This window comes from Manis javanica, chromosome 4 (genome assembly GCF_040802235.1).
Source record: "Manis javanica isolate MJ-LG chromosome 4, MJ_LKY, whole genome shotgun sequence".
Lineage (NCBI taxonomy): Eukaryota > Metazoa > Chordata > Mammalia > Pholidota > Manidae > Manis > Manis javanica.
Genome location: NC_133159.1, coordinates 165,770,385 through 165,831,414, shown reverse-complemented (window position 1 = coordinate 165,831,414; position 61,030 = coordinate 165,770,385). Strand labels below are relative to the sequence as shown.

The 61,030-nt window shown below is 40.0% G+C and overlaps 1 long non-coding RNA gene and 1 other non-coding gene across 8 annotated transcripts; one reads left to right on the top strand and one right to left on the bottom strand.

Annotated features, from left to right (window-relative positions):
• Positions 1 to 15,309: 15,309 nt before the first annotated feature.
• On the top strand, positions 15,310 to 53,709 carry LOC140849287 (uncharacterized). Of its 7 annotated transcripts, XR_012131015.1 has the most exons (5): positions 15,310 to 15,466; positions 29,168 to 38,260; positions 41,908 to 42,021; positions 45,022 to 50,830; positions 50,979 to 53,693. It is a non-coding gene; the product is annotated as an uncharacterized lncRNA (long non-coding RNA). The 7 variants fall into 7 exon arrangements; XR_012131012.1 differs by having other exon boundaries at positions 41,683 to 50,830; positions 50,979 to 53,702; XR_012131014.1 differs by having other exon boundaries at positions 41,908 to 50,830; positions 50,979 to 53,701.
• Positions 30,152 to 30,285, bottom strand: LOC140849345 (U11 spliceosomal RNA). The gene has a single exon (XR_012131083.1). It is a non-coding gene; the product is annotated as a U11 spliceosomal RNA (small nuclear RNA).
• Positions 53,710 to 61,030: the final 7,321 nt, after the last annotated feature.

Genomic DNA, 61,030 nt, shown 5'->3' with positions numbered 1-61,030 from the left:
CTTACAAATTCAACTATGCATGCACAGCTGGGCAAAGAAGAAAAGAGAACCTTCTTTTCCTGGGTAATTCCACCAATCATTCCACTCAGTGGACATGTGCCCAGGGGTAAACCTGAGACATATGACATGAACCTGCTCTTCCTTCATGTGGTTTTAGTACCAACTGCTTCATCAGAGGCTCAATGGAAGTAAAAGGGGAAGTAGCTTAGTTGAACTTGCTTAGAGAGGCCACATCCAAGCCTCTCCATCATATCACCTAAAATATCCTTAAGGGCAGTTCTGATTATATGAGACTTTCACCCATGTGACTAAGCTATGCTGTCTGCCCTTGAATGGCACAGTGCTTAAGTGGAGTTGGGCTTCACTAGAGGGTATTATGCTCAGTGAAATAAGCCAGGTGGAGAAAGACAAGTGTCAAATGATTTCACTCATCTGTGGAGTGTATGAACAAAGAAAAACTGAAGGAACAAAACAGCAGCAGACTCACAGAACCCAAGAATGGACTAATAGTTACCAACGGGAGAGGGACTGGGGAGGATGGGTGGGAAGGGAGGTACGGGGGAAAAAGGGGCATGATGATTAGTACATATAATGTGGGGGTTGAGGGGCACAAGGAAGGCAGTATAGCAGAGAGAAGACAAGTAGTGACTCTATACCATCTTACTACGCTGATGAACAGTGACTGTAATGGGGTATGTGGTGGGGACTTGATAATGGGGGGAGTCTAGTAACCATAATGTTGCTCATGTAATTGTACAGTAATGATACCAAAAAAAAAAGAGTTGGGCTCCAGTGTCAGAGGGCCTGGTGTGTATTCTGGGTCCACCATTTTTTGACTCTGTGCTCTTGGGCAAGTGACTTAGTTTTTCTGTGTTTCAGTTACTTTAATGTGGGAAGAATAACAATGCCTCCCTCACAGACTGTTGTAATGAGTAAATGAAGGGATGTGCGTAATGTGCTGAGAAGCACTTAAGGCAAGCATTCAATAAATGTGAGCTCTTGGTAGTGCAAGTGCTTGGGTGTGGGGCTAAGAAATAAGGAAGTAATCTTAAAAGGTCAGGATAAGAGCTGACAAGTGCAAAACCCAGTGACTGGAATGGGGGAGAGTGCCACAGTTACACAGGTACAGGTGAGCAATTACAATAAGGAGAGTCTTGCCCAGGTGAGCAGAACATTAGTTGGAAAACAAGAGGTACATAGACAATAAGGGGGCCAAACAGCCTTATAGTGGTTGTAATTTACATTTCTTTGGACTGGTGACTCCACAGTCACACTGAAAAAAACAGCAGCCTGAAAAAATGAGTTTAGTAAACGCATTAGACAGGTGGCAGGAACAAGCGTGTGGTCTGAGCATATGCAACACGTTTAGGGACTTCTATTGCCCCCAGTTTTCAAGGCCCAGTGGAATTCAGATACACCTACTTTGGGTCTGTGATCTGCAAGATTTTCTCTGCAGAGCCAACCAATAAATGTGACAGACTCATCCACAGGTGTACACTTTGATATCGGAATGTGAGTGGACTGGTACACACTTTGCCAGTCTTGAATCTAGAAAAAAACAAACCAAACCAAACCAAACCATATTTAGTCATCTTTGATAAGGTAGTCTAGTTCATCTTTTTTCCACATGGTTTTATAATGATAATGTTACATGAACAGTGACACATAAATGCTCCTTGGTTTTAAAGAGAAAACTTTTAAAAAATGCATTAATAGCTTCCCAGAAATGGTGTACATAAATTTATAAAAAAAGAAATATTTGTGAAAAAGTGAAGTGACTGAGGAAAGGAGAAGAGACTCTTCATATTTTGTTTTATGTTACCATATGTCAGTGTAGTAATAAAAAACCCAAAATGTCATAAGGTGGAAGATACTTAAACTTTCAAAAATGTCACCTGAATCATGTCCCTAATTAAAAACTTAAAGAGTGGCTCCTTATTTACTACTGATTAAAATCAACCTTCCCAGTGTAACACTTGAGAATCTGTTGCTCAACACAACCAAATTGAAAAATAGGCAAAAGACTTGAGAGACATTTCTCCAAAGATACATAAATGCTCAAGAAGCACACGAAAAGATGCTCAACATCAACAGTCACTTAGGGAAATGCAAATCAAAACCACAATGAGATACCTCTTCACACCCACTAGGATAGCTGTAATTAAAAGAAAAGAAATATTGGTTAGGTACTTGGTAAGAATGTGTAGAAATCAGAATCCTCAGACACTGCCGGTAGACCCTGGAAAACAGTTGGGCGGTTCATCAGTAAGTTGAGCACAGAATCGCCACATGATCAGCAATTCTGCTTTCAGGAACATCCTCTGATGGGGCCCAAATGAACTCCCAAGTCTTCTGAATTCTTGATCACTTGAGTTCTAACAATTACAACAGCCAGCTTGTTCTGCAGCCATTTAATTATGTCTGCTCCCCTCCTTAGGACCGTCAACTCCCAGAGGCCAGGTGTCATATACACTTTTCTCTAATTCTCACAACTCCTGAAGGTACTCTGAAAGTATTATGACTAAATAGTGCTTACTGATTTGTATAGCCATTTAAACAAGCTTTTCTGTTGGCATTTCTGAGGTTTGGGGAGTGTGTTTTAAATGTCAGAAATAACAAATATCATCAAGAATTTAAAACTGATTTAGATACCTTTGTTCTTAAGAAGTTATTACACTCTTGTTCCACATTATAATTTATAATATGAGATACTTCTTCCTGCCAGATTTTCAGACCATAGATGTTAACATAGTCCTGTATGTATTCAAAAGAACGATGGAATCCACCCATGGTAGCTCCCAACTCTTTCAGCTTGGGCATCAATTCACTTGGCTGTGCAAAACGGGAAACCAAATCTATGACATTAGAATAGACTGTCAACCATTAATATCTACATTAGACTTTAAGTGGTACCCCAACTGAGAATCACAGTGACAGTTAAAGACAGCTTTGGAAATACTCATTTCTTACCCTCATCTAGGGTGGGTGGTAACCTGTGTCAGGCATTAAGCAAACAATAGACTTCACAAGGAAGCCTCAGACAAAAGAATGTAAAAAATGAATGTTGATGATTTCTCTCATGTCCCTTGATGAATATATTGAATCCTAAAACACTTAAAATATTTTACCTTGAATTTACTGAGGTGAAAAGTACCGTAGATATAAATTTCAGGCGTATTTATTTTTCTCCTGAGAAAAAGTACCATATTCCCTAAAAGATTGAGCAAAATAAAAAGTTAAGACTTTATGCTCCTATCTGCTTTCGGGTTAACAAATTCTTACAATGATAAGAAGTAACTCTGAATCATAAACATCAGTTCAATTCCTAAACTTGGGGATCAGCAATTACAAAAGGCTGGTTTTAAAGGGATTTTCTTATAATATGAATGGATTACAGTATAGAATCAAAAAGCACATCATTTGTACCAAACATTATATATTAGATATACATTAGACAGGAGGAAAGGTCTGCTTCACAAGAGTTTCGAATGGTGTTCTAGTCCCTTTCGCAAGCAGAATAGAGAAAAAGGACAGCCCTATTTTGGTCATCTGGTACCTTGGCTCGAGGGTTGAATATCAAGCCCCTATGAAGAGCAAAACAACACATTTAACTAGCTCCTTCCTTATTCCATCTTCTAGCAACTGCTTTGGATCCACCTGAGTACAAATCAGAAAGAAGTAAGTAGCAGGGAGGAAAAGTTCAGTTCTGAAGAGATCCAGGGGAGAAGGTTTCCAGAACCCCTGGTGGAACCCTTCTTACTTCATTTCTGAATGATTGGGACTTTTCCCTTTGTGGCCCCCCTCTCACCTTGTGCAGCTTGGACCGAACGCATAAAGCTGTCACCTCTTTAGGAGTTGGTTTATCTCAGAAAAATCCGTGATGATGATTTTACAATGTGATATTTCAAAGACGGTGGGTATAGAGAGTTTTAAATTGCCCTCACATTTTAATCATTTTGTTGAAAGTTAACAAGTGACTTTGACTTTTCTTATCACCAGGATGAGGTACTGCAAAGAAGGGCCTGCATCTGGTTTCAGTGTGTGTCTTGTCTCCGGATGTCATCTCAGGGCATCTGTACCTTTAGGGGCCAACAAGCTTTGGGCAGGACCACTCTGCAGACTTAGCAATTCTCTGTTCTTCCAGCATTCTCGGAATGATGATTGTAATTAGGGAGAGAGGACAGGAAAGCAGATCTGCTATCTAACTCTGTAAGCTTATTTTGCTGATTCTTTTCTCTGTAATGAGAAAACTTTTGTTGCTCTCTCAAAGACAGCATCCTATCAGATAGTTTTAACCCACTCCTTTGGAATCCCTGAGACTTGTTTCTTTCACTTTTAATTTGCAAAGAACCATTATTTTCAAAAGTCATAAAGACAATTGATGGGTTCCATCTGTGTTTGATTATATTTAAACTTCAAGAGAAACAGCTGCAATGAAAGTTGCAGAAGACACAAAAGCCAGAGAAACACGTTGAACTACATCATGACTGAGTGATTAGCAAAATGCAGACTCTGGAGAAACAACAGGTCAAAGGCCTTGGCGAGACAGGAATGGAGGAGAAACCTGAAAATTAAAAAAGACTTAACATATTTTTTTTTCAATGGGCAAGTCTAAACCTCCTGTATCTAGAGATTATTTTGGCTAATAAAACCATCAACAAAGAGAGCGATATTAGGTTGGGGCACATGAGGAGGAACTAGGTTGAGACCTGGCTAAACTGTATTTCTTGAGTGGTGATGATAATAATCCATTAAACTACACAAGTGTTTCTGTAGCTTTTAGTATCTCTGCTCTATTTTACAGCAAAAAGGTTAATTATAGATAAGCATAAGCAATGAAAACAAAATCAAAGAAAGAACACAAAGTTTCCAAAGAAACATTCCCTGTAAGAACAGACGTAGTGAAAGCCAGGCAAAGACAAATACCATGTGATTTCATTTATTTGTGAAATATAAAAACAAAGCAGACAGAATGAACAACACAGCAGTAGACTTACAGACACTGAGAAGTGGCTAGTTGTTACCATGGGGGAGGGGTTGGAGTGAAAGTGGGTGGGGAGAGTGAGGGGTATAACAGGGCACAAAAATTCTCAATCATAATATAAGTTGGTCATAGGGATGGTAGTATAGCATGGAGAATATAGTCAATGATCCTGTAACATCTTCCTATGTAACAGATAGTAACTGCACTAGTGGGCGTAAGGGCTTAATAATGTCAGCAACTGTTGAACCACTGTGTTGTATACTTGAAACCAACTTAAGATTGTATATCAATAATACTTTGATTAAAAAAAAGAACATATTTAGTGAAAAGAGTTAAATTTTCATACATCTAAAGGTCTTAATAGCCCTTCTCAATCCTTCCTAGATGTTCACCTATCCATGGAGCATTCATAGCTATGAGAAAGCCCCTCCCTCACAACTGTATTCCCTCCCCTGAAGTTATAACAGCTAAGTTTTCATGTGGATCCCCCAGACCTTTCTCTATTAATTTATGTATGTAAATATTTGTCCTTAAACACATACTAATTTTAAAAAATCTAAATGGGATCATAATATGACACACACACACACACACACACACACACACACACACACACACACACATTTTGCAATTTTCTTTTTTCCCTTTAAGTTTTAAAAATATTCCAGTGGCAAATTCTTTTGGAATGGCAGCAGAATGATCCATAGTATGAATACATCATGATATATTTAGCCATTCTCTTACTGATAAATGTTTAGATTATTCCCATTTTTTGGCTACCTCTAATGATGAACATTAATAGGTATTGAGTCATATTGACTAAAGGAAACTTAATGTTTTAAGTACTTGAAATAGAGCCTTAATACTTGGAGGTTAAACATTAGTGGAAGTCACAGGATTCTTTACAAAAAGCCCTGAGTTGTTAGTCTACTTGGGCTGAATGGGGTCAAGATGATAGTTCCTCTGCTCTTTTTTTATCTGAAAGATTGTGGCTAAAGACTCACAAAGGAAAGCAGTCTTTCTTTTGAGAATTATCGCTCATTATTAGGTTTTATTACATCCTTCCTATACTGGTCACTTTGCATGTAAAATGCTTAATCTGGTTCTAGGATTTACCATCTATTTATGGATTAGTTAGAAGTGGTAATCTGTATGTGTGCTCTCTGCATAGTTTAATGGACTATTACTGTTTCAGGAATACAATGGTATTTTTTTCAGCACACTTACAAAAACCATACACTGAAGTTCGGTTTCTATTTAGGTTCATTTCTTGTATTTTCTTGGGTTTTATTAACAGAAATATTAATCTGGCAATTTGACTGATAATTTTTTAAAAAATCAGCAATGTGCAGATTCTACTGATGCCAGGTAAGTGGAAACATAAATAAAAGTGCCAGGAACTATGTGAATGAGCACATTACTAGATGTCACAGGATTACAAATTAAAACAGCCATGATATATTTGCTTTATACCTCTTAGAAGAGCAAAAGTTACAAAGTGGATAATAATGAGTCCTGGCAAAAATAAAGGTAGACACTCAGGAAACAGTCATTTCAGAAGGCAATCTGGCCGTTTTGAGACAAATTAAGTACAAATATGCCCTAAGATTCAGTGCCCCACTCCTAGGAAGGCACATTTCAGAGAAATTCTTGTAGGTCTTCAATGGGGACATGTTTGAAGATGCTCATCTTGACACTGTTTATGATAACGGGGAGCAGAGGTAGAAAATGGGCAACACAGGGGTCTGTGAACAGGGAATGGTTAAGTGAAATGTGGAATTCCATGCAGGAGTAGGATGTAGACCAACTACCTGACTCATAGCAACATAAATACATTTCAAAAGCATTAACAAGTGAGAAAAGTTGGAAAAAGAATGAGACTTAGAGCACAATATGATTTAAATAAATAAAAAACACATGCACACATAACACCATGTTTAAAATAAGGATAGCTGCATATTTAGGGAAAGCAATCAAACGTACAGAGTGAGTGGTATGGGGGATGGGAATGGGTGAGGGTGTCCTGAAGAGGAAGAAGGAAACAGTAAGAGCAGAGAGGAGCTTGGGTGCATCAGTGATCACGATGGCCTGCGATTAGCTCACTGTTCTGTGCCTGAATGCAATTTGAAGATACCACAGAAGGATGGGAGAGAGTGAGCCTGATACTTGCCTAAGGGGACTAAACCATTTTGTTCTGTTATTACAAAAATTCAATACACGGCTCTTTCTTAGATTTAACTAACTATTGGGTATAATGAAAAATAGGGATTTTAAACTGCCTTCTTCCATCCATATATGAGCAAAATGATGATTAAAAGCTGAGTATGAAACAGCAAGGGACACAAGATGATAAGGTCATTGCCTGTTCCCCAAGGGATAAATACCATAACCCAAAGTAAGGACCTCACTACAAGACCACCTAGACCAGCATCTAAGCTGTTACCTTGATGATGCCCAACAAAGTCGTTTTCATCATTAAGATGCCTTCAGTGAAAATGGAAATAGCATGAGTAAGTTTGGCAACTTTTAAAAAAGAAAAAAGAGGTTAATGAAGTATTTCAGACAACAGACCCATCATTTCCAGAGGAAGCTAAGATAACTGGCTAATAGTCCTGCAATGGGCAAAGACAACAGGAATGAGTATGCAGCTTTATTTATATAAATGTAAATATAAATGTATTTATTTACATATATTTCCCCAGGCAGAAATGAGGCTTTGTGGTATAACTGAGAGATCACTATTAGACATTTTGGGACACTGAGTCAGAAGACATTAAATGTTTTTTTAAACTTTGACCAATCAATTCCCCTTCTTTGAGCCTCAGTTTCTTATGTAGATATGAGGGCAGGAGGTAGTAACACGGATGGTCCCTTTTGAGTAGAAAAGGCTAATCAAGACTCTGAGGTCATCTCCCCTTTACTGCCCTCTATTTTTTTTCAAGCAACACAAGGAGATATTGATAAGGTAAACAGATGCTATATTTTTGAGTTAGAATAAGCATGGAAATTTAAATTTCTGATGTAAAGTTTGGAGTTGTGTCAGAGGACATGAAATTGACAATGGTTCAAAATGTGGTGACTGGACACTGAGAGTGGGAAAAAATAAATCCAAACTGGTCTGGTGGTCCTGGGGACACGGCAGGTGACACAGACCTGGGACATTCCATGGTTTGGGTTTTAAGTATCAAAAGGCAGAAAAGTCAAAGAGACACGCCACTTCGTATCGTGGGCCAAGCTGAGCATAGTCCCTTAGCTTGTCTTTGTCCAGGCGGGTCGGCACTTCAATGATATCATGAGTCTGAAGCTTTATGATCTTTAGAAGAGAAGTAAACATGCTTTCTGGAATGATCTGCAAAACCTTTAGTGAATGGGAAAAGAGGAAAAGCAGTTGAACATTTATTTTACTTTTTTCTTTTCTTTTTTTTTGGTATCATTAATTTACAATTACATGAAGAACATTATGTTTACTAGGCTCCCCCCTTCTCCAAGTCCCCCCCACATACCCCTTCACAGTCACTGTCCGTCTGCATAGTAAGATGATGTAAAATCATTACTTGTCTTCTCTGTGTTGCACAGCCCTCCCCGTGCCCCCCAAGCACTATACATGCTAATCATAATGCCCTCTTTCTTTTTCCCCACCCTTATCCCTCCCTTCCCTCCCATCCTCCCCAGTCCCTTTCCCTTTGCTAACTATTAGTCCATTCTTGGGTTCTGTGATTCTGCTGCTGTTTTGTTCCTTTAGTTTTCCTTTGTTCTTATACTCAACACGTGAGTGAAATCATTTGGTACTTGTCTTTCTCTGCCTGGCTTATTTCACTGAGCATAATACCCTCTAGCTCCATCCATGTTGTTGTGAATGGTAGGATTTATTTTTTTTCTTATGGCTGAATAATATTCCATTGTATATATGTACCACGTCTTCTTTATCCATTCATCTACTGATAGACATTTAGATTGCTTCCATATCTTGGCTATTGTAAATAGTGCAGCGATAAACATAGGGGTGCATCTGTCTTTTTTAAACTGGAGTGCTGCATTCTTAGGGTAAATTCCTAGAAGTGGAATTCCTGGGTCAAATGGTATTTCTATTTTGAGCATTCTAAGGAACCTCCATACTGCTTTCCACAATGGCTGGCTGAACTAATTTACATTCCCACCAGCCATGTAGGAGGGTTCCCCTTTCTCCACAACCTCGCCAACATTTGTTGTTATTTGTCTTTTTGATGATGGTGATCCTTACTGGTGTGAGGTGATATCTTATTGTGGTTTTAATTTGCAATTTCTCTGATGACTAGTGGTGTGGAGCATCTTTTTTTGTGCCTGTTGGCCATCTAGATTTCTTCTTTAGAGAACTGTCTATTCAGCTCCTCTGCCCATTTTTTAATTGGATTATTTGCTTTTTGTTTGTTGAGGTGTGTCAGCTCTTTATATATTTGGATGTCAATCCTTTATCGGATTTATGAATATATTCTCCCATACTGTAGGATACCTTTTTGTTCTATTGATGGTGTCCTTTGCTGTACAGAAGCTTTTTAGCTTGATATAGTCCCACTTGTTCATTTTTTCTTTTGTTTCCCTTGCCCGGGGAGATATGTTCATGAAGAAGTCACTCATGTTTATGTCCATGAGATTTTTGCCTATGTTTTTTTCTAGGAGTTTTATGGTTTCATGACTTACATTCAGGTCTTTGATCCATTTGGATTTTACTTTTGTGTATGGGGTTAGACAATGGTCCAGTTTCATTCTTACATGTAGCTGTCCAGTTTTGCCAGCACCATCTGTTGAAGAGGCTGTCATTTCCCCATTGTATGTCCATGGCTCCTTTATCATATATTAACTGGCCATATATGTTTGGGTTAATGTCTGGAGTCTATTCTGTTCTACTGATCTGTGGCTCTGTTCTTGTGCCAGTACCAAATTGTCTTGATTACTGTGGCTTTGTAGTAGAGCTTGAAGTTGGGGAGTGAGATCCCCCCCCGCCCCCGCACTTTATTCTTCCTTCTCAGGATTGCTTTGGCTATTTGGGGTCTTTAATGATTCCATATGAATTTTTGAACTATTTGTTCCAGTTCATTGAAGAATGCTGTTAGTAATTTGATAAGGATTGCATCAAATCTGTATATTGCTTTGAGCAGGATGGACATTTTGACGATATTAATTCTTCCTAGCCAGGAGCATGGGATGAGTTTCCATCTGTTAGTGACCTCTTTAATTTCTCTTAAGAGTGTTTTGTAGTTTTCAGGGTATAGGTCTTTCACTTCCTTGGTTAGGTTTATTCCTAGGTATTTTATTTTTGATGCTATTGTGAATGGAATTGTTTTCCTGATTTCTCTTTCTATTAGTTAATTGTTAGTGTATAGGAAAGCTACAGATTTCTGTGTGTTAATTTTGTATCCTTCAACTTTGCTGAATTCCGATATTAGTTCTAGTAGTTTTGCAGTGGAGTCTTTAGGGTTTTTTATGTACAATATCATGTCATCTGCAAATAGTGACAGTTTGACTTCTTCTTCACCAATCTGGATTCCTTGTATTTCTTTGTTTTGTCTGATTGCCGTGGCTAAGACCTCCACTACCACATTGAATAACAATGGAGAGAGAGGGTATCCCTGTCTTGTTCCCAATCTCAGAGGAAAAGCTTTCAGCCTCTTGCTGTTCAGTATGATGTTGTCTGTGGGTTTATCATATATGGCCTTTATTATGTTGAGGTACTTGCCCTCTATGCCCATTTTGTTGAGAGTTTTTATCATGAATGGATGTTGATTTTGTTGAATGCTTTTTCAGCATCTATGGAGATCATCATGTGGTTTTTGTCCTTTTTGTTGATGTGGTGGATGATGTTGATGGATTTTCGAATGTTGTACCATCCTTGCATCCCTGGGATGAATCCCACTTGGTCATGGTGTATGATCCTCTTGATGTAGTTTGAATTCGGTTTGTTAATATTTTGTTGAGTATTTTTGCATCTACATTCATCAGGGATATTGGTCTGTAGTTTTCTTTTTTGGTGGGGTCTTTGCCTGGTTTTGGTATTAGGGTGATGTTGGCTTCATAGAATGAGTTTGGAAGTATTCCCTCCTCTTCTATTTTTTGGAAAACTTTAAGGAGAATGGGTGTTATGTCTTCTCTGTATGTCTGATAAAATTCCGAGGTAAATCCATCTGGCCCGGGGGTTTTGTTCATGGGTAGTTTTTTGATTACTGATTCAATTTTGTTTCTGGTAATTGGCCTGTTTAGATTTTCTGTTTCTTTCTGGGTCAGTCTTGGAAGGTTGTATTTTTCTAGGAAGTTGTCCATTTCTCCTGGGTTTTCCAGCTTGTTAGCATATACGTTTTCATAGTAGTCTCTAATAATTCTTTGTATTTCTGTGGGGTCCGTCGTGATTTTTCCTTTCTTGTTTTCTGATTCTGTTGATGTGTGTTGACTCTCTTTTTCTCTTAATAAGTCTGGCTAGAGGCTTATCTATTTTGTTGATTTTCTTGAAGAACCAGCTCCTGGTTTCATTGATTTTTTTCTATTGTTTTATTGTTCTCAATTTTATTTATTTCTTCTCTGATCTTTATTATGTCCCTCCTTCTGCTGACCTTAGGCCTCATTCATTTGTTCTTCTTTTTCCAATTTTGATAATTGTGACATTAGACTATTCATTTGTGATTGTTCTTCCTTCTTTAAATATGCCTGGATTGCTATATACTTGCCTCTTAGGACTGCTTTTGCTGTGTCCCACAGAAGTTGGGGCTTTGTGTTGTTGTTGTCATTTGTTTCCATATATTGCTGGATCTCCATTTTAATTTGGTCATTGATCCATTGATTATTTAGGAGCATGTTGTTAAGCCTCCATGTGTTTGTAAGCCTTTTTGCTTTCTTTGTACAATTTATTTGTAGTTTTATACCTTTGTGGTCTGAAAAGTTGGTTGGTAGGATTTCAATCTTTTGGAATTTACTGAGGCTCTTTTTGTGGCTTAGTATGTGGTCTATTCTGGAGAATGTTTCATGTGCCTTCTATATGCCATTCATTATTCTTGGCACTAGGATACGGAGGGGAACAAAACTGAGAAAAATCCCTGCTCTCAAGGAGCAAACATTACACATTAGAAAGTGATAAGTACTATGGAGAAAAATAAAATTAGGGAAGGGAGCTAGGGAGTTCAGAATATGGGGCTCTGTGATTTTAAATAGCATTATTAGGGAAAATCTTACTGAGAATAAAGACCAGAGTATGAGTGGTGGATGGTGAGCCACGTGGATGGATATCTGGGAAAGAATGATAGGCAGAAAGAACAGCATATACATTATCTCCCAAGTAGGGCAGACTGAAGTGGGAACAGACTTAGGGATTAAGGTATAGCCAGGTGGTGTGTCCAGAGAGTAGCGAAGCAGGGTGCAGAGAGAAAAGGAGATCTGAGAGGTGAGGTGGTAGTGATGCCAGGGTTCTTGTTTGCTGAGTCGAAGAATGAACTTAGCAAACACCCAAGGTAGTAGAGCTAGGGCAGAAGCTTTTATTTAGAAATAAAGTGAGAGGAAAGAGCTCCTGGCTCACACCAGGAGGGGACAAGAGAACCCAGGGTGGTGCGTTGTCTAGGGGATTTATAGGCAGTTGAGGACTTTTGGGAACTGAGGGCTTAGGGTGTGGACTTGTACCACCTGCCCTACCCTCAAGGTGGGCTGAGTTATTGTCTGTTTGCTAGGGCTGTTTACAGTGAAGTCATGGGTTATGCTGAGATACCCTTGTGGAACACTCAAACTTTCCAGGCCAAGTTGCTCCTGGCCTTTTGACCTTTAGCTGATCTCAATGAATATGTCTATATTCCTAGTCTGGTATCTTTACCCTAGAGAATTAGTGTGACCTTGCCTTTGCATAATGCTGAACACAGAGTTTCGATAGGGACTTTACATTGTTACATTGCTTTGACTGTAAATATCTTGCCTTGCTTTTTCCAGAGGCCCTCACCCTACTCAGTCTAAGCCCATGGTCCCTGTCTCAGTAGTAGGTGGACTTTACTATGAATGACAGGGAAAGCCCCTGGAGGGTTGGAGCAGAGAACTGATGAGATCTGACTGACCTTTTAACAGGATCACCATAGCTTCTTTGAAGACTGTAAGGGGTCAGGGTGGAAGCAGAACACTTAGAAGTTACTGCAATAATTAAGGAGACCAGGGTGTCTTTATACTCTGTTTTCTAGGAGATTTCTGTGACTTTATTTTCTAACTCTTCAATTGAATTTTTTATTTCTGTTTAATTTCTTTTTAATTTTATTTGTTTAATTTCCAAAAGTTATTTCTTAATTTTGAATTTTCTTTTTCGGCATTCTTTGCTTCCTAATGTGGTCCCTTGTTCCCTGAGGTGATCTTCTATCTCCATAGATGTTGATTGTAATTGTCTTACGGTTTCTTTTGCTACTTTTGTTATCTCTAGTTCCTCTGAATTCCTTTCCGTTTTTGTTTTTTGGGTGGGGATGTCTGTCTTTGTTACAGGTTTCCTTCTATCCGACTATGCATAAGAGCTGAGTGGAAACTCTGTGGATGGGGTTTCCTGAATGATGGACTTCTCTGTGGAATATCTGGACAGGAACATGACCTTTATGTTGGGGAGGCCTCACTCTCTATTCCTGTTTTTGGACGTGTAGGATTTTTCCCATTAAACCAGAGAGGGATCAGTTTCCTAGAGAGAGATCCTGTAGTCTTTTGCTGGGAGAACAATTCTCTGACCAGAATGTTGGCTTTTACCAAACCTTGCCATTTTCAGCCTGTTATCTCCTTCTTTAGCTGAGCCAGATATGTCAAAGTCTCTCCAGCATATCCAAGAGAATTCTCCAGTTTGCTACTTGGGTGGGAAAGGGATTTAAGAGTTACTTCTCTCTAAACTGCCTTGTAACTATTCCTGTTTCTGGCTCCATCCACACCCTCACCTTCAGGGAAACCTGGTGATTCCAATTCCTGAGTCTTTCTGATACTCCTCTGCATTAATTCAACATGTTTCCTGGCTTCCTCACTCCAGGACTTTGCTTTCTCCATTCTACTAGTGCATTTCCATTTATCTATGCTCTTTAGCTTCCAAAATTTTGTTGACATCTGTTGTCCCTTCTTCAGGTCTCTTTGTCCATGTAAGTTTATGTCCTTCTGATTCTTTTACTGTCATTTTAGTGGGATTGGGAGAGGGAAAAGAGGTAAATGTGTCATGGGTATCCATGTGATTCAATCTGCCACATGTATCCTCAGGTCTCTTTACAATGTTTACCTTGTGTGTTTTGCCTCTCCCTAGTTAGGGAGCTCGTTTCACTGCTTAGAACTGTATTCTCCTTGGACTGCAGAAGGTAACATAGGAATAGGAGATACACACCCTTCCTCCAAAAAATTACATTCCGTTTGACTCTCAGGGTGCAGTAAGGGTCATTTTTTCATTGTGTGATTTCTGTCAACTACTCTTTCAAAAGTAGGGAAGTTCTGCTACTCCTGTGTGTTTTATGTGTTTTGGCTAAGGGAATTGGTGGGCTGGGTGGGGTCCTTCAGGAACGTCATAAGGTGGAAAAACCTGATTCATAACCCATACAAAGTCAGTGATAGGGGCAGTAGATTACCAAACTCAATTTCCTTATTTTATAAAATGGAAACCGAAGCCCAGAGAACTTGAATTGATTTGAAACTTTGGTCTCTTGAGAAATACTTTTCTAAAATGATCGCTTGAGAATGCCAAGTTCTTAGCAGTCATTGGGCCTTTGCGTCTAATGTTTCCCCTGCTCCAAGGTTGCAGGCCGCTTCTGTTCCTCAGGTCAAAGGTCATTTCAGAAGTCCCTCTCATCACTGCACCGTTTTATTTTTTTGTAGCACTCATTAATATTAAAAATTACTCAATTGTTTTATTATTCATCTTATTTACCACAGTGGAATGTAAACCCTTTGAGAGAAAGGCCTTTTCCCGTTTCGTTCACGGTTTAACGTTCAAAGCAAACCGGGATTCGAAACTGAGCAGTCTGGCTTCAAAATCCTCGCTTTTGGCCACTACATAATGCTGCCATTTGGTGAATAAAACAAAGGATGGGTTTCGCATACAGAGGGACGCAAGAGGGCAAAAAAAGATAATGCATTCCGGGAAGAGAGCAGGTGGAACACATCCATACACACACGCAGTGCGCCCCGCGTCACCTTTCTCTCCGGAAGCGCTCGCAGCTGTCCAGCACTAGCGCGCACGCGCGGCCGCCGGGGGTCGCACTAGGCTGAGAGAGGAGGGCGGGGCGTGGAGGAATGTCCCGCCTCCAGGGCGGAAAGGCGCTTGCGTCCGCTGGGCTCCGTTCTGGACGCGCATCCTCCTTTCCCGGCCTGTGCGCACCGGGTGGGCGTGGGAGGAGGCGGGGAACAGAGGAGGGGAGCGAGGGGGCGGGTGTCGCGGGAGGGAAGGAGCTAGCCGGAGAGCGTCGTCCTGAGAGGAGTGAGGGAGGCAAAATGGCGGATCGCTTCTCCCGCTTCAACGAGGACCGAGACTTTCAGGTAAACAGGGGCGTCGCCGAGGACCCGGAGAAGGCGCTGGCCGAGCAGGAACCTCCTCATCCCCCGCTCCCAGCTCTCTTTTCTTCCAGACTGTTCCGGCTTATCAACCGGCTCGCTCTTCTCCCGCCTCGTATTCCTCAGGGGGCCTCCCAGCTTGAGGCGAGGCCGCATCTCCTCTCACCCTGTGTTTTCATACCTTTTAAACTCACGCTGCCGCGTTTGCGGCTTTGGCCTGTTTGGGCTTCAGGTTTCGGAACTCGAGCCTGGCCGCTGCGTGGGGTGGGGGAGGTGCTCCCCTCTGGTCTGCCGGGCCTATGGAGGTGCAGGGCTGGCTCCCGGGGGGATAGCGGGCTGGGTGGGGAGGCCTTGGGGCCAGTGTTGCTGAGACCAGGGCTTCCGAACCCCTGAATTTTGCTCCATGGCCCTGCTTGGAGAGTCCTTCTTTCCTCACTGTAATAAATCCCTTTAGTTGTTGCTTCTTACATTTCCTCGAGAAAGGGTGCTTTGGTTATCAGACGCCTTCTTGATTAGTCAACTGTAAAGATTTCCCCGGGTGTAAATGTTGCTGTTAGCAGGCCGTCAGTTGGCTTGGAAAGCATGTTACAGGACTATGGTTGATGGAAGCTTTGTCTGAAATCCTACTTCGAAAGAAAAAGCGTGATGGTGATGGACTTTTTAAGCTGTGATAAATAGTGCCAAAAGCTTGATTTTTTACTTTCTTAAGTTGCAAATGTATGGAAACATGTCCTTGTGATGACAAGTATTATTTAGGAAAAAATTAAGGCCTGAATTCGAATAACTCGTCTTTCGGATGTTTAAAAAACCTTCCTGTTGAGCATTATAATCCGCAGCAATCTCGGCCACCTAAAAGGGATTTAGTAGAGGTTGGCTATTGCTAGGGTAAAATACAATCTTAGAGTCTCAAAGAAACCACTGCATTACTACCGCGTATCCTGGAAACAGGAATTTGGACCAGAGAATGAACACTAAAACTCAAAAGTTTTTTCCAGGTGCAGATCTTCCTCAAAAGAACACAGGAATACTCTAGATAAGTTTCAGAAGGCAGTTTGAATTCCCTGAGATGATTGGGTTGGTAAATAAACAGGTAAAGCAGTTAAACCAGCACTGTTAATGGTCTACTGCATGGAAGGTTTATCAGAAGTTTTGCAGCAGTAAGGGATCTGGAGGCTGTTGAAAACCTTGTGATCGTGCGTCTGCTGTATAGCTGCAGCATAATACAGGATCTCAAGGTGTATAAAGGGTATAATGCAGGTCCAGGGAATTTTGAAGCAGTTCATTTTAGGTATTTGGTCCCCGATAAAGGTGGTTTTTTTAGCGAGCATTTTAAAACATGAGTAGGCTGCAAAATGTGTGGGCTTTATTGGTTAATTTTTAGAGACATGTTTATAACTAAAACCCTTAAGTGCTTTATGGAAGAGAGAATTTCAAGGTGACCTAATAAAATTGAAAATAGGTAATCTGGACAATTAAGTTTTGAGGGAAAATGGCTGTCACCCATGGAATTTTAGCAGGCTTAAACAGGATTTGCAGGGTCTTGAAAGATTTTGAAAACTGGGTAACAGAGTATAAATGCTGTTACTTGAAAAAATTGAGTAAGTCTACCTTTTCAAATAAGATGACTTTTCCAATCAATGCTTTAGTTGGGTTTATGTAAAACTTGCTTCAAGTTGCTGGGTATTCCTTTGAAGATAATGCATATGTGTTGTAATAACCAACTCCTGCTGCATTGGGCCAGCCAGGAAAATGTTGGCTTTTTAAATTCAGTTGTCCTAATACTGTGTGTCAATAGGATATTGGGAATGACAGACTTTCAGACAGTATGTTTAAAGCTTTTCTAAATTATTGTACTAATAGTTCTAAAAAACATTCATTTAAAAATACTCGAGTAGTAGTTTTTTCTGGATGTTTTAATAAAGGGAAAATACAAATTGATTTTTATCAGAGTCCTTTGATTTAAAGTTTTTGGAGAGAAGTAATAGGATGCTTCTGTGTGTAGTGTATCTAAAACATTTTTTAAGGTCAGGTCATTAAAAATTAAATGTGGCCTCTTTTTAAGGTTTTAAGTGACAAATGAGGTGAAGTCACTGAGTACACTTGAAAACAAACCCTAAGTAGGTTTCCAAACACAGTGCATAAATCCTGTTGTTTTAAAACAGATCTTCTTATAGCACTGGAATTTTGGGGGGGCAATCTTCTCTGGTAAGTTCTAGATGACTATCATTTTCTTTGCCTTTTATTTGGCAAGATAATTTAGAATTATAGAATTTTATTCTTTGCCAATTTACCATTAAGTTCAAATTTTGGAGTTTTAATACTGTCTCTTGAACTGAGTCAGAATTGGGTACACTGTTAGATTGGTGAACACCTAAGCTTTCAGATGTGTTTTGTATAATACAGTGAGGAGTTTAACTGTATTATGCCACTCGAAACACTTCCGAATAGAAAGAGTGATCATTATCAGGAGTGTACATTAAAAATTTTTTAATGACTTCATTATAATAATAAACAGGTACTGTTCTGCAGGCTTTATGTGTATTATCTCATAATCTTCACAATTACCCCTTGAGTAGGTACTGTTACTCCCATTTTCGAAGGAGTCAGCTGAGGCACAGAGTTTTAAATAACTTGGCCAAGTACACACAGTTTCTAACTGGCAGAGCCTGGATTCAGACTCTAGTACTTTGACTCTTGAAGCTGTGCTCCTGACCATTATCTCTGCTTGCAATTATGTTTTTATATAACTGTAGTTCAGTTATCAAATATGGAGGATAAACTTATAGGTCACAAAGAATTAATGAGTTTTTAGAGAGGTGTGACAGTTAACAGTTTTTACTCTGTTCTGTTCAGATTTGTTTTGGGTTCATCTTCCAAGGGCTTCTGGGGAGGTTTCTGACCATCATTAGTTACACTGTGTCAAAGAGCATATATTGTTAACTGTTTCAGCTAAGACATTCTTCTGTGTAGCCTTTGAAAGTGATATTTGATCTTTGGAAAGCTTTGTGAAATAGGCTGAAGTATTTATTTTTTTTTAAATGTCTTAAGAGTTTTAACTGCTTCAAGAATCTGACCTGAATTTCTGAATGAGACATGATTTCTGCCTACATTTACCAGATTAAGGCATGTTTGTTGATAGATTGAAATGTTACACACAAAAACTGGAAAATACATAGGATAACTTAAGATAGAGATTATTTAGCACTTTGAATTATATGTTCACTAAAGAAAGTTTTATTTGTACAGTGATGTACAGCTCTAAAGTGTTAAGATACACTGTTTAGCATTATTGGCTGTGCAGCTGTTAATGGTGATGTAGCTGAATGCTAGTGAGGAAATGTTCTTCAGCTTCTGTAACTGCAGAGAACTGGTGACTTAAAGTACTTTGTCTTCCATTCTTTCTTGTTCTGAATGTCTTCATTAGAGTTCTGATAAAAAGGAGCTGTGATGATAGATCAAGGAATGGTGAAGTAATGGGAGAAACAAATATTACTGTAAAGGTCATAATAAAAATATAAAAAGTACCCAAGAACTTTTAAAATCTGTGTAAGTATTCATAATGGTAAATAGCAATAAGCAAGTCATGTATTACTTTTATGTAGTATGTTTGTAGGATTTCTCTCTGTGTTTCATGTATGTGACCAGGATGTGATAAATCTTAAGATCTTAAGTGAGGAAGTTTACAGTTTAAAAATATTCAGGTCACAGAAGCATGTTAGTAAATTTTCTGTGTGGTACTGTAATAGAGTTGGCATTCTATTGCAGACATGCCAGAGAAGACACATTAGCAGGTGTTCTAATCTCTGTTAACTGGGTCTCTCTCCCATTATCTGCCTGAGATGCTACTAGCTATGAAAGTCAGTGTCACCTTTGCTTGGATTGCTGAAACAAGGCAAAATCATTGCTCTTCCCTTTCCCATGCATATTATGATAGGTGGAAGGGATTGGAACAAGGTTTCAAAATAATGATGTATAGGTTTCAAAATGATGATGAATTGACATGATCATTAGCAAATATAAAATTGTTGGTTACTACATGTTCTGGGGATCAAGAGTGACCAAATAAGGTCAGTATAAGGGAGGGCTACCTAGTGGTGATCTAAAGGGTACAGGGTATGTATCTAAGGCAAAAGGCTCTTAAAAACTTGGAACATGTCAAGGAATAATGTCACAGGAGAAAAATGTATACGTTGTATTGAAGGGAGAATGGGGTTGGCAAGACTGTGATCATGGGACTTCATGTGATGATGCACTGTTTTCAAAGTGGGCGTGGGGACCAAGAAGAAACAGATCCAAATATACTGTAAGGCTGATTATTACAGGGCTGTTCTAGTGCTGCAGCATTAGAGCAAAATAGGTGTCCCTGTTATATTCTTTCCTTTCATTCTGAGTGTGTCACATAATTCTCATTAGAGTACTGCAGAGGGATTATCATTTTCTCAGGTCTTTATGATAAGTTACATAATCTAAACTAAAATTTGTGACTTAAAAATTTATTAAAGCACATATATAATTAGCTGTCCTGATTGTGCTGCTTCATAGCTGAGATACATGTTCATTTATTTGGGTACATGGCAAAATGAAAAAAAGACTGTTGTCTTGATGTGGTCAGTATTACCATTTTCTGAAAAGAACAGGTTCATGAGATCTTGAATTTGAAACCCATGTAGAAGTTTCATTTTTTTCTTGTAAACCAGTAAGTTTCTACTATTTTATTAATGAAAATGGATTCCAGCTTGAGTTCTTCAATTCTGTTAAAATTTATTCCCTGAAACAACTTGGTTCTTTTGCTTGTGTGTGTGATATTAATTCTTTCTTCATATTAGCATTCCCATTTAGTATTAAGTGAAAGCTGACTCATGGTAATTACCAAAGGAATTACAAAAGACCACCATAAATACTGAAAGAAGGCATTGATTAGATATTGCAGTGAATACCAGAAGATGTTGCAGTGATCTTTCAGTTATAAGAAGTGAATTGACCATTTAACTGTGGAATTCTAACCAAATGTACTTAATGCATATTGTATTAGTGCAAAAACTTAAATATGCCCATGGTGAAAGACAGAATATACTGTACTGTCAGGCTTATTTCTTTGGGATTTAACAAATACATTTAGCATTTTACACCTAATTTAGGAATGGATGAAGAAAAAGTTGAAGTTGCTTTGGCACTGTACATAGGTTAAGAGCACATAATGTTTTAGTAAGGACTATAGATAGTAAGAAATTAAAGTTAGGATCAAAACAGGCATTTCCTGTTACTTGCCTTAGTTATTCTTTTTACTGACGTTGTTGAGGTAAGATAAATCTTATGGGTGTCACGCAAGCAACCAGAGGTGTATTACAATTGGTCTCATCTCATGAAGTTCCAATTATTTGTTGTTCTTGCCACTCTTTTGGCAATTACATTGATTTCAAAAAGGAATTTCAACTTATCTCTGTAGTTTATAAAATTGAAATATAAAACAGCTCTCCATGTGTTAAGTTGTAATAGAAAAACAGTCATTGGCTCTGTAGCTTCTTACTATGCTGCTGGACAGTGACTTCAGTGGGGTGTGTAGGGGGGACTTGATAATATGGGTGAACGTAATAGCCTCAGTTTTGCTCGTGTGAAACCTTTATGAGATTGTATATCAATGATACCTTAATAAAAAAAGGAAAAAAATCAGTCATTGGTCATGTTTTGTGACTGGTTTTAAGTAATGATTGTTGGAAAAGTCAGTACTCATATCTTAACTGTTCATGTTAACAGTTTTTTCAGAGTTGAGGGAGTAGAGAGAACTTTTCATCCTTTTTGAGGCAGTATTGATAAAACAAGAAATTAACTTGTTAATGTGGGTGTTGACTATTGAAGAAAATAATGCTGATGCTTGTGGATTGTATGCTGTAGAATCAGTAATTTCTCTTGTTGCTATGAGTAAAATTTGCCAGTTACCCTAAAAGAAAGGGCAGAAGTAGTTGAAAATTTAATTGGTTTCATACTACTTTAAGGTACTATCTGCACAAGAGATGCCAAGGGGTATATATACCTTCAGAATATTTTCTAGAAAACAAACTAATTTTTGGAAGGATTGTTAAATAAAACAATATTGGAATAGTGGTTGTACTAAGACATATATATTGAGTACGTTGGTGGTGGGAGTTGGTTAAGAAGTAGTGTTTTTCAAGGAGCTTTTGTTCTAGAGAATAAAAGTAACAATAATTTGTTCCTCACCAGCATAATTATCAGATGGATCATATAGTTAGTAAATGCAAAATTGTAAGGAAAGGAGAAAACCCTCAAAGTGGGATGATTGGACGTGCCTTTAAGAAGAAATCAGCTTTTAAGCTGGATCTTGAAAGATGGGATTGCATCCTTGCAAAGGAAAGGAATGGGAGATACTCATTTGGAGAAAATAGCTCCAACTGAAGCTCTTGATTTTTTCAGGACAATGATTATACAAGCCATTGGGCATAGGGAAAAAGTGAAATCTAGGGCTACAAAGATAAGTTTTATTTTAATGTTCTAGTAGAATGTACTAACTGTTTAAGGTATTTAAATGGGGTAAATATCAATGCAGTTTTTCTTACAGGAAGATTAATTTGGATACAGTTGTATTAAATGTGCTATACATACTGTTTAAAACTGTGATACCCAGTCTCCACTAACCAGAGTTAATGTGAGTGGGGACAAGGGAGTGATTGTAATAATGGACTATGTAATTTTAAACTTGGTGAGGACTTTGGGGTGGAGGGGTAGGGGAATGGAGTGAAAAAATTAGATCAGTGGATTGTAGGTTCTGATGGGGTTTAAGAATTTTGGAGGTGCTAGAAGAAATGAACTGGAAAGGTAGAAGGTTGTGGTTGCAGAGCACAGTGTTTGAAATAGAGATTATAGAAGGATTGAGATGGTTGGTATTGACCATGAGAGTTAAAAGGCTAAGGGGAGAATGGAGGACAGGGATCATTATAGGGAAGGAAGTTAGGAACTGAGACTCCAGGATGTTGTAAAATCATCTAACTGGATGTCAGAATGATAATACTGTATAGTTGTGTACTTATTAAAGTGCCGTTATATACATTCTTATCTAATGCTTCTAGTAACTCAGCGAGGTAAATAGAATAGGTAGTAACTCTATTTTATAGATGAAGTAACTGAGGCCCAGTTACTAAGCTGAGTTTTTGAACTTTTATCTTCTGATTTCTTTTGAAGTGGGCTTTTTTTTGCAGAGGGGAGTGTTGGTATTGTGTACAGTAGGGAAAGCATTGCATTTTCTACCAGCTAAGTAACTGGTAGGAAATTGTTGGTATGCTTCTGGAAACATCTCAGTATTAATAAACTTAATTGGCTGTTTATGACTTCGTGCTGGCCGTTTCACTAAGAACAGGTATACCAGACAATTCATTCTGTTTCCCAAATATATTTTTGAGCGTCCATCTGTTAGAATGCATCATAAAATATAAGAAGAGAATATAAAATCAGTCTGTTTTGTTCATTTGTTTCAGTAAAAGAGTAGATGGGACAGGAGAATGGCACGTCTAGTAGACATTGTCAAACTAGGGTCCTATGAACTTATCCTTGACTATTCCAGCATCAAAAGTTGACTACTATCACATATAGTGATGATACTATCACCTGCTGTTTAAGTATTACATGCCAGGCCCTACACCAGGGCATTTTGGAGATATTTAAATAATCCCAGTCACCATCCAAACCAGATAATGGTATCCCTCATTTTACAGATGAGAAAACTGAGACTCAGAGAAATTGAGGCTACACAGTAAACTTAGATTTTTTTATTATTAAGGTATCACTGATATACACTCTTATGAAGATTTCACATGAGAACATTTTGGTTACTATATTCACCCATATTATCAAGTCCTCTCCATACCGCATTGAAGTCACTGTCCATCAACGTAGTAAGATGCCACAGAGTCACTACTAGTCTTCACTGTGCTACACTGTCTTCCCTGTGACCCCCCAACACACCATGTGTACCAATCATAATACCTCTCAATCCCTTTCTCCCTCCCTCCCCACCCACTCTCCCCCACCCTTCCCCTTTGGTAACCATTAGTCTCTTCTTGGGAAGTCGGTGAGTCTGCTGCTGTTTTGTTCCTCCAGTTTTGCTTCATTGTTATACTCCACAAATGAGGGAAATCATTTGGTACTTGTCTTTCTCCGTGTGACTTATTTCACTGAGCCTAACTAATACTGTCTAGCTCCATCCATGTTGTTGCAAATGGTAGGATTTGTTTTCTTATGGCTGAATAATATTCCGTTGTGTATATGTACCACATCTTCTTTATCCATTCATCTACTGATGGACATTTAGGTTGCTTCTATGTCTTGACTATTGTGAATAGTGCTGCAGTAAACATAGGGGTGCATAGGTTTTTTTGAATCTGAGATTTTGTTTCCTTTGGGTAAATTCCTAGGAGTGGGATTCCTGGGTCAAATGGTATTTCTGTTTTTAGTTTTTTTGAGAAACCTCCATATTGCTTTCTACAATCGTTGAACTAGTTCACATTCCCACCAACAGTGTAGGAGGGTTCCCCTTTCTCCACATCCTCGCCAGCATTTGTTGTTCCTTGTCTTTTTGATGTTGGCCATCCTAACTGGTGTGAAGTGGTATCTCATTGTGGTTTTAATTTGCATTTTTCTGATAATTAGCGATGAGGAGAATCTTACATGTGCCTATTGGCCATCTGAATTTCTTCTTTGGAGAAGTGTCGGTTCATATTCTTGGCCCATTTTTTAATCGGGTTATTTGCTTTTTGGTTGTTGAGGCTTGTGAGTTCTTTATATATTTTGGATGTTAACCCTTGTTTGTTTATGAATATATTCTCCCATACTGTAGGATGCCTTTTTGTTCTACTGATGGTATACTTTGCTGTACAGAAAGCCTGTTAGTTTGGCGTAGTCCCATTTGTTCATTTTTGCTTTTGTTTCCCTTGCCCTAGCAGATGTGTTCAGAAAAAAGTTGCTCGTTTACATTTAAGAGATTTTTGCCTATGCTTTCTTCTAAGAGTTTTATGGTTTCATGATTTACCTTCAGGTCTTTGATCCATTTCACAGTAAACTTAGATTTGAACCTTGATCTTTCCTAAGGTGTGCCTTTTCTTGTGGTTCCTGATTGTCTTGTGTAAATTCACTAGGCTTTTAAGACTCTTAAGCATCTGATGCCATTGTAACTCACTCATTGAGCTATTTTAAAGACTGTCTGGTCATTCTTTATTTTTATCCTTTCTCTTTTCTCTTTGTCCTGTTTCTCTGTAGTTTGTTCGTATTGTTTTCTGGACATGCTAGGCTATTTTATTACTGTTTTTGCATATGCTCTTACCTGTCTGGATTCCTACTAATTCTTCAAGCCTCAGTTTGATAACATCTCTGATAATCTTCCCTAGGCAGTTAACTGCTTCATTTTCCCATAGCACTTTGGTCATATTTCAGTAATAGCACTCTTACTAGTAATAGCAGTAAATAATACACAGTGCTTATTTCTCTGTTGGGTATTATCTCATAAAAACTCCTATTAGGTAGGTTCTATTATCCTCATTTTACAGGTGAAAAACTTACTCAGTTCACATAGCTAGCAAGTCAGAGAAGTAGCTTTCAGGTATTTCAGACTAGTCTCAGACTTTAACCACCCTGCTGTTTTTACCTCTCTTACTGTATACTTCCTTCTTATAATTTATCTCATCTCATGGATTTAGAACTCCTTGAATGCAGACTATCTTCTGTTTTTTTCATTTTTCTTGCTGAATCAGGGTCTGGCACCTAGAAATTGGTGAGATACTTGAATTAATGGTTGAGTAAAGACAAATATATAGGAAGGAAAGGCTTAGTAGAGTCTGACAAGAATGGCCAGACTTGGGGACTCAGCTTTCTGCTGTGCTGCAGATAATCTAGTTTGAACTAGCAGTTTCTGTGATATACTTTAAAGCCAGTTGAGGGGTAATTCAAGTATGGAGGTTGTGTTATGGATAGTTATACTCTCACTTTGTATGTATTTATATATAATTAACAGTCATCTTTTAGTTTTATTTCCGTTTGTGTAACAGATTGTAGATCACACTTGTTTATCTGTGGACTGGTGCAAAATTTTTGTCACATGTTTGGGTACAGCTATATTTTTATCAGCCAGTTGTTAAATAATATGCATTACTGTGGTCCCAGAAGAATTCTCAACTACTGACTCCCTACCTTTTTTATTTTATTTTATTTTATTTTTTAAATTAATGAATTAATTAATTTTGTTGTTATTAATCTACAGTTACATGAAGAATATTATGTTTACTAGGGTCCCCCCTTCACCAAACCCCCCCCACAAACCCCATTACAGTACTGTCCATCAGTGTAGTAAGATGCTGTAGAATCATCACTTGTCTTCTGTGTTGCACAGCCCTCCCCATGCCACCCCCCCCAACATTATACATGCTAATCATAATGTCCCCTTTCTTTTTCCCCACCCTTATCCCTCCCTTCCCTCCCTTTCTCCCCAGTCCCTTTCCCTTTGGTAACTGTTAGTCCATTCTTAGGTTCTATGATTCTGCTGCTGTTTTGTTCCTTCTGTCTTTCTTTGTTCCTATAGTCTTTGAGTTTGAGTGAGTCTCTTGTAAGCAGCATAGAGATGGGTCTTGCTTTTTTATCCATTCTATTATTCTGTGTCTTTTGATTGGTGCATTCAGGTCCCCATTTACATTTAGGGTGATTATTGAAAGATATGTACTTATTGCCATTGCAGGCTTTAGATTTGTGGTTGCCAAAGGTTCAAGGTTAGCCTCTTTAGTATCTTCTAACTTAACTCACTTATTGAGCTAATTAAAACACTGTCTGGTCATTCTTTATTTTTCTTCCTTCGTATTCCTCCTCCTCCGTTCTTTATATGTTGGTTGTTTTATTCTGTGCTCTTTTGTGCTTCCTTTAACTGCTTTTGTGGGTAGTTGATTTTATTTTTTGCCTTTAGTTAGTATTTGGTTGGTCTGCTTTCTTTGCTGTGTTTTTATTTTCTCTGGTGACATCTATTTAGTCTTAGAAGTGCTCCCATCTAGAGCAGTCCCTCTAAAATACCCTGTAGAGGTGGTTTGTGGGAGGCAAATTCCCTCAACTTTTGCTTGTCTGGGAATTGTTTAATCCCTCCTTCATATTTAAATGATAATCATGCTGGATACAGTATCCTTGGTTCAAGGCCCTTCTGTTTCATTGCATTAAATATATCATGCAATTCTCTTCCAGCCTGTAAGGTTTCTGTTGAGAAGCCTGATGATAGCCTCATGGGTTTTTCCTTTGTAGGTGACCTTTTTTCTCTCTCTGGCTGCCTTTTAATACTCTGTCTTTGTTCTTGATCTTTGCCATTTTAATTATTATGTGTCTTGCTGTTGTCCTCTTTGGGTCCCGTGTCTCAGGAGTTCTGTGTGCCTCCATAGTCTGAGCAACTATTTCTTCCCCCAGTATGGGGAAGTTCTCAGCAATTATTTCTTCAAAGACACTTTCTATCCCTTTTTCTCTCTCTTCTTCCTCTGGTACCCCTATAATGCAGATATTGTTCCTTTTTGGATTGGTCACACAGTTCTCTTAATATTGTTTCATTCCTGGAGATCCTTTTATCTCGCTCTGCATCAGCTTCTATGCGTTCCTGTTCTCTGGTTTCTATTCCATCTATGGGCCTCTTGCATCTAAGCTATTCTGCTTATAAATCCTTCCAGAGTTTGTTTCACTTCTGTAATCTCCCTCTGGACGTTTGTAATCTCCCTGCGGACTTCATCCCTTAGCTCTTGCATATTTCTCTGCAGCTCTGTCAGCATGTTTATGACTTTATTTTGAATTCTTTTTCAGGGAGACTCGTTAGGTCTGCCTCTGCAGATCCTTTCTCAGGTGTTGTTTGAACTATCTTGGACTGGACTAAATCTATTTTGCCTTTTCATGGTGATAGCAGTGGCTGTAGGCAGCTTGCGGGTGTGTCAGCTGGGAGAAGAAAGTCCTTTCCTGCTTGCTGGTTCCCTTGCCCTTCCCCACTGCCTTTGATGGTTACCTGCACTCCTGGAGCAGCCACCGGGTGAGTCCCCTAAGCTGCTGTGGGCAGGGGTCTCCTGTCAGAGCAGCACGGAGCCCTGCGAGGAGTGGCAGGCACGCCAGGTGTGCTCCTCCGTGCTAGCAGCGGCCCCTGCCAGGCAGCTCTGTGCCAGCAGTGGCCCTTTGGGTCTGCCCTGGGCAGCTGTGCCTTGGGCTGGGATTCTGGTCAGCTGCTGGGAGTGCGCCTGCTCCCTCTGGCTCTGCTGCAGGTGCGCGCGGTTCTCTACCGGGCTCCTCTGGCTCCACTGCTGCTGGTGTGCGCGAGCCATGCCTGGGCTGTTCGGTTGCACTGCTGCGGGCTCGCACAAGCCTTTCCTGGTCCCCTCCTGCACCGTTGGCACATGTATCTGCTCCCAGTCCCTTCTGGCACCGCCATCCCTGGCACGCACTGCCACTCTCCCGCTACTGGGCCGGTGTGTCGGAGTTCACACCAGTTGGAGGAACGACTGGCAGGTTGCTTAGTGCCATGAGGGGCTTCAGAGCTGCACTGCCTCCCCAGGATTTAGGGCACCTAAGTTTCCCCAGGATTCCCAGCTGCTGGCTAAGTGTGCCAGGACAACTTCATCCATCTGTGGGGTCCCTGTCTCTTTAAGACTTGCAGAAAGCACTCGCTTTTCTTTTGTCTCAGGGGCACCAGTTGCGGGCAACTGCCCACAGGTTTTGCTTTTCCGTTTCTCTAATATCCAGCACCCCGTGAACCTTGTGTCTGCGTTCGAGGTGCGGATTTCTAGAGCTGGTTGTTTAGCAGTACTGGGCTTTCACTTCCTCCCCATTCCGACTCCTTCCTTCCCACTGGGTTTTGGGGAGGGGGAGCATTTGGGTCCTTCCTGGCCGTGGCTTGTATCTTACCCCCTTCGTGTGATGTTGAGTTCTCGCAGATGTAGATGTGTCCTGGCTGTTTTACTGCATCCACTGGTGTCTCTTTTAGGAATAGTTGTATTTATTGTATTTTCATAAATATATATGTTTTTGGGAGGAGATTTCCTCTGAACTACTCACGCTGTCATCTTCCCGTGATCTGAACATTTATTTTTCTTTGCTAAAAAATGTTAGGATGACAGGAGGAAAGGTACCAGTGTGTGCAAACAGCCATTGGTCTATTGCAAGGGATGCTGAGGGACTTCAAAGAGTTTTTTTCATAACTGCTATCAGGTCCAGGGCTACATGCCTTCAAATATTATTTGCTCACAGGATATAAAGCTAATCCTCATAGAAATGCTGCAAAAAAATGTATCTTTTTCAGATGACACATTTTTAGGAGACTGAGGTTCAGAGATGTTAAGTACAATAGCCAAAGGTCACAAAGGTTAGTATGTGACCCAGGTAAATTTTGAATCCAGGCCTATTTGCTTCCATGCTACACCATATGTAACTGAAACCAGGACCAAAATTCCCCTGAAAACTTAACTTGTGACTAGGACATATTGGATCTAGAACTGCGTCTTTTACCAACTAGCTCTGTGACTTTGAAGAAACCACTGTAATCTGTTTCTCAGTTTCTACACCTATAAAATGGGGTTACTACCACTAGCATTTATAAAGCAGGTGTAAAAGTTCTTTGAAAATAAAAACACATGTGCAAAAAATAAACATCATCTTGATACGTTTCTTACCTTTCTCACATAGGTCACCAGTTCTCCAGAATAATACTGCGACACACTGAGGAGGTCAGGGCTATTTGCTTGATTAATACGAAGAAGGGGAAGATCAAGGGCAGAGGCAAGCTGGAAGAAAAATCACATATACACGTTTCTCAAAAAGTCCTAGAAATCTCTTTCTTTCCAGGAATAGTAACGTACAACAATGCCTCTGGGCTTTACTCAGACCAAAGATCACTGAACTTATCAATGCCAATTAATGGTTTCTCACAACAATATAATTAAAAAAAAATGTCATCTGGATGACAGTGCTTCTCAAGTTGTGGTCCCTGGACTAGCACCATCAGCATCACCTGGGAACTTGTTAGAGATGTAGAGATGCCAGTTCTCACGCCCCACCCTAGACTGACTTAATCAGAGACTGACGGAGAGGCCCAGCAATCGGCTCTAACAAGACTTCCAGGTGACTCTGACACCCCTCAAGTTTGACAGCCTCTGTGCTATGGTAGACAGCTGCTCGTCTCTCGGTGCTACGGTAGACAGCTATTCGTCTCTGGAAAAATCAGACGTCTTGGTTGATGAGACTACTGTACTGAGTACAATCTAAGACATCATGGCAAATAAGAAGTGCCATTCATTACTTTATGCATTATTCACAAAGAAAAAACATGTTGACAATTCAACTAGGATATTCCATCAATTATAAAGCGTAACCCCAATTAAACATGAAAGAAAGTGTACCTCAGAACTGATATTCATGGTAATTCCATCAGAAGTCGCTGAGTAAATTATTTGTTCACCTATCACAAACTGCAATTACCTCGTGAGCAAGGGCCATGCTTGTGTTGTTCACCACTACTCCTTGACCTCAGAGGAGATCCTACTTTGGAGCAGAGCCTCAACAAGAATGTTTTAAATGAATAAATAAAAGGACTCAATTCATGTCTAGAGAAAAAGGACTCTGGGACTCACATTTTTAGTATACTGGTAAAATTTTTTTTTTTTTTTTTTTGGGGGCTCCAGGACCAACGATCACTAGCTGCCCAAGTACCAAAAAATTATGCTTCCGAAATCTCTTGATGTCGATTCCGCACGAAGAGCATACGAGCTGCCCCACGTGTGCCACTCACGACAGAAGCCCTTTTTATATACTGGTAAAATTTTAAAAAATTATTTAGTTTAAAAATAATTTATGTTAGACACTGCAACTTATGAATTCAAACGTTAAATATTTATGGCATCTATTGAAAGTGTGCTCTCATGGAAAAATTGCCAACTTTTCAGTCTATAAAAATACTCAAATTATCTAACTTTCTGAAAGGATAAAATTCTTGGGCTGAATTAATGAAGTAATAACGAAGACCAACTCTCCCCTGGTGTCTGAGACTGTTTTCACTGCTCTCTGCTTACCTTTGGGAATGCAGCTCTGAGTTTAGTAACCATGGATGGGTTTACCCTTACACTCTCTTGCGTGATAGATGTGAAACTGTAAAGAGATAAATGGTAAGGAGATGCTCATCGTGGCCCTCATCAATGGCAAATGCTAGGCTGTCCACGTTACCTGTCAATTAATTGCCAAGCAAAAGAAAGGTCCCCAACAATCTGCATTGTGATGAGGACCTCCTCTTTAATGTTAATGGTTCAAATCATTTGGTGGGGAAACTTGCGAGGATCAGCAAGGAACTGACATACTTGCAGATTTGATTCCAACTGGTGAAATTCTTGAACCTGTGTTACATAAATACATTTAATTAAAACTTCTGAGTGGCCTCTGTGGTGTTTATTTTTCCTTCAAAACACCTAAAATAAAGCACACTACTTACTAAGAATTTTTTGGCAAATTTTTAATTTCAAATTATAATTTCAGAACTGTATAAGCCAGGTCAGAAAAGGCGACACAAAGTTCTAGAATTAGGAAATGTCCCACTGCTTATTTTCCTGTACATATATGACATAATAAGTGACTATTTCCACTTTCCAGTTTAGTATCAATAAAAGTATACTGGAGAAGCCTCTTCATTCTGAAGATTTGCAGGACTGCTAAAAAACGAAGTCAACTCACAAGTGGGGTGTTGGCACTTGCACATTTTTAAGTTTTTGATGTATTTAAATCAAAACATTCCACTGAAATTTTAATGTATATAATGCTATATATATTTTATTCATATATAAATTTTAATATATATGATTCAAAGGGTCTGGGCTATTACCAAAATAAATAATGGAAAAGATAAAAGCATCTGAGATTTACAAAGTTATTTGTAGTTGTACTATAGACTAGAATGTCCAAAAAACAACCCAAATAGTACAAGTGGGGATTGTTTGGAATGGCTTGGGAAGCTGAAATGCTAACAACGGAGTACTATATTGTGCTGCCATTAACAAGTGATGATTGTAAAAACCTCATAAAAATAAGAAAACGTCTGCTAAGAAAGTCCATCAAATGAAAACAATATTTATTATATTTCTAAAAATATATGTACATCAACTGGACAGGGTTCCAGATAAGTATTGAATGATGTTTTAAATAACAGACCTCATGGTTATTGTTCTGATACTTTGGTTTATTTTCTATTTTAAATTTAGCTAAGCATACAATTAAAACTTTAGGAATATGATCATTATACAACTATCTTCACTCTTGTGGATTCCTTTACAGTTTTGCCCTGGGTCTACAGTCTTTACCAACCTAAAAATGAGACATGCAGTGCAATTTTATTTTTGCTTTTACTACTTTACCACAATTTCGCCAATGTTTCTATGTTGTTTTCATAATTAATTTTCCAAGATTACATGTTTCCACCAGTTGAAATGTAACTTTTCACTACCATTCTCTTCATGCTAGTCATTTAATTATTTCCCCAATTTTAGGACACTGTATATAGTAGCACAGTGGGCATATTTTGCTTTTTTTGTACTTTTCTGCTTCTGACGAAATAGTCCCTTAGATATATTTCCAGAAGCAGATTGCTGGGTTGGTCAGAAAGTATGATTTCTGATTCAAGAACTGTCATTTTAAAAGACTTTCCTTACCTCCTCCAAAGCTTCTATCAGTTGCACAGTTTTTCTGCCTGCAGCAGTAGAATCATCGTAATTTAAAGACAGTATTTGTTTTGAGATCTCTCTGAACCAAGCTTGAAGATTTTCTATTAATACAGAGACAAGGAAAGACTACTGAATCCCATAATTCCCATAGCTGTGGCTTTGAATTTAATTAATCCTTTACACACTTAGTTCTTACTGACATATGCAAGCAAGCTCATATTGATTATAAATAGTAATTTTCTAAAAATAAAAAGCTATATTATTAAGCAGTTTCACAGCATAATTAACTATTGGAAATGAATTTGACAGCTTTAACTATTATTAGAGCATTAAAAAAATAGTTCGATTTATTATCTTAAAAATCAAAATGATCTTTCAGGGGCATTTTTGAAAGGTTTCTACCTATGTGAAAAATTTAAGTGATACAACAATTTTCATGTAGATAAAATTTCCTAAAAGCAGCAGGATTAAAATAAAAGTAAATGAGTTACGTTTAGTTTCAAATCCAGTCTGCATGTCCCCTCTTATGCCAGTAGATGGCAGGCACGTAGATGAAAAAGAACCTTTATCACCTAGCGATTATTGTTGGATGAAGTATATTCTTCTGAGATGGTGAGAGTTAAGAGGTTTTCCCCTTCCCTCAAGTGCACATGAGCTGACACATGAGTTTTGCATACTTTGGTAAGTGTGGGGGAGGGTGCATTATGACTCTATAAGGCATCTAAAAACCACAGAATTAGAAACCCTGATTTAGCCTAACATATATTGAGGACAAGAAAACTATAGAAAACTATAGGGGCGTGACACAGACCACTCAAAGGAGCACAAAGCTAGAGGCAGCCCAAACTAAACTTCCCACCTTCATTTGCAATGTTAAAATCAATACAAAGATGTTACCAACATAATGACTTTCTACTTTGCCAGTTTCCAACAGTCTGTGTATACATTCCGAACACAGATATGCCTCTTTAGCAATTACCATTTTTCTCCACCCTGGTTAGGGGTTTCACTCCTGAAAAGACATCAGCAAGCTCCATCATCCGCTCTGAGCCCTCCTTCTTGTAATGCTCCCATTTGGCTTGCTTTTCTGAGAGCATTTGCTTGAACATCTGTTGAAGAGACAGAAGAGATTTACTTAAGAAGAAATCCAGATTGGGCAGTTTCCTGAGAAAGCCTGTGTGAAACCCAACTTACAAAAATATATGCCTGAACATTACCCCGAGGCCATCTCTTAAGCCTTACTACTTCAAATGAACTGAGGGGCAAGGCTAGAGCATCTCTGAGAGCTTTAAGGCTGTCCATCACCTGGACAGCCTTAACATTTTCAGAATCCCATGCTCCACCCAGCAGGATTCTGGTTCAGGTCTTGTGTAGGCCCAGGAAGCAGCATTTCCAATGTGAAATTAAACTTGATGACCATTGCTCTAAGGTCTTTTCTAGGTAACAATTTCTATGATTCTAATTTAATTAGTCAGGGAAGACTTGAGTATTATCTTGTCTGACAACTGGAGAATGAATTAAGTCACCTAAAAAAATTCTTCCTTGCTTTGATTATCCAATAATTCTGATTATTAATTCACTCATTCATAAAATTTAAACTTACAGAGTCGAACACAGGAGGAAATGGTATAACTCAGGGTTAGTTGGTTTTTGTTTTTCTGGAAACAAAATTTAAAAACATATCTAAGGTATGTACAAAGGTATGGAGGTTTATTTCACTGAGCTCCTAAGAGGTAAGTATACGTAAGTGCTCATTTTCCTCTTAAATCCTTTGCTCCTCAGCCTCACAATGAATATTGAAAAGATGAGCAACGGGGCAGCAGACTCCATCTGCCAATGAAAGGATCAGAATTGGGGGGATTCTGCAAGGCCAGTGAAGAGGAATTTAGTAACCAGGCAGGATGCTTAATCAATGAAATGATAAGTCATAAGATGGGAACAGTGAGCACTATTTATACAGTCTGCTCTATCTGAGTGCCTGGGATCAATCAATGCCATTGGACAAAGCAGCAAAAACTTCACCCCGAGATCTTCTTTATGGACCAAATGGCTTCAGCTCTTCAAATACTCCCTCAGAGTGAACTCAGATTTCTTATCTTGTAAGATGGGATTTGGGATAGGGGATGGTCCTTAAATTAGGAGCTGCATCTTCATATAAAGATGAGAAAAAACATGGAACCAATTGGTGTGTTTATAGGAGAATCAGAAAGGGATTCTAGAAAAAGGGTTGGGGTCGGGGGGACAAATGAAAATACAAGTTAAAGGACCAAGCTGTAATGTCAGAAATTCAAATGTATCCTCGTTTTGATCGATTTGTATTGCGTAGTTGGTTTTCTTTTCTTTCGACCAGATCTTTCTCTCCTCAAAGATCTCTGACAACAACTTGGATTGATCTGTAGGCTTTTATTTTTCTGCTACCTGAAAAGACAGAAGGGAGCTGCCCATTCTATTCCAATAGATTCCAGGTAAAGATTTATGATTGGAAAGCAGGCTTGTTCAGGCAGATGACCCAGATCTGTCCTGATCTCAACAACTCTTGGGTCACTAGCATTAACTTAGGTCAGGACGCTAACTGGAGCACATTTCTTCCTTGGGGGCAATTCACCTGCCTCTGAAAGGCCAGTTTTACTTTGACCAGCTAATAAGATGCCTGGTTCCAGCTCTTGGATCTTTACTGGTTTTTTATCTTGGCTTAATCTGTCACTCTTCCTGACTATACTGAGAGCTCCTTGGGGGTACGGATATACCTTGTTCACTTTTAGATTCCTAGCACCTAGTTGGGAACAGAGTAGGTATTCAATAATACTTTGCTATTCACAGGGGAAACATTAACATTATTAAAAAGATAAAAAGGGATAGCACTTCTCACATAGTGAATCTGTGGCATCTTGTTGCACTGATGGACAGTGACTGCATTGGGGTATGGGTGGGGACTTGATAATATGGGTAAATGCAGTAACCACATTGTTTTTCTATGTGAAACCTTCAAAAGAGTGTATATTAATCATACCTTAATAAAAAAATAAATAAAAATTTTAAAAAAGGGATAGCACTTCTCTGATCTTATAAAATTACACTTAAACAAGTCACTGAAAACACTCAGCACATCCATTAACATGTTAAGAATCAGTATCTACTTTTCCTGGGCTACTAAATAGGGAAAACAGTGTCCTCACATACTTAGAAGATAAAGAAACATGTTGTATACCACTAACCAGGCTGAGTCAAGGTGAGTATTGGTCCTAAATGGGCATTAATATTTGGGGCTAGTTCCTGGGCCCACCTGACCCAAACCCCCAAGGTTGCTGGTGCTGGCATTCCTGGGTATTTACCAGTCTTATATCCAAAGAGGCTTCTTGCGGGATAAGAATAACCTCAGAACTTCCTCCAGTGAATTCAAAATCTTTAAAGTCCTTAAGTTGACCTTGTTTAAATGCAAACTACCCATCCTACTTACAACCTTTCTAATAGGTTCTCTTGGCCTTTCAGGTGAAGACTGGAATCCTGCAAGGGCAGGCAGGGGGCTCACTCTTCCCCAACTCTCATTTCATACCTTTATTTCTTATTCTCTTCCCTCCAGCCAGCTGGTCTTTTAGGTCCTTGAACTGGTCATGCTGCTTCCCACCCAGGACTTGGACATGTTCGTCCTCTCTCCAGAATGTTCATCATGCTCCCAGCCTTTCTCTTTGCTAACCCTCGCAGGCTGCTTCTCCAGGTCCCTTCGGAAGCTCTCGCTTCTCCTAGGGAAGTCGTCAAGGCTAGTACAACACCCCTTATTTCTGGTACTCGCAGAATGAGGTTCCTTTCCTTGAGCGTGTGTATCTCAGTTTATATTTATTTTTCATCAGCGTGATTCTCTGATTAATGCCCATATTCCTCACTAGCCTGTACTCCACAATCTTGTGCACTTTTCCATCACTGTATCCCCAAGGACAGTAGGTATGAAATGCTCATTAAATGTGTAACCTGTCCTTTTTCTGTAAGAACTATCTTAGACAGCTGGAATCTGTGGCATGAATCAGAGACGAAGCTACCGAATCCTTATCTTCTTAAGCATTGAACAAACCTAAGAATTGATTATTCATTCAATATTTTTACCTCCTTAAGTATAAACTCAAATTGTGCAGTATCCAACAGCAACTAAAAGAGGATCTTGGGATTGTACCTAGAGTCTGAGAATCTGGTCCTTGATTTGACGAAGATGTTTATTGTTTGGGTTACAGGCTAGACATAGGAAGAGAAGAGTTTCCAATTTATTAAATGTGTAGAAAATATTGATGAAGTGTGAGTTCTTAAATACTTTCCTTCATTTTCATTTATTTTAAGCATTTATGAAGTAATAAGCAGAATGTGTATTGGTAACGGCACGATAAATTATAGGACATGTATGCTACAGAGTTAAGTACAACTAAACTACTAAATATGACAACTGGATCTGACATGAAATGTCGCCTGTGATATACAGTTGAAAAAAGAGCAGCCCTTGGCTGACATGTGGGAACTTGGATTTTTTGAAGTTCTGCCATTTCGAGAGCCGATAAAAATGGTCTGATAATGGCTTTTCTGTTTGTACAATGTGGCTTATGATCAACCATTGCTTTCCTTTTGGGGAGACTGAAATTTGGGTAGGTTCCAGGCTTACACACCAGCTCCCAATAATTGCCCTGGGTACTGAGCTGCTAACAAGCTTCCCTGGTTGGCAACATCTCACTCATGCTGTCACAACCCACTGCTGGGGTAAGTAAACGTGTCCCATGTGCGGCCTCTTGGAAGGTTCTGCCTGGTTTCCTCCAGACTTTGCACCTCTCCCCTTGGCTGGTTTTGCTTTCTATCCTTTTGCTGTAATAAATTATAGCCATGAGTACTAGTATATGCTGAGTCCTCCTAGCAAATTACTGAAGCTGGAGTGGTCTTGGGGTGCCCAGACACAGCAGAGGAAAGGGATACCCACACGAACATGTGGCACTGCCAACCAGACCTGGGACTCTTCTGTTCCTTGTAAAGGCCAGAGGGTATGGCCGGCACTCAGTTTTCTGGACTGTCCACTACCGAGGCCCAGGGAGACTAGACCAAGCTTCCAAAACAGCAGTGAGTGACCGTATCACTGATGTCCTGATTCCCTGTTCAGCCTGCCAGCTGCCGCCAAGCTAAACTATTTCAAACAAAATAAACAACATGTTAAAAAAGAAAAAGTAGAGAGAATAAAAAACTGCCATTATTTGCTGCAATTGGCTTATGGGCACAATTACTTCTCTAAGAAAGAGTGAGAAAATAGGATAAGGCAAAAATATTTAGAAGTCAAAGTACAAATAGTCAAAATCAAAAATTTAAGACCATAAATACTGTCAAAAAGGTCACAGCTGATAAGGTCCAAGGTCCCTGGCAGCTGTTCTAGTACCACACATGCACGTCCTTGCTTTCCCGGCCCTCCGTCTGGTACCTCAGGGTGTCGGGCATGTCCAGAATGACGATGCTGTATGAGTGTATGTCAGGGGCGTTTCTGGTGCTTCAGTTACGGGGAAGCCTGCAGAAGGCCATTTAATATATTGATTTCTAAGTTTCTCCATCAGAAGGAGACCATGACAACCTGGAGAGGGGCTCAGTTTTCAAGGGAAACTGCAGTGGCGACTTACCATGTGTTTTCCAGGACTTATCAGGGAAGGTATTTATTTACATAGACAATTTTTTTCAGCTTCACATTTGCCTAACTAAAAAGCAAAAGGCAACCTTGTAAGGACTTCCACCTGTCTATATACTACTTGTAATTCAAGAAACATTCTGGTATTAATTGGCTTTCATTTTTGGACAGGGGACAGCTCTACACATTGACAATTAATTCCGTGGTAGAAGCCAGGCTTGGTTCCAATTGTCAGGCCTGATCTCCCCTAGAAGATCTGACCCTCCAGAATTCACACCCAGAGAACGGCGGGAATCCTGGTGACCTTGGGGTCAGACTGCAGCAGGCCGGCCTTGCCTAGATGATGTTGACTCCGAGTGTGCTTCCTCAGCAGCTACAAGGCACTGCGGAAGCATCCAGAGCCTGTGTGAAATGCCTGTAGCAGGTCAACCAGAGGGAGTATGAGAAATATGCCTTTCTTCCTGCACACCATGATCACAACACCAGAAAAGCTAAATAAGCAGTTACTTTTCCCACATATGACTCACAACCAGATAGGAAACCGTTTGTTTCTGGTAAGTTATGACCTTGCGCAGTCAGGTCAGACAGTGGTCAGGGACAAACACGGAAAACAGATGTGGCTGAAGATAAAAGCAGAGAACTCTGGCAGACTGAGGTTGCCCCTGGAGGGGTGCAATCCAGGAGAACACTGGCTCCCCGAATGCAGGCTCGACTGTCAGGCACAGACATAGGAAGATGAAGATGAGGCTGACTCACTGTAAAACAGCAGTTAGTTTTATGATAGGATAAATCAAGGGCTTGAGTTGTTTATATGCCTGAGAAAGTAAGACTCTTGGTAAAGAAGATTACAAACTGAGTCAACGTAGTAAAATCCTCAAATTAGAACTGGAGTTTATGTAAAAAATAAACTCAACTAAAAACAGGTCCATTAGATGATTAGAACTTTAGCCATGGTATTCATGCTCTGAGTAAACTAATTTGGAGCAAGCTCTAGGCCAACATGCAAAAGGCAGAAAAACAAAACAAAACTTGAAGCATCGCTTATGAGGAAGAGTTTAGAAGACGGAGATTTCTAGCATGAAGAGAGAAGGCTGAGGAGAAATTTCATTTTCAGCTGTGAGGGATGAAGAAATCCAACCCCTGTCCTCCCTGCCCCACCCCCATGAAGCGGACACGTGGCAGCGAGGGGGACTGAAGAACACCTTGCCTGAGAGTCTTGAGATGGGGCTACTGTGTTACAGGGCAGGCTGCAGAATAGTCTGGTGTGAACAGTTTTTTAGAGACACAGCTTTACCTGAGAGAACAAGGAAGTGTTGAAAGCAGTACCCTTCTCAGGGTAGGTTCTCAAGAAAACCGTTGATGAAAAAAGTAAAGCAGAGGCTCTCCAGGGATGCTGAACAACACGATTCTTAGGGGTCTTAGGGGAAGGGGCACACAGCTCTGGATGAACGAATCCCTGAGTTATGTTGATCAAGCACTTACTACATATAAGGAACTGCATCAGCTCTGAACAAACTCCGGTTAGCTTAACCCACTTATTTTTCTATTAAACCAGGGGCTTTAAAGTCATGGTCTCTCAGACCCTGTGGAGGCATCTCATGTAATCTGTGAAACAACTAGACTTGATGGCCCATGGGGCCTCAAAGAGGACCATGACCCAGAAAACACTAAGATCCAACTTTCTGTAATTAAGCACTCTTGTCTAGCTCAATGGGCCCATGTTTTTTGTACTTCCAAAATCACACCTTTTTTCTATTGTTTCTCCAGTCTAGAATTCTTTTTACTTCAAAGTCCTAGCAAGGGGCGGTCAGCTCCTGCCTCCTGCGTGGAGCCTGCCCCAGTCACCTCCGCCCCTCCACTGTCTCTCCTGCTCTGGACTCAGATCCCATCAACCGTCTGTTTCACACATCTGGCTTTTGTTTCCTGGCTTGGCCCTTTGACTAGTTTTCCATGGTGGCTGCAACAAATTACCACAAACTCAGTGGCTTAAAATGACACAAATTTATTCTCTTGCAGTTCCAGAGATGAGAAGTCTGCCACTGGTCTCACTGGGCTAAAGAAAATCAGGGAGTCAGCAGGGCTGGGTTCCTTCGGGGGCATCTAGGGGAAAATCTGTTCTCTTGTCTTCTTCAGCATCTAGAGGTTGCCCGTGCTCCTTGGCTCGTGGACTGTCCCATCTTTACAGCCAGCAGTGGCCTGCTGAGTCTCTTCCATGATGGGTTTCTCTAGTTTTGACTCTTCTGCTTCCTTCTCAGTTTAAGGATTCTTATATGAATATACTAGACCCACTAAGAAAATCCAGGATAATCTCCTTACTTCAAAGTCAGCTGACCAGCAACATTAGTTGCACCTGCAACCTTACTCCCCCTTTGCTACCATGCCCCATGTTGAAGAGATTAGGCCATGGGCATGCTTGAGAGAGGGGGTGGGAATGCATTATTCTGCCTTTTGCAGATCTGCAGCTATACTTTTTCATACATATACGTCCAATCTCCCCAATGTGACCAGTGACAAGTTCCTTGAATGTGGAGGTAAATTTCTTCATGTTCCCTAGCACCTAACAGTATGTGATAGGGGGCTGTTCAGGTGGGCTGTTGACTTTTCCAAGTAGACACACAAACAACTTAGAAAAGCAACTTGATTCTCAACCAAGGGCTAACCAGCTTTGCATCATGCAGGAGATCTTAATTCTGAAGGCCTTTCTATAGGGTGCTATAAATGGCCACCCCTTTCTTCCATTACCTGAGTCAGCTGTATGCAGCATTAGCCACTGGATGGCAACATTTCAGTCTCTCAGGCAGTTCAGAAGCCTTGGGATATTGTCCAGAACCATCTCCTCCCTCAAATAACCTTTCAGAAATTGTTGCACTTGAGCATGTACTCTTTCACTGATAGTTGCATATCTGCTTGCCTTTGAAAATTAAAAAAAAAACTTGAATTACATGAAAAAAGAAAATTATTTATCTTGAAAGTGAATCACATTCAAATTGATCCCTTGACAGATAACATTTCTACATGAGATGAGTAACATACAGGCTACAGTGGATAAGGCTCAAAGGCGAGTGGTTTATTGGACACTTTTGAAAGAGCACTGGACTTAGAATTAAGAGAACTCTAAATCCGAATTCTGGCTGTGCTTACATTAACTATTGGTGTGAATTCAGATTTAACCTTTGCATGTTGGTTTCTTCAAATGTAAACTGGAGAAGAGAATCAAGCGGTTCCTAGGACCCTTTCTATTCTTAACTTGGACAGAAAAGAGACATAAAGGGAGCAGCTCGATTGCCTTTCTCCCTGTTATTGCCGATGAGAGAGCAGAGCAGAGCAGAAACCTCAGGAGATGAGACTTCTGCAGGCATAGGAAAGCTTGACAAAGTACACTGCGGGAGGGCAAAACTGAATTTTCAAACCAGCCTTTTAAAAATTTGGTTGTCTGCTTTACCTGAAGCAAGAGTTAAATGTTAAAACAGCCTTAACCTAGTCAGTTTAGTTTAAAACTATTATAAGGTGTTTCATCAGAAGACTTTGAGAACCTCTTAAAATGTTGCCAATAAGCAATTGCAGTTTTAGAAAGTAATTTAAGTAATGAAAAATTAATGCTATGATGCCAGTAAGCATAGGAAGTGACACTTTCTCTAATATATTTCTAGGAGATATGCCAACGGTGATACTGTCTTTTGTGAATTATTTATGGAATTCAAGTTATTTGAATAAAACATGCTGAAGTTGAGTCAATATTGCTCCATCCCCACTAGAAACTGAAAAACTCAGGCAGCCAGGCTGAGGAAGGCAACTGTTTAGAAATGTCAAGGGTATTTCCCTATTAAAAGGCTTTATTTTTTATTCCTCTGTTTACTCAGGTATTTTCTTCTGCCTTGTGCGCTAATCAAAGGGACAGAATGCAGCCATTTAGAGATCAATGTCTTGAGTCTTGCTGCTTATTTTGCACATCAGAAATGAACTGAAATTACAATGACAGGGCATGGTAGGGCATGTTGTACACCTTCGGTTACCATCCTCAACATTTGTCCTACTAATGAAAAGACTAAAATTCCAGCTCATTGTGAAAGCAGTTCTATCCATAGGAGAAGGTGTTTAACAAGAATAAGTGAAGCCAACTGGAGCCATATGACCTACTGATTCATCTTAGGATGCTGACTCCTCCTTAGAACCCAAGTCTCTCATTTACAAATACTCACGTAAGTTAAAAACCTGTAATCACCTATCTTATTTGGATGTGAAAAATTCACCTTTCATTAATCATTGCACTGAAATGTCTATGTGGACATCACCCAAATTCCTTGGGAAATGTACTTAACTCATTTCCTACCCCAGAAAGCAGGCTTACAGTTTTTACAGAATCCTTCTCGATTAGCCAGACCTACCTGTTCTCTGACATTTGAAAGGTCTAGAGTATTGTTTAAAGCAGTTTTTGCAGCTTTGTAAGGTTCCCAAGCATCTGCTAGATTCACTGTGATCCCCATGTAAATACTAATTACCTGAAAGAGGAGACACTCATTCAGTATTTGTTAAATACCTACTCACTTCAAGGCAAAATTAGAGAAGACATTGCCCCCTCCTTCCAGTTTAAACTCCATCCCTGAAGAACTAAGGGTTTCAAAATACATAATAGGTGAGAGTTCTTCCTTAGGAACACTTTGGAGCAAGAATGAATTGTTGCTACTAATTCATGGAAAAATGCTAAATCAAGGTTGGAAAAAAAGCAGAGACGTTGACTAGAGCTCAAATATTTTAATCTCAGCCCTTAAAAAGTTACTGAGGACCCCAAAGAATTTTTCTTTAAATGGGGGTTATAGTGAATAATATTTATCATATTACACATTAAAACTGAGAAATTAAGAAAAAATTATTAATTTAAAATAACACTAAACATGGACCTCTTCTCTCTCCTCATCAAACATCTCTGGGCCTCTGCTGGCCCCTGGCAGGCTGGGAGGCATGGGGCGCAGGACTCAGCCCCCACACCCTGCCGCTCCCCTACCGGCCTCCTGGGGCCTCCCTGCCTCAGGGTCCTCCGGGGAGCCTTCCTTGGCTGCCGCCCCAGGTCAGCCCTAGAGGGATGCTCTGAGCTGTGCACGTGCTGAGAACCATGAGACTCCAGAAAGGGGCGACAGGGTAGAGGCCGGGGGTGCCTCCCTCCAATGGCCGAGTGGACCCCGAGCTGGCTCTGCAGCTGATGCCTGCGCTGGGCTCCGGATGCAGCCCCTCCTGGTTCATTTCCAGCCAGAGCTGTAGTGACAGGCTGCCAGGTGCCGCCCGGCCCTAGGCCAGACGGGCCTCCACGGGCAGGGGCCCCACGTGTCCAGCCAGCCCAGCTTGTGGCCCGTCACACCATGGCCTCTTGGTGAGCCGTCCACCTGCAGCCCCTGCAGCATATCTGCCTCATGTGGCAAAGAGGACAGGAGAAATAACAGTCTGAAGACAAGGGACTGACCAACTCCTGGCGGAGGTCAGGACTGACTTGGCAGGACGGCTGGGTGGGGATGAAGCGAGGGCCAGAAAACAGGCCGATCAGGGATGGCCTGGCATGGCCGCCCCGATCCAGCATCACAGAGAGGGGGGCACAAGGGCAGGACGGCAGGTGACACGGGGGCTCCCCCAGCTGTCCCTCCAGATGGCAGAGCGACAGCAGGACCGGTCTGCTCAGAGGCAAGAGGACTTCCTTGCAGGGGCCTGAGGTTCAGATGTTCGGACAGCTCTGGAAGTTAACGGGGACAGAGCGTGTTGGGGGTTCCTCCTGACCTCCGACCTCCCTCGCATACAGGAGCGGAAAGGAGAGCAGACCAGACCCCGAAGACAGTGCCTGCTAGGAGGTCCCACGACTGAAAAGAAAAAAAAACCCACAAAGAAAAAAGAGAAAATGCAGGACCCCAAAGCCCCCTCCCTGCAAAGCCACTTTGCCCCTAAAACAGAACTGCGTGCTCTGAAAAAAGAACCGGGGGCTCCCGAACGAGCAATACCTCAGAAATGTAAAACACGCGTGCCGACATTAACAAGACCAGCCGTGGCTCGTGGCCTGCTCAGGGCAGCTGCGGACCGCACGGCCCCCAGCGGACTCCCAAGGGGGAAACGCCCGCCGAGCACCCCCCAGCCTGCCATCCAGCAAGCGTAAGAAGGTTCCGGGCCTGTGAGCTGTCTCCCTGCCTACTCCCACCTGACAACCACCCCAAAACGTAGTGACCGAGACACCCTTGACCTGGCCTGAGGCTTTGTGCCTTGGCTGGCCCCGGGGGCTGTTTACCGCAGGTCTTGTTGGGCTTTTCACCCCACCTCCAGGCTGCTGGTGGCCAGCCAGGATGACGCGGGCCTCCCTAGAGCAAGTCCGCACCTCCCGGCACAGAAGCGGTTCTCAGAGCAGAAACAGAGGTCAAGGCCGCACACCAGCATTGTTCAGTCCGCTGTTCACGACGTGTCATTAAGAGCCCTCCGACCCGAGTGAATCCCGACGCTACCACAGCGTCCGGGGGAAGAAAGGGACCCTGTCTCTTGATGTGAATAAGGGGAAGTCCTGTTGCCGAGGGCCAGCCAGGGTGCTGGGACAGGGGATGCTGTGGCTGCTTCTGCCACACAAGGACTCGCATTTCCTCTGATCTACCTTCCTGAGAATGTTATTTGAGGATATGCTTCCACAGAAGGAGAGAGGGGACTGAGAAAGGGGAGGATATGGGGCAGAGACTCCAGGAGCAGGGGGTGGGGTGGGGGTGGTGCTCTCAGGACAGCCCGCGCGAGGGACCGCTGGAAAGAAGGGAGGAGAAACGAATCAGGGACTTCAGTCTGGCTCCACCATTGGATGTAGGCTCTGCGGGTCGTTAGAAATCCCCTGGCGGGTAAAGAGCCTGCTGGGGTCCAGCCCAGCACTGCCTGTGGTGTAGCCCTGGGCAAGTAACTAAATGTCTTCACACCTCAGTTTCCCCACCTATAAAAGGATAATAATTGGCCCTACAGCACCATTAAATGTTCAATTAATAACTTAAAAAAAGCCCTCAGGAAAAAAAAAACAACATAAATTTTTGTTTTACATGCTAACATACATATTTTTTTAACAACAAAGGAAAAAAACCTCAAGTTTTCCCAAAAATATTTGTGAAAAGACTGGCATTGTTCTGATATTTTTTCAAGTCTCTGTAATGTCTGGCTTAACTGAAGACAGCTGGATTTACATTCTGTTTCTACTGCAGGTTCACTTGTCACGTGGCCTCTGGAATTGCCCTGTATGCTGGGGAAGAAATGAGAGCAAAATGGCAAAGAATGTCTTAATTTATTATGAAGACAGTTTTGACCTCACTGACCCCTTGAAGGTAGAGATTTCAAGGGGTCCCGAGTTCAAGTTGTAAAAATCCCTTGACTGGAGGAAACAGCATTATTTTTGCAGTTCTGTACCTACCCACTTCAGTGTGTCTAAAGCTGGGGAGCCAGTGAAGCTCTGCCAAGACTTACCTGTGAATTCCTGTGGCCTGGTGATTCTTTCTTTTTGGTGGGAGTGGATTAGGCACTGAGATTTGATCACCAAGTCCATTTCTTTCATAGTTACTGGACTAGTCATGTTTTGTTTTTCTTCCTGACTCATATTTGGTAGTTATAATTTTAAAAAGCTTGTCCATTTCGCAGAGTTTTCAAATGTACTGGCATAAAGTTGTTCATAGGTTTTCTTATACTTTTAAAAATTCTTTGTCCTAGGTCTTCTTTTTCCAACTTAATATATTGAAATTTCTCTCTTGCTCTCTCTCTGTAGTCAGTTTTACCAAATAAATATCTATTTTATTACATTTTTCAAAATAGCTTTTGCTGTATTGATCTCATTTCCTTTTTGTCTAGTTCAATAAATTTTCTGCTCGTATATTATCAACTTCCTTTTACTCTGCCTTTTCTAACTTCTTAAGCTTAATATCTAACCCATTTAATTTTAATTTTTTTCAAGTAAGTGAATTTAAGTTTCTGTATTCACCTTCAAGTTATAGTCATTTCCTATAAGCTTCACTGTGTAGCATTCTGATACGGTGCAAGTCTTAGTATTTTTTCATTTACATTGTGATTTCCTCTTTAATGTAAGTTATTTGGGAGTATATGTATTTCCAAACATTAAAAATATCTTTTTAATTTTGGTTTCTAATTCAAATGCACTATGGCAGGAGAATATAGTCCCTAGTCTAACACTGGTTTTTTTAACTTTGTTGAATTTTTGACTTCCTTCGTGATCCAATGCATATTCAACTTTTCAAATACACATGGAACATCCATTATGTATTTTGGGGGGAGCAGGATTATATATAGAAAAGAAGTACATTAAAATTTCCTATCATTAAGGAAAAAAATCAAATTTTCCACATTATTCTGAGTTTTCACACTTTATATATTTTGAGTATGTTACTGAGTGTGGATTATTCTTTTTAATATGACACACACATATGATCCTTCTTTGTCCCTATTAATGTGTTTTCTTTAAAATTCTCTGTGGTGTGATATTATTATTTCTCACTAGCTTTTTATTGGATGCCACTTGCCTGACATATCTTTTTTTTAACTCCTTTATTTCCATGTGCCAGGGTGTTTTTTTTAAAGTAGTACATCTTGTAAACATTATGTAACAGGATTTTGACCTTTCTTAATATTAAAGGCGCTTCCGTTTCTGATTATAACATTGTGGTCAAAACTTCTTTAATTATGCTTACGCAAATGAAGTTAGACTACCAGAGTTTTCCCCTAGGTTGTTCAACTGCTAGCCCATGAGTGTGACGCACTCTTAGTTAGATAGAAAGCATCACCTCCTCTGTGTAGGCTGTGTCCTCCCCAGGAAAGCTCCTCATCCAGGTCCCTTATCATAGGTAATCTGTGATTCAATGGCTGGGAAGAAGTGAAGGAAAATCTGCTACCTGAATTACAAAATGATCTGATTCACTGTACTTTGTTAAAGTTCTATGCGCAAAGAGAATATTTCATATAAATTAAGTGTGTTAAGTCAGTTCTATTCCTTTAAGAATTACTGCTTTTAAGTGAAACATTTAAAAAGTTACAGCATATTCCTGCAGTATTTACACTTCAGCAGCCCCATCAACATTAACATAGGGATAAAACATTATAAAAGTGAAATTCTTATTCATAAAATGACAAATTAGATAAACTCTGATGGTTTAGATTCATAAAATAGAAAAGAACAAAGAAATGCTTACATAACAGTTATAATCTCAGTAGCTAAGGCAAGATATATTTTAATGCATAGTTTGACCTTCAAAGTATCCATTTAAGAGAAAAACCAGTAGGTTGGTCAGGAAATTTTACTCAGATTTTTTTCTTCTTCATGTTATGATTTATAAAATTCTCAACACACTTAAAGTAATTTTGCCAGTAATTTTGTCTCCTTATTTACAACATTTTGACCTCTGAGTTAAAGGCCAAAAGAATACAAAGTCAGTTCTGCAACAACCTCATTGTAGAGAAAAGACAGATCAATAGTAATACTTGCCCAATTATCTGGAAAGTATTTATCCACTATCTCCCTCACTTTTGCTTGATGGGTGTGAAGGATGGAAGGTTCAAAGTAGAGAATCACATACAGCATGGCCGTGCTGCGATGCTCAGGCAAAGGATACGCCGAGACCTGGATCACCCGGAGGAGGGAGCTGTTACAACATCTAAATGTATACAGGTGCCAAATAAATGACCCAGTCCTGGGGCCTATCAGTCTCTCACAAGCCACCTCCTTTGAGGGTCCTGGGCACCAGATGCAATTCTCAGACTGTGGTATTATAAGGGATGCAGTGTAACCAGGGCCTTCCCTCTCCTCTCCAACCACATAATGTCATCTTTCTTCCAAATTCAAAGTCTTCCTTAAGAAAAAGGAAAAAGTTTGAACCCCATGTCTCTCACTAGCACATGTCTCTGTCTTTCCCATCACAGCCAATCTCTCGGAACTCACAGACTCATCTCTCTGCTGCCATTTGCCCACTTCCTGAAGCTTGGCCTCCACCATCACTCCTGGGATTTCCTGGGGTCACTCACACCCTCACCGTCACTCAGTTCGGTGGCCTCCTTGTCACACTCCCACTTCAATCCTCTGGGCAACGGGTCCTCTCCTCGCTGTGCTCTGCTGGCTGCTCGTCTGCCTGTCTTCTAAATACTGATGTGTCCCCAGGCTCCATAACCTCCTGCGTTAGGAATCTTTGACTCCAATGATTCTGGTTTATACTGGGTTCTGAATAAATGTCCACAAGTATTATGGAGACCTGGGATTTGCAGGTAGCTCCTGACTTTAAGTTGTCTTAAAAAAAAGGGAAAAAAAGGTCTCTTTTTTACACTTAACTTATTCATACGAAAAACAGGCTACCTAAACAATTGCACAGAGCACGTACTCACTGTGATTAATAACAGTCTATCATAAATTATCACAAGTATACAATATAAATTATCACAGGTACAGTTCTTTATTCTCTTCTAGTAAGAAAGTATATAAAATACATAAAATTATGTTCATTTCAGAAAAATAGTCAAATGATAATTTTCTCATCCTTTTAAGTAAGTGAATGATACATATACTGGAGAGGAAAGGGAGATGACTTACAAATGCTGCAGGATCTTTACAGCCCTGCTTGTGCTGCCTCCTTTGCTCGGACTGCCCTAAATGTCCCCTTTGTCACCTGTCGCAATCTTGCCGGCCCTGTTATATACTTCATGGCACCCCGTGCTTCCCCTTAGATAACACTCGTCTTGCTTTACTGTAATCCCTTTAGCTCTCTGTCTTCTATCTTTATTACAAGCTCATTACGGGTATGGCTTGCCTTCATCAGCGATGGATCCCCAGCACCGAGCACACAGACAGGCATCTAATGCACACTCAGTAACCATTTCTTGAATGAATGACTAAAAGAATGCAGCATCTTTCAAATATAACTCAAATCCCATCTCCTCCCTGAATCTCCAATTCTGCCCAAATTAACATCCCTGTTTCCTCTATTATCCCATAGCACAGTTCAAAAGGTTTTAGATAGTTTTTAGTTGCTTTTACTCTTTAAAGGAAGAAAGAAGGGAAGGAGTAATTGAAGAGGAAAGGGAAAGCAGTCTTTTGGATCATTAAGATCTTAACAGCTTTAATCTCCACCTGACTGTAAACGTCGTCAGATCTTAGTCGGCCAATGACCATACTGATGAAGGCGTCATTGATAGGCACTCTCTGGAAATAACTCTCAGGATAGTTGGGTGGTCTCTTGGCTCCTGGTTGGCTGGAATAACCTGTACTTCGGAGCAGCTTACAAATATCATCCATATTTGAATCAGCAGAAGATCGAGCAGCACTGAGTCAGGTTCACAGTGGGAAATAAAGGGTCAAACAAATGCACATATTAGAAACTTGAAAGCCCAACGAAACAGAATTCACTATACCTTGACTTTACGTAGTTTTAGATATAGCTGTGGTTTAATTTATACCCTTACGATTCAAAGTTATATTTTCAAAAAGCCTGTTATAATATAGCAAACTTATAAGATGGATTCTTATATGTCTATAGTTCTATGTAAAGGTCTATAATCCCTTTCCCAAAATCACTGGGGCTAGATTTGTTTCAGAATATGGCATTATTCAAATACAAGAAAGTAATAGGATGCTTAGATCATATGTGATATGATAGGTAGGGTCTCAGTTGGTGTTCCATAATCCACACATATTTCTGCAATAAAATTTATGAATATTCACAAGTGAGGTAAATAATGCTATCTCTAGCTTCATATCTGCTCTGATCGGGTTTAACTCCAAATGATTTCATATTAGCTCAGATTTTGCTGCCAAAGGAGTTACTTGGTGTGCATGTATTTTTTTCATGCTCTTTGGATTTCACAACTGCAGCTAAAGATTGTGAACCTGCACTGTTTCACAAATTAAAAATAATTTTTAAAAATCATGTCAGTTTCAAGTGGGATATATATACTAACTGGATTTTCTTGGCAAGGTGCACCTTCTATAGAGATTTCATCAAAACATGATTTTTAGGGTGGTTTGGAATAGTAACCCCTCAAAGAGACTCAAAGAATCTTACACTTGCAGATGACCTCCTATTTGATGTAAAAATCTCCTTTACCACAACTCTGACTTGGAATTTTTCAGTGTCAGTTCAATAATGGGTCCTCATATTCTAATGAATTGGCTGTTATACCCAAAGGGACAAAGCTAGATTGTCAAAGCTGGGCTTGATAAGCAAACTTTTTTCTTCTTCTTTATGTTATTTATTATTTTTGGTTTTCCAGGTGGTTTCCCAAATATAGGCAAGGCCATTCAAATTTCATTTTTTAAAAAGTGGGCATTAAAATAGCTCATCGTCAAACATGTGAATGAATGATACACACTGGTGGATAATCTCACATACTATTAAGCTGAAAGGCAACAAACTAGTTGAGCAGCCTAAGATTCATTTATGCTGAGGAGACAGCAGTACCAGGTGTCACTGAAAATACAAGGTCCCTAAACAATCTCCTTTTCGTTGAGGATCTGCCTCTTTGTGCCATTAATTTTGCCCCAATGTACACATTTCAAAATGTTAATTCTAGTTTGCACATCTTTAGCCCAAGTTCCTAATGGACTCCTGCTAACTGTCTGCTTTTTTCCCAGAATTTGACTATTTCTAACATGGACTTTGTATCCAGATTTTTGACGCATTAATTTAAAAAATTGGAACCTACGCACTTGGTATTGGGATTACAGTTAATTAAGTTGGCTCCTATTTTAACCCTACTTCTTGGTGTCACAGCACTGTACAGACATATGTAACTCATGATCATGATGTGTGCAGCTGTTTGTTTTCTTTCCACATATATACGGGTGAGAACTTTCAACCCAACCTTGAACGATAACTTTTCAAAGTCATCAGCCAGAAAATGACAGTGGAAGACACATTCATTTCCTTCCAAGAGCCAAAGAGCAATATTGGAAAACTTAAAAAAATAAATAAATAAACCAAAAAGAACATTCATTAGACTTCCACAATTCTCAAATTTATCTTGCAGGTAAAGAAATTTCAGATATGTAATTTATTAATGTATTCTCCCATACTGTAGGATGCCTTTTTGTTCTGATGGTGTCCTTTGCTGTACAGAAGCCTTTTAGTTTGATATAGTCCCACTTGTTCATTTTTGCTTTTGTTTCCTGTTCAAGGTATTTTTACATAAAGAATCCAACTTTTTTCCCTTTAAAAAACTGAGTCACTACGATATGAGGAGGAGCTTCCGGCATCAGCACTCTCTGGAGGACTCATGCCAGGGGATGATCATCAAAAAGCCTCCACAGGGATCCGTGCGATGCTGCGGTTGTGGCTGCGTCCACCCCATTTCCTGGACTTGCCATTGGAATGAGGAGGGAGATGTCTAGGCTGGCATGTGCATACAGTGGGACAACGAATTTGACCGGATCTGTACTGTTGGAACTCAATCAGGAGTTGGGAGGGGTGCAAGTTGTAGCGCTCCAAAATCTTACGACTATAGACTATCTACGGTTAAAAGAACATACAGGATGTGAACAGATCCCAGAAATGGGCTGCTTTAATTTGTCTGACTTCTCTCAGACTGTTCAAGTACAGTTGGACAATATCCATCATATCATAGACAAATTTTCACAAATGCCTAGGGTGCCTAAATGGTTTTCTTGGCTTCACTGGAGATGGCTGGTAATTATAGATTTGCTTTGTTTATGTCACCGTATTCCTATTATGTTAATATGTGTGCGCAGGTTAGTAGTTTAAAACCTATACATGCTTAAGGTACTCTACAAGAAGATATGTTAAAGAAATAATCAATCCTCCCATGTTTTCTTCCATATGCTACCTCTATAGCTTTTCTTCTTCCTTCCTAATTACAACCCTTAAATAGAATTCGTGCCTCATATCGAATTTACCGAGTATCATAATTCCTCCAGGTGGTAAAGATACCTTGAGACAAGTGCTGGGCATAGAAGCCACAGGGCATAAATCTGCAAAGAAGTAAAAAGCTAACCTTTTCAAAGAATATTGCTTCTCTCTCACTTACCAACTTTACATTTCCCTGTATGGCCCCGGAAGATGACTGGTTAGCCAGAGACGGGTAAGATTCCTCAAGGGAGGAACAACCTAAGACACACAGTCGCAGGGGGGCTATCAGGTGAGAAATTGGGGAACAACAGTGGTGAAGCTTAGAACCTCACCCCCCCCCCCCCCGTGTTGAGAGAAAGTTTCTGCATCCATGGATGTTTTATTGCTCTTGTCTAGCTCGGATTAGCACATTGTCTACAGGCACACACCTGATCATCTACAATTGCTCTCTTACAACACTAAACTATGTTTTCTACCTTTATCTTGTGTCTACCTACCACTTCAGCAGTTTATTAAAAATAAAAATAATAAAGGGAGAAATGTGGGATCCACATATAAATCAAGTATAAAAATCAAATGAATATTCATATTTGACCTGATTGTTTATAGTTTATAATGCGTGATCAAAACCGAAAGTTTCTGTGATGAATGCCTTTGTACTGTTCACCATGTAAGAACTTATTCACTATGTAAGAATTCGTTCACCATGTAAGAACTTGTATGTTATGCTTCAGAAGATTGGAGACTGAAGAGAACTAGGCTTGAGATGGATTAATGACTGTGCATTGAGCATTGACCCCCCTATACAGAATTTTATTGTTAACAACCATTTGATCAATAAATATGAGAGATGCCCTCTCAAAAACAAAAACAAAAACAAAACTGAGTCACTCAGTTTTAAAAAAAGACAAGCCCTCTCTCACCCACATTCTATAGTTCACAGCATTCTTTCATCTTGAGCCCTCTTGCCATTACCCCCACCCTGCTAAACAGGAAAGATGACACTTTGAGTTTTATCCCACTTTTCAGTCCTAACCTTACCCTAGACTGTAGAGCAACTTGGATTTAGTGATTCTAATGCTTGTCAGGAAACTCCCTTGTCTTTCATAAGGGGATAAAACATGCTTATTGTCCTTTTCTGAAGCAAAGTTGTGCTCTCTGTATAGGCTTGATACAAGACCAAGTAATAGCAGGTCATAATTTTATAATGTTTCTAAAACCTGAAACTATATAGGGTCGTAGTGGGTTATGATAATTATTTAGAAGGAAATATCTTACACTCTCTTTATGTATTCTACATGCTTGAAGTTATGGATATTGCTATCTTATTGCTTGTTTTGGTGAGGAATAAAAATTGAACAACATAGTGATTCTACAACATTTTGCTATGCTGATGGACAGTGACTGTAAAGGGGTTGTGGGGGGGACCTGGTATAGGGGAGAGCCTAGTAAACATAATATTCTTCATGTAATCGTAGATTAATGATAACAAAAAAAAAAAAAAAGAAAGAAAAGGGGGATTACTCCCTGATAGGATAAAACCACCTGCAAATCACCGATTAATGCATGCTTTAAATATCCTTAATTTTGATCATTTAAAGGGTGTCAGATGATCAGCTATGGAAGTACATTTTTCTGATAATATTCCTTTCTCTTAAAAAAAAAAAAGCAGTTCCTGTGTGGTGATCTCCAATAAGTTCTTCACAATGGTATAAAGGTCATATCAAAGGGTGGGCAAAGGGTTTGTTTGTGTTTATACAGAGGATCAAAGCCTGATTTGGCTACCCAGAAAACGAATTAAGATACGATATGAAGAAGAACTTCCAACATCAACATTCTCTGGAAGAGTCATTCCAGAAGATGATCATCAAAAAACTTCAACAAAGATCCTGGCACTGTTGCAGTTGTAGCTACATTCATCCTACCAGTTCCTGGACTTGCCATTGGAATGACGAAGGAGATATCTAAGCTGGCCTGTGCATACAGTGAAACAACAAATTTGACTGGATCTATACTGTCAGAACTCAACCAAGAATTAGGAGAAGTGCAAGTTGCAGTGCTCCAAAATCTTGCGACTATAGACTATCTACTGTTAAAAGAACATATGGGATGTGAACAGTTCCCAGGAATGTGTTGCTTTAATTTGTCTGATTTTTCTCAAACTATTCAAATTCAGTGAGACAATATCCATCATATAATTGATAAGTTTTCACAAATGCCTAGGGTGCCTAACTGGTTTTCTTGGTTTCACTGGATATGGCTGGTAATTGTAGGTCTGCTTTGGTTATGTAGCTGTATTCCTATTATGTTAATGTGTGCATGCAATTTAATTAGTAGTTTAAAACCTATACATGCTATGTTACACTACAAGAAGATATGTCAAAGAAATAATCAATCTTCCCATGTTTTCTTCCGTCTGCTACTTCTAAAGCTTTTCTTCTTCCTTCCTAATTACAACCCTTAAGTAGAATTTGTGCCTCATATCGAAATTACTGAGTATCATAATTCTTCCAAGTGGTAAAGATACCTCATGGCAAATGCTGGGCATAGAAGCCACAGGGCATAAATCTGCAAAGAAGTAAAAAGCTAACCTTTTCAAAGAATATTGCTTCTCTCTCACTTACCAACTTTACATTTCCCTGTATGGCCCCGGAAGATGACTGGTTAGCCAGAGACGGGTAAGATTCCTCAAGAGAGGAACAACCTAAGACAGGCACAGTTGCAGGGGGGCCAACAGGTGAGAAATTGGGGATCAACAGAGGTGAGGCTTAGAACCTCACCCCCCCTGTTTTGAGAGAAATCTTCTGCATCCGTGGATGTTTTGCTGCCCTTGTCTAGCTTGGATTAATACTTAGTCTATAGGCACAGACCTGATCATCTACATTTGCCCTCTTACAGCACTAAACTATGTTTTCTACCTTTATCTTGCATCTACCTACCACTTCAGCATTTTATTAAAAAAATATTAATAATAATAATAGGAGAGAAATGTGGGATTTACATATAAATCAAGTATAAAAATCAAACGAATATTCATATTTGACCTGATTGTTTATAGTTCATGATGCGTGATCAAAACCGAAAGTTTCTGTGATGACTGCCCTTGCACTGTTCACCATGTAAGAACTTATTCACTGTGTAAGAACTTGTTCACCATGTAAGAACTTGTTCGTTATGCTTCAGAAGATTGGAGACTGTTGAGAATTAGGCTTGGGGTTGATTAATGATTGTGCATTGAGTCCTCTATACAGAATTTTATTGTTGTTAACAATCATATGATCAATAAATATGAGAGATGCCCTCTCAAAAAAAAAAAAGAATAAATGTCTTTTCATATAAGAACTAACAAATGACCATTAAAGGTTGAGGATATATGCTTGAAATCAAGTATGTTTTCGTAAACTTAAGATGGGGTATAAATTTCATTTTGAGTTGTTAACTAGGAGGCACTTGCAAAACAAAATTAAATTGAAAGGGAGTTTGAATGAGTTGAAACTATCAGCCACTCACTCAGTATGACCATGGGCAAGATGCTTAACTACTGTGCACTGCCCATTCCTCACATCTATAAAATTGGGATTGTGATACTTGTGTGTATGAAGTTGTGACTCACTCGGATGAACGGTACTGTGCAAGTGTGAAGTGTTTGTCAATAACAACAATAATCCTCATCACACTCCCTCAGTATGATCTGTGTTGAAATTGAGCAGTGCTTAAAAAGATTACCTATGAAATCATGTCCTCAGTATTTATGTTGTTACATGCTCTCTTAGCATCAATACTTTTCCTTCACAACATGTATCATGGCTGGTGATAGTGTATTTGTTTGACTGAATAATACTTGTTTCCTCCCAATGAGATCCCAGTCCCCATGAGAACAACAGGGGCAAGTTAGTCTGTTTACTATTGCATCTCCAATGCCCAGCACAGTTCCTGCACGTGGTAGGCATTTGGTAAGTATTTATCAAGTGGACAAATTAATGAAAAAGTAAATAGTGCATTTTTCTATGAATTCTACCAAAACAAAACAAAGCAAAAAAAAAAAAAAGGCTAAAACAATAAAACAAAACCCTAGAGAGGCAAAATTAGCAGTTTGGTTCTGTCCTCCAGTATGGGAATGTTAATGTGCTATGCTGTATAAATAAGTGATTCCTGTTGGTCATAATCCTGTAGTGGGAATGAAGCCATGAGAAATTATTGGAGTGATTTTCAACAGCATAAATATTTAGTAACAGATGCACATAGATGGCAGATTGCCTCATTCCAGTGCCATCTGTTAGACAACTGTCTATTCTAATAGGACTGATCCATTGGAACTAGACCAATAGCACTCTCTCAGATGTTTTAAGTTTACTTTCAAAATTCTTATGAAAGCCTTGAACGAGGAAAGATGTTTCCATGTCTGGTTGGCTGGTGCTCAGTAATGGTGCATTACAACACCTTGGCAAACTGTGAAGTCCATTTGATGTGTCATAATGCTCCACAAGGAAGTGTCTCTCTTAAGTGTTTTGTCAGAAGTCAAACTAAATAATGGCACTAGAAACTCACTCAGGTACAAATAATTGGGTCCAACAGAGTTCAGTGCAGATTGTGCAATTGACAACAGAAGTTGGCATGAGATGAAGGGTATAACCCATGGTCATCATTAGCGTGTGGGATTTATTTTTTTAAACAGGTCTAAGGCAGTATAGTATAAACTCTGTAGAAAATATACCATATGTACATGCAATTAGGTTATACCCAGTGAAAGCATAATGATTCTTAGCCTGGACATGCCTTTCAATAAAAACTTTTACCAAGCTTTTTTGCTGTATAAAGCTGGAGACAGTGTTAGTGTACATAAATTTACTCTGTGCATGACCAGTTGTGTTGGTGATGTGTCATAAGTGTGGGCCAACGTCTGTAAATGTCTTAATGCTTGGAATAGTATCATAATGCCAGGTACCCAAATGGGACTCGGTAAATATTTGTTGAATGAATGTTCTAGGACCAATTGAAGCAATTCCCTGTGGATTCCCAGCATGAAAGCAAGTCTTACAGCCTTAGCTCAAGCTGACTATGAATTAGAACTTGGGATACTTAGTGTGCAGAGCAGAACGCAGAGCAAATTGCTTATCACTACTGTGTACTTGTAATGAACTTTAAAATGCTGTGTGATTTCCAAAATGTAAATCACCAGGTATGTTTTTTGGGGAGTCAAACATCCAACCATGGCTGTTTGGAGAGAATACATCCTTCTGAGTCTTGGTTAAGTTAAAAGAATGACTAATGTTTTACCAGATTCTCCCATGATTCAAAAGTTTGTGTTACTCAGCCCATTAATACCTTTAGCTCCTGTGATCTCCCCTCCCAGTGAAATGATAGCTACAAGGCAGTAATGATAATTGGAGTAGGAGATCTTGACTTTGCCCTGTGGCAGTAAAATGGCACACTTTGAGTAATTGCATATGTATACAGTACTGTTTGAAAGAAATGAGGTATATTATCATCATATAAATATTTAGAATTTTGTTAAAGCATGTTGAAAATATTACGTAGTTTCAGTATGGATAAGAATCAAGTTCTGCCTTTTGTTTCTACTGTTGTCTTTTTTCCCAAAACAAGCAGCGTCTGTTCGTAGGGACAGAGCCACCAGAGGCCTGACTGAGCTCACTGATTGCCTTCCCCTTGCTAACACGAGAAATACTGCAGTCAGAGGAGTGCTGAGTTCCAGTTCAATGTAGCTAAACATTCACAGGTGTTTTGGAGCCGAAACTGAGCAGTTGGTTGGAGAACCTATAGGAATTTGAAGATTTGTATGTTTCTGCTTACCACCCCACCATCTTTTTACAACAATTCATTAAACAGAGGTCTGGATAGTTTGGAGTCAATACTTTGTGTTTACCTCTCCTCTTGCTAAAGTCCCCATGACCCAGTCACCAAGTTCAGTGGGCACATCGCAGGCCTTGTAGCTTGACCTCTCAGCAGCACTTGATAGATCTTGAAATTTCTTCCTAGATTTGGGGGCTCTTTCTTTTGTTTATCTTCTTTAACTCCTGTACCTTTTTTTTAGAGTCTTCTAGCTGCCCCATAAATGGGGTGTTCTCCAGAGTTCGGTCCTTGGTTCTTTTTTTTTCCTATTCAGTCTCCTTGGTAGACTTTTGTAGTTTCCATTTAAAATCCATGCACTGACGCCTCCACTTGTGTGTCCCCATGTCAGCTGCTGAGCTGCAGACCTGTGTGTCCAGCCACCCTGAATATATATATATATATATATATATATGGTAACAAGGACAATCACAACAGCAGCAGCTACTCACTACCGAATGCTCTGGCAGACAGCTCAGTGGTTTATTGCTTCATTCCATCTATTCCTTTCAGCAACACTGTGAGGTAAATACTGTTATAATTTTGTATTTATAAATGAGGAAGCTAAGGTGAGATGCATTTAGTACCTTTCCCAAGGTCATTCAGTTAGTAGCAGAGCCTCATTTTTAATCTCAAGTATGGAGCCAAGTTTTAAACAAGCAATTTGAATACGCATGTTAAAGTGAAATCCCTTACTTTTTCTCTCTTACACACACACACACACACACACACACACACACACACACACACACACAACCATCCTCTCCCATTATTCCCTGTTCTGCGTGAAAGGACCATATTTCATCCCTAAAGTAAAAGTATGGGATATGCACAATACCCCCCAGATACTGTGGATTACAAGAGTACTTTTATTTATTTATTTATTTTTAATATGCATAAATTATTTTATTTTAAAATTATATTTACAATGTGATATTAAAAACATATTCTTACCAAGCATTTTGTATGATACATTCAAATATTACTAATAGTTTACTGAGGCTTGTATGAAAGTACTGAACTAGGTTAATTTCCGTTTCTCAGGTAACTACTGCATTTCCTCAGGCCTTAGCTAGCTGTCTGTTACAGAATGAGCAGTAAATACATCCTCACTACACGCCATTTCCCCACTGCACTGCCCCATGTCCCCTGGACCCTTATGCTCCCTTCTTCCGCTTTCTGCAGGCACTTCTACTTTATCACTGAATCACAGGTAACTAAAACTGTCTTTTCCATGTCTCTATCGCTAGTGATTAAGAATATATGAGACAAAAAAAAGAACTTTCAGTGATGCTTGGTGAACAAAAGACTACTACCTCTAAGTGTCCTACTATTGTTCACTAAGTGAATAATCCATCTAATAATTTAACTTAAAATCTTGGTGTGTATCTTATTAACTGATAATATTTTTAAAGGAATTTTTCTTGAGGTGTTAAAAAATTTCATCCAGTTTTACAGTCAAACTAATTCTGAGTCTTGAAAACACTTCATTATTGCACACATTAGGCTTGGAGATTGAATTTGCTATCTGTATTCAAATGAAATGTTGCCGAATGACATGAATTTGTTTTAAAAGAAATCAGAAAGCCTTTATAGATAATTTGTTTGCACATGATTTCCCTCCAATTTACAGAACTTTTCACAAATTTGAAAATGTGTTTTGATATCATGCTCACAGTCAGAAAGATACCTGCTTAGTTGTGACCTGATAATAGAACACGCCTGTGTAGACTTGAATAGAGGTTACATAAAAATCCCATCTTGACTTTGAGAAAGGGATGTTTTCCATCTTAAACAGTAACTTTATGCGTTGTAAGCTTCACAAAAACTCCAGCGACAAAAGACTCACGACGTAAATCCAGTTCTTTTGTCCGAAGAAAATTTAAAATGGGTGCAAATGCTGCTGGATCTCGATCAATAAATACTGCACCAGTTTCGTCTCGAAGTGTTGAAATTCTTCCACTCAACAAGCTGGAAAAAACCGAATCTGGAATCCACATGAGAGTCTGCCTTGTACCAAATCTGGTCCCGCCGACGTTCAGCTGCACGATCTCGCCGCTGCCGGCCGCCGCCGCAGCGAAGGTGCCGCAGTGCCTCCCGCCATCTCGGGCGGCTCGGGGCGCGCACGCCGCCCTCCCTCCCCGGCCGGGGCCGCCGAGCTCGCGGCGGGACCCCCGAGGCGGCGGCGGCGGCGGCGGCGGCGGCGGGCGGGCGGTGCGCGGAGCCTCCCCCACCTTCCCGGCCACCGGGCGGGGCTCTCCGGCGTCCGCCTCCTCCCCTCCGATCCCGCGGCGCGGGAGGGGGGCGCGGCCTCCGCCTCTCGCGGCCTCCAGGCCGCCGGGTCGGCCACGGCGCCTCTTCAGCGCGGGGCTTCCACCGTCGCCGCCGCCACCACGGCACGGCCGCCCAAGAGTACTTTTATTTTTATGTCCAAAATATTCCCTTTACATTAAATAGAGGTTTCAAACTCATGACCTTCAGGATGTATTGTTTGGACTACACACTCTGAGAAAGTATCTGACAAACATCTAGATTTCTTACTTTTCTTTAAAAACCTGTGCTGGCGCTTTCGCATGGCCACAGTCATCTGGAGCTGTGTCGCAGCTTCCTCTCCCCTGGGCCTGACTTTTTCTCTTAAAAGCAATATTAAATTCCCGTTATGTAAGTAGGATATCTGCTAAGTCAACTTCTCAGTAGTTTCTATCATTTTAAAATTAAAATGCTGTAAAGACTAATAATCTATAAGCTGTTTTTAAAATTTTGTTTTAAAAATCTATGTGTATGTGCCAAATTGGATTCCCCAAAATTCGTATGTGAAGTCCTAATCCCCAGTACCTCAGTGTGACTGTATTTAGAGATACAGGGCCTTTAAAGAGGTGTTTAAGGTAAAAATGAAATCATTGGGATGGGCCCTAATCCAATATGATTGTTGTCCTTGTAAGAAGAGGGAATTAGGACATAGGCACATTCAGAAGAAAGACCCTGTGGTGGATGACACAGGGGGAGCCAGCCATCTACAGGCCAAAGTTTGAGGCCTCAGAAGAAACCAGCCCTGATGACACCTTGGTTTCAGATTTCTAGTCTCCAGATGTGTGAGGAAATAATTTCTGTCATTAAAGCCACCTAGTCTGTGGCACTTTGTTACGACAGGCATAACGAATTAATACAGTGTCTTTAAATTTTAATTCACTGAGATTTTAAGTCCTGTATTTAGGAACTTTATCCTTAGGAAAGGGATGGATTGGCATCTGCTAAATTCCTTCTTCCCACTTTGAATTTCTTTAAGGGATTTTTAAATTTGATCTAGGAAAAGAGGGCCATCCTTACTTTTTTCAGACTAGATAACACTTACGATCCACTACCTAAAAAATGACTTTTTCCTTTCCCTTTTAAAATTATTTCTGTTGAAGATATGAAGCAAAAAATCATTAAAATATAATTAATCCCCATTTATTGCATAGATTTAAACATAGTGGGTTTAATGTCTTCCAGACTTTTGTTTTGGTAGCTAGAGTAC